A 72089-nucleotide genomic window follows, 5' to 3' on the forward strand; every position below is an offset into this window, starting at 1 on the left:
AGGTCCAGATGGAGGGGCGAGAGGGGGAAAGAGTCCCCAGTGGAAGAACCAGTGGGTCAGGGGCCAGCCAGCAGGGCTGCGTCCCCAGTGAATGACCATGGGGACACCACTTCTGTCCTGGGGGATCTTCCCGCACTGTCAGAGGGACAGAGGCTGGGAGATCTGCGCCAGGCAGACTATCGCACGGCACATGAGCTAGGTGCCACCCTCAGGGGGGGCATGAGTGCTCCCCAGGAAGTCCTGGTGCGCCAGGCAAGTGTTCAACTGCAGGGTTGGGTCCCTGAGTTGGGGAGCCAGGTTCAGGTGTCTGACCTGGAGGGTGGGACCACTGTAATCAGTGTCCTGACCCATGTCACTTCTAGGGGTACCACTCCAGGGGGGAGTGGGCAGTACTCTGGAAGGGGGTGCAGAGGGAGGGAGTCCTTGCCTCTGACCCCAGTGCAGTTTGAGGGTTTAGACCCTAGGATAGAGGGCCAGGTGCAGGGTGTCCCCCCTGACCTGGTGCCCCAGTTGCAGGATAGCACCCCTGAACTTGTGGGCGAATTGTGCAGGTCACCTGCTACAGGTGCCCTGACAATTCTGGAAGGGGGTACCGCTCCAGGTGGGAGGGTACAGAGCCCCAGGGAGGAGGACCGGGTGTGGGAGAGGCCACCCCCGTGTTTGGTCCAGCAGCCAGGTACAGACCTGGAGCTGGTGGGTCAGTGCCAGGATGAAATACCTGACCTGACAGGAGGGAGAGTGGACAAAGGGTGCCAAGCACCTGGGGCTACTGCCCCCCACTCTCTGAGGCCACAGAGGTTTGGGAGCCCTGAGAGGCATAAGGCCTGGGTCTCATTCCTGACTACTGTCAGTGGCCACTGTGATTTGCTGACTGTCTGTTGGGACACACCTGGGAGCGAATTAAGACTAGGTGCTGCCAAGGTGGTGTCCACAGAGGAAGAGAAGGGTGCCCCATGGAGTAGCTGGGTGGACCCTGAGAGTATGTACAGAGGATTTAAAATAGGTTCTGATTGGCGTAGAACTGGAATGTGCCCCTGCTGTTGCGGGCCAGGTCCATGTTCTATCGCCCTAAGCAGGGAAGCCCATCACAGTGGTGATTGGTCTACCCTGCGTTTTGGCTGGAAGGGGGTTGTGTTGGACCTGGGCCTCTTGGCAGGGTCATCCCTAAACTTTTTGCCTTCCTGCAATACTCTCTCTGACCTGTTTTTGTTGGTTTAATGACTCTGGGCACTTTACCACTGCTGACCAGTGCTAAAGTGCATATGCTCTCCCTGTATAAAGTATAACGGTGATTGGTATACCTGATTGGTTCATTGGATTTACTGTCAGTCCCCAGTAAAGTGCACCAGGAGTGCCAGGGCTTGTAAGTGCCAATACTGCTAGTGGGCCTGCAGCGCTGGTTGCGCCACCCACAGAAGCAGCCTTAAAATGTGTCTAGGGTCTGCCATTGCAGAACCTGCGTGCAGTCTGGTACTGTCATGCTGGCTGGGCAAGTGCACACACTTGCCAGCCCCTAAACCTTCCCTTAACTTCATATTAGTCACCCCTATGGTAGGCCCTAGGGCAGGGTGCATTGTGAGTGTAAGGTAGGACATGCCCTGATGTGTGTGGCCTGTCCTAATAGTGAATTACAGCCAAATTCGTTTTTCACTATTGAAAGGCTACCTGCTCCCTTTAGGCCAGATGGGCTGCTGGAATTATTACACCCTATAATCCCAGCAGGCTCAGGGAACATGGTAGAAATTAATGTTTAGTATGCCTGAACTCAGAATAATAAAATATTTCTTTTAGTAAAGTTTATTTTAATATCCTGGGTTTGCAAATGCTACTTTTAGAAAGTTAGCATTTGCTTGTCTAACCATTTCAGCCCGCCTCTGCTCTTGTGTGTATCTGACTGTCTGGGTGTGTGAGTGACAGGGCTGGGAGTTGACAGGTAGTGAATAGCCAGATGACACCTTAGTGGGTGGTGGGAGTTTCCCCTGAACGATGCATCAGGCTGTGCTCTGCCACCACAATGCTGGCTCCGCCCTCCTGGGGAGCGACTGATGACTCAGCCTGCACCTGGCCCAGGAAAGACCGAAGTTTGTCAACAGAGTGCTCAGGCTGCCCCTGTCTTCACAATGCCGGCTCCGCCCCCCTGGGGAGCGGCTGATGTGCCTGCCCTCACACTGAATGCAGAAGCAGAAGTACCCACCACAAGTGCTCAGGAGCTGAGAGCAGTTATGCAGAGGCCCCCCTGGCCAGTGAGAACAAAAGAAACTGTGTATAAAAGTAGGAGCCCTGCTCCTTGTAAATTAGAATCCTGTTTTACCACGAAGGACCTCTGCCCGCCTAGAAGGAGAAGAGACGCTGGGAGAACTGGCCTGCTGCTTGCCTTGCTGAGAAAGGAGAGGAAAAGACTTGATAAGAAAAGACTTTGCTGCTTTGTGCTTAAACATTCTCCAAGGGCTTGACTGAGCTTGCCCCCTGACCTGAGCCACAGGACCATCTGGCTCAACCTGCCTCCGCTCGTCTGCCGGTAATTAACCGGGATATCTACTACTGCCGGAGCTGTGACCTTGGTGCCCCCCAGCCCTCTCTGAGGCCGTGACCGACTGTGTCTCCTCGTCCCCGCCGAGGAAGAGCTCCGCTCCGTTGAGCCGCTCTCCCCCCGCTGAGGAGATCGCTGTGTTGACCGCCTGGAAGGCTCGCTGCTGTGGTGCCCCCCAGCCCCTCCCTGAGGCCGTGACCGACTGTGTCTCCTCGTCCCCGCCGAGGAAGAGCTCCGCTCCGTTGAGCCGCTCTTCCCCCGCTGAGGGGATCGCTGTGTCGACCGCCTAAGAGGGCCCGCTGCGGTGCCTCACCCTCCCGCCAGAAATCCCCACCGGACGCAAACAGACCCAGGGGACAGACCTCCGACTTGGACGGACGCCTCGGGTGCCAGCCTCGCTCTGCCTGAGCTGCTGGGCACCTCGCCTTTGTCCCCGGAGGAAAGCCGCCACCGAGACCGTCAACGGGCTCGGGGCCCGCAACGTTTGTTTTTGCCCTTTTTGTTGTGCCAGCCGCCCTGCCTACGAGTGCCCCCGGCCTCCAGATCAGCTGTGGTGCGAGCCGCCTTTCGCAGCTGACTCGCACCGCTCTCTGTGTGCCTGCTCGCGGCGCCGCTCCGCTCTGTGCGAGCGCTCCAGCCCCTCCCGCTGGAATCCGATCCAGGAGGGCGAGGGAAATCACAGGCTGCATCCAGCGCCCCGGCCACAGTGACAGGAGCGGCCCCAGGTCCTTTGGCCCTTGCCTTCCGTGGGCCGCTCTGAGGCCAGCACTAACCCCCGCCTGAGTCCCCCAGACCCGTGGGGGCCGTGCGCATCACCAGCCCCGGCAGGGCCGAACGCGTCCCACGCGGGAAGCGTGAGCTTTGGGCGGTCGGGCCCCGATCTCGGCCCGGAACGGGCAGAAAGCATCCCGGAGCCCCTGGGCTGGCTGCAACAAGTTGGGAAGGAGCAGTGTGACCCTCTATACCCCCCAGGAACTAAGAGAGCCATCCTGAAAGGCACACTGCAGGAAAACATCCGTTGATAAAGACTGAAAGTACATTTTGAACTACAACAAAGAAAGCTTGCCTATTTACAACCTGTGGGCACCCCAAAAACGTTATTTGATCTTGTGATAAGTCTGACCTAAGAGATATATATATTTTACATAAAGAAGCATATTTTTATATACTCACAGCCTGGTGTCCATTTGTGGGGGGATTGGTATGTTTTACTGTGTGTGTGTCTACAAATGCTTAACTGACTAACGCCTGGAGAATCGCCTTGGCTGCTCACGCCACGCACCTAGAGGGTGAGCAAGGGTCATTCTAAGGGGTCATCCTTCGCCCTGACTTAGAGGAGAGGGTCCCTGCTTGTCACAAGTGCATACTTGCGCCAACCAGAGACCCCCAATTCTAACAACAATGCAGTCATTGTAATGACCACGTTGTAAGGGCATGCGATGTAACACAAGCGAAGTAAAAGTATATATTCATCTGAGCAAGGCCCAGACTGATATGCATAAGGTTGGTCCCTGACAGTTATAAGACAGTGAATAAAAAAACATGATTTAGATTTCTCCCCAAGTAATGAGAAGTGTCAGAGATTCATTTATGAATTCCTCCCATTACATTTTATTTTTCTCAAAATGGGTAAAAGGGCAAACCGAACTTCTAGGGATAAAACATTCTTGTTTCTCTTACAATTTGCAATATTTCAAATTGGAAGTGTGCAGTCTATATTGACAATGGAAGAGAGATTATGATATAAATAAACAAACAGAAGATATATCAAAATAGTTGCCACTTATACATTTCAAATCTGGAAAGTCAAGAATAACTACTCTGATCATAATTCCCAAATTTTGATCCTGTCAAAAGAATTTTCTACACTGTTTCAGAACTACAATCTCTTCAACTTCCACAGCTGGTCTAAAAACACCAAACAACTATGTGATAATCTTGCTCAGTTCTTCTATAACAAAAAGAATGACAACACCCAGGCAATACCTACTAAACTTCCTACAACAACTCACAACAGTCAATCAATCATGTGTTATTTGTGGAGCTCGACTAATCACTCCAAGGGTATCCAGGCGCTGTGCTGCAGTTATCATTCAAAGAGCCAGGTCTTGAGTCCCTTACTGAAGTGGTTCAACGAAGGGGACGTGCGGAGGTGGTGCGTGTTATAAGCTTTGGCAGTGAGGTGTGTGAAGGAGCGTCCTCCAGAGCGGCTCCGGCAGATACGAGGTGTCTGAGCGAGGGCGAGGTGTGCGGAGTGGAGGATTGTGGAGGGTTGGTGGAAGATCAGGCAGTGATTTATGTAGTCTGGTCCGTGGTTATAGAGGGCTTTGTATGCGTAGGTCAAGAGCTTGACCTGGCATCTCTTTTGGATGGGGAGCCAGTGGAGGTCTTTCAAGTGCTGGGTGACGTGTCCTCGTCGGCAGGTTGAGGATCAGTCTGGCTGCTGTGTTCTGTATTGTCTGAAGTCTTTGCAGGATCTTGTGGAGGTGCTGGCATAGAGTGACAACTTGAAACTCTTCCTCACCAATGAATGGGGCTGATCTTGATACTGTTGTTACAAGCTGTTATTTGATATGCTTTTGTCAGCTAAATTCATATTATTGTATCATCTCTGTACATTCAAGGCAACCACCACTAAAATACATTCCTTTCAATCTACCAACATTTGGTGGATGGACAATCGTTTTAATGGCCATTGAGCATATGTTTAACTTTTTTGTGTGCTTCAAAAGCAAACTCACAAAGTGGGAGTTTTCTTTCTAATAGCAAAATAAATAATGACCCCCAGACAGCTGGAGTTATCTCTCAAGGTCTGGGGCTAATGATAGGATTTTACCTATCTCTTTCTGCCAGGTTTTACTTAGTGGTGATGAACAGGAGAAAAAAGACATTAAACCACCAGTCATAAATAGGGTGGGTGATGTAATGCAATGCCTCTGGCAAACCCTACTCTGTCAGGGCATCGAATAAGGAATTCTGTCGACTAAACCAAAGGGGGCTCCTTCAATGGAATACTTAAGGTCCTCCTTTCTGTAAAAGAGGAGGGTGGACCGAGGATATGGTGTGCATGGCAATCTGTCACAATGGGTTAATAGTGTCCCCGCTGCTTTTTAATCCACTCTCCAACAGCATCCTGGGGTTAGTGTCTGCATGTACATAGGTTAGTTTAGCCTTTCTAATCTGAATCCCTCCCTGGAGTCTTGCAGTGCTTGAAAATGTGTATGAGCCTTGAGCGAGAGAGGGAGGGATATTCTTGAGAGTTTACACTCAAAGTCCAGCACAACACAAGAACATGGCTGTGAGGCCCAGGGGGGGGGCTCCTCTTGGCCTTGTAACACTGGATCATTGTTGTAAGGCCAATGAGAGAGGGGTCAATGGTGCCAGGGGCCTTGCTGCCACTGCCACTGATATGACAGTAAAATACACTAATATTGTGTGTGCATTGGGCACATACAAACACAAGGAAACAGTGGCACTGAACTTGCAAAGCTATTGATAGTCTCAAATGGATCTCTTCTTTGCCTTCCAGCCATTGACCATGGAACGCACCCTCTTTTGGGCTTTGTGGCACTGAACCATGACTGCAAGGCACAGTGGAGGATGGAACTCTACTGGGCCTCACAGCTATGGATTATGGTATGAGGTCCATGGGTGAGGGGCCAGTGGTGTAGCAATGGTGTCATGGGCTCTGATACATGCAAATACATCGCTCTCAGTCCACTTGCTGGTCAGTAAAGTTGACACATAATTTAGGTGCACTGGGTACCTAATATCCTTAAGTCCTGGTGCCACTGTATCTGCTGCACTATTGATAGTTACACCCCTGAGCGGTGCCCCATCCCGTCACTGCCATGGGCCAGCACTGTGAAGCCCCTGGGTGGGTGCTACATTTCCTAGGCCTCACTGCTCTTGACCATGGCTGCAAGGCCCAGGGGAGGGAAGACCTCTCATGGACCTTGCAGCACTATAACATGGCTGTAAGGCCCATGCCAGAGGGGCAAGTAGAACAGCAAGGGCACCATGGGCATTAGTGCAAAGGAAAGAGCGTTCCTCAATTACAAGCCACATTCTGGAAAGGGCTCTAATAAACCCTGGCCTGGTGCCATTTCAACTACTACACTATTGATGACTATACCCCTCACATGGGCTCAACAGACATGGTACATGGGTGTGAGGCAAAGAGGATGAGGCCTCACTGCCCAGAACCTCGCAGCCATGATCTAGCATTATGAGGTCCAGGCGAGAGGGCTTCTCCCTCTCCCTCTGCTGGTTCTTGTAGCTGTGACTCTGCACTGTGAGGTCCAGCAGAGGGAGAGAGAAAAATAGATATTATTTACTGTGCATGGGGATCCAATGTGGTGAGATGAGAGTGTGGGCCTGGGCAGATGCCACATTGCCCATTCCTACCATTGGCCCTGAATTTATAACAATAAGGCATGGAAGTGCCACAGTAAAATAGCTATAATGTGATTAACATATGTGTTACTTATATGTTTAGACTGCATAAAATGCACTGGGGAATATTTTCACAGAAATTAGCACATAGCGGCAAGTACAAAAATGTGTTTGCAGCAACTGACTGGCGCAAATGTAATGCAAACGCCAGTATAAAATTGCACTTGTCTGCACATTCAGGCTACAGCGGAGGTAGTAAAGGAACTTGCAAATGCTAAATGCAATGCAAAAATATACAATGTATTCTGTATAATGCGTTAATATGGAGGCATCAGCGTTCCAGTATCATTGGAATCTATGTAATCCGACCACTGGTTTTGACTTTCTGGTCATATTTTGCAAAACAGATGCAAAATCTAGATTGTCAACAAAAAATGCCAACGTATTTAATATCTCAAATGTTTAGGGTGCTTTATATTGATGTAGGACAGGCCTGAACTTACCATTTGTTCTGTGATTAAACTTTTTATGTTGCCGGAGAGGTAAAGGTAAAACCAAATCTACAATTCAATTTACACTGTAGGCCATTTGGCCACACATTAAGGACCATGAATCGATATGCAAATTGAACACTTTTTATTACAAATTTAAGTCCAAACTGAGATATATGAATCTAAAAACATATTGTAGATATACAGAAACGTCAAAGGAAATTATGTCATAACAGCATAAGGCATACAAGAAATTCAGTTGCAGTAATACAAACGATAATAAGCAGAATTTGATGATTAGTGTACAGGTTTCAATCCTCCTGTTTATGCATCAATAAATCTAAGGTCGCCCAAACTAGTCCTAAACTAATGTTGGAAAAATAAGTAAAACCTAGTTAAATCAGGGAAAGCAGAAAGATGTCAGCATAGTGGAGACTTCAGTATAAGTTCTCCAAATCAAGACAATATATAACATAAAACTACGCAATAGAAATATGAGCAAAGGGGGTCTGTACCTCTCAGAGTCCAAAGGGTATCTGCTCTAAAGACTAAAGTGTGAACACAAATTAAACTCAGAGAACATTTGAGAATTCCATGTCATTGACTCCAATAGTTGTCCACCTTCTCACAGTAGAAATTGGCAACTTTACAAAATGTTCCCATCCTACAGGTTGGGCAACCGGAGGACCTTGGATGTCTCCCTATTTCTGTTATCTTCTCTTAGTTCGTTAGTGCCTCTCATTCTTGCTGAAAGTCCTCTTCCTGGACCTCACTATCTCTAATACAGAATATGCCTTTCACTAGCTATGGAATCATGTAAACACACCTGCAAAAAAAGCACATTGAATTGCAAGCCAAACATTCACATTGAAAGTTAAACATTGAAGACCAAATGCTTAAGGCCTGTGGTTAGGGTAAGTTAGTAAGATAGCTAAAATGTTGAAGATAAGAAGTCTTCAACATTTTAGCCAAAATCAAACCTTCCTCTCACACCAAAGACCCACTCCCTTCCGCACTCATCCAAGATCTCAAACATGTCATTGTCCCCTACTGTACCAACATCATCATCACCTCCCTCTCAATAGGGAGTGTGCCCATCTCCTTTCAACTCGGGCAAATCACTCCCATCCCCAAAAATCCCAAACTCGACCCCAACAACCCTAATATTATCTGTCCCATCTCCAACCTCCCCCTCCTCTCCAAAGCCCTGGTAAAATGCGCCCTCCTCCAACTGGACAAACACGTTGACCCCCTTTAATCTGACTTCCACAAAGGGTGCAGCACGGAAACTGTGCTTCTCAATATAGTCGATGATATTCACCTAGCCCTGGACAAGGGCGAGACCTACCTTCTTATCCTTCTTGACCTTTCCGCGGCATTTGATACAGTTTACCACCCAACCCTACTCAACACACTCAAAAATCGCTCGGCCTCATTGGCACTGTCCTTAATTGGTTCACCTCCTACTTTCAACATAGAATCCAACAAATTAAAATTCAAAACTGCCTCTCTAGCCCAACCCCTGTCTCCCTTGGAGTCCTTCAAGGGTCCATCCTCTCTACCGCTCTCTTTAACCTCTTTATGGAACCCCTTACCCGCATACTCAAACAAGAAAAAATCAACTACCACCTATACGCTGACGATACCCAATTGTACTATAAAATAAAATCTCATGCTGATATCCTGCACCTTAACACAGCCTTAACCAAGATTCAAACCTGGTTCCACAACTATCATCTGATACTCAACCCGAACAAAACTGAGATCATCCTCTTCTCTCCCAAAAACAACCCTCTCCCCATCCAATCGTGGCTCGCCGACCTTATTGCGCTAAACTGCTCCCTCCCTCGCCGATTCGGTTAAATCACTCGGCATCACCATCAACAACAAACTCGCACTAACTTCCCATGTCAAGAACTCTGCAAAAAGTGCTCTTTTCACTCTCCGACTTCTCAAAAAAATTAAACCTTTTATCCCAGCTAAAGACTTTAAATTAAGTATCCAGTCTCTTGTTCTATCCAAAATTGACTATGGTAATGCCCTTCTCTCTGGCACCGCCAAAATCCACCTGGCCCCCATCAAATCTGTTATCAACCTCGCCGCCAGGCTAACAACAAATTGTAGACGCTTTGACCACATCTCCCCTGCCCTCAAGGCCCTCAAGTGGCTCCCCATTGAAAGCAGATCCTCCTATAAAATTGCCTGTATTACACAAAAAAGCCCTTTACCAGAAGACCCCATCCTACATCTCAACTAAACCTAAAAAAGCTGGCTGTGCCCGAACACTGAGAAGCACCAACACTCTTCTTCTCATACACCCCCCTACTCAAAAAAGCTGTTTCGAAATCCTGCTCCTTCTCCGGTAAGGCCCCAACCATTTGGAATGCCCTATCCAAAGACCTTCGTTGCAACCCCTCCTGCCCTAGATTCAAAAGAGGCCTTAAAATTCATTTGCTCACTACATTTTGGAGAAATTAAATCCCGGATCTCCTTCATGACTACCTCTCCTTCTCCCTACTTAGACTTCTCCCACTTCCCACATTCACCCCCCTTCTTTTTCTCTTACCACATCACTCTCCCCCCTCCCCCTATCTTTTCCCCCCCACTACCTACTTTGTCATTTGAACCCTCCTTGACATACTGTTAAATTTACTATTTTCAATAATCATCCTGACTCCAGCAACTTGCTTCTCTTTCTCTATCTCCATCTATATGTACCACTAATCACTATGTTTCCTAAATTACCCCTCTATTTTTCTATTGGTTTGAGCACCTGCATAACCCGTTTTAGTTCAACTACCATGATTGCTTTTATTATGTACTTTCATTGCTGATGTAAAGCGCTCTGATACCCTCGGATGGAGCTAGCGCTATATAAAACCTTCAAAATAAAAAATCAGTGTACACTTTAAATACATGATTTTATATGCACCTACTGTCACAGAATAAATGCAAAACATTAATAAATGAGTACATGAGTACATAAGAAATAGCAATTTTAGTAAATGAGAACTAACATTTTAACATTATAATGAAGGTATTAGAGCACACACTTATATGAATCCCACATTTCTACAGTGAATGCACTCCATCTGTATGTTTGGTGCTTCACTTGACATTAATGGGGTTATGGAAGACAGTAACTATATTGTGCTAACTCAGGTAAGTATTGCTCTTTGATCATGTATAGGGTGGAGCTTAAATTGTGCTTAAATTTGATGGTGAATTTAGCCATCATAATCGAAATGTAAACCTTAGCAGATGAATCAGTTAATACCTTGTAGCTTTTTTTATCATTTTTCATCTAGACTTCTCCAGACAGTTCATGTCATCATAGTATCTACACTGACCCCCATCTAACTCTACATCTGCTCGCTTCCTTTTCACTTCCTGTCTTGCTTTTATTCACTTATATCCCTTGCCGATCACCAATAGAAATATCACACAAAGGGCGATTATCACAAATGTTTCAAGATAATGCCCAAAATCCGACTTCTCAGGTTTCAAAATCATTTGCGCACCAAAACAAATCCCCTTCCAAATAGTTCCCAAGCACCTGTTGCTACCAACTCCTTCAAATCTTTCTTGAAATTAGTAATGTTCCTAATGTATTCTCTCAAATCCTTACTGTTGTCAGGGATGTAGGTGCAGCATTGCTGAATCTTTACATCTGATAGACTCTGCCCTATTTTGCCAGAAGGATATCTAACACAAGTCTGTTCTGCAAAACCATGGCTGCAATTTCAGTATTTACAAGTAACAAAGCTCCTGCAGTACTTGTGGACAACTTGTCAATTTTAGCAGACAACTGTATAATCTTCATATCATTTAGTATCACCCCTACAGATGGGATCGTTACACCAAATATATCTCCTACAATTTCACACCATCACTAGTGGCTAGCTTGGGTCTGGAATTATGTTCCTTCACCGGATCATCAAAATGCTGCAAATGCTAAATCTTTGTGAAGACTTCACCTAAATAGCATGTACCATACTATTGCTTGGGCAATTTGAATTGGGCATATATTTCCCACAAATAAAATTAACTCCAGGAAACACAGGCTGTTTCCATTAAAAAAAATAAAAATAAATGTCAACTGTGTGATCGTATTCACTCTTTTCCACAAACAGAATGTCCTGTTCATATTTGTCTGTCTGCATACACAATTTCCCTTTATGTTGTCAATCTAAAACTAATGGGGCTTGATTTCATGCTGCTTAATGATCAATCTCTCCTTTACTCCACTTAGGTACCATAGTTAGATTTGTTGCTTTAACTTTTCCCTCCCACCTCCTATCTTCCATCAAGTTTAAAAATGACTTCTCAACATCTGTCAATATGTAAGTTAAATTATGTCTAAGAGCATAGGCAGGATCTTGTGTCATGATAGATCTACAATATATTTTACCTCTGTCAGTGATTTTGGCATAAGACTTTCTATTCAAATGTTTAAATAAGGGAACTTCTGAAAGGACCAAATCATAATTTGAAAATAATATTGTAAAAGACCCTGTCCATAAAAAATACTCAGCAAAAAACTCCAAGTGACAACATACAGTCAAGGTATTTGGTGATAGGTAATACCTTCTTCAACTGATTCGGGTGACTACATGCAGACTAGGCCTGGGCGTGAAATTCTGCTCTGCTCATGGACTGTTTGGAAATGTTCCCACGCAGAATTTTTCCCTTGCTCCCCAACATAAAATTGCCGAGCGCAAGCAAGGAAAAGCTTACTGCAAATCACCTCCCGGCTAGATTTCTCAATAAAGGCAAACGCGGATGGCTGCTACTGCTCGCTTTGAGAAACCTTTCGTTCATGTTGAGGAAGATGTCGCTCGAGTAGAACATCTGCTCGACGGCAGAAAGAAGCAGCACCACCTTGCACTCTGTGTGTGGACAAAGACCGGGTGCTAAAAAATCAGCATGAATGGCGTGACATAACACGCTCCTTCACTTGCGAACTCCACGTGGCTTGGCAGAGTTTTTGGATCACTTCCCAGAGTTCTGTGTAGCGGAACTCCGCAAACTCCTCCCATTCATACTTTTAACATATTCATGAAGCAAGTTAGTATAAGTGTTTAATGAGGTGAACAGACATATTATCAACTCCAAAATATCGTTTGGACATAATATCGAGTTTTAAATATCGAATGGACAAAATATCGACAGGACAGAATATAGATATCAAAAATATCGTTTTTAAGGTAAGTGATGTAATATCGACTGTTAAAAATATAGATAGTTAAAATATCGAAGTATATAAAATAGATTGTTAAAAATATCGATTTTTTTAATAGTATCTAATTTTTTATAGTGTTTTTTATGTTATAATATGTGTGAAAAGTGTGTATTTATGTTATAATTAATTTTAATTAATGAATTTTGTTTTTATAATTATTGCGTAATTTAATTCTGTAGCGGGTTGTGGGTTTACAGGGGATTAGGGTGGGAAGTAATTTAATTATAATTAATTAAATATGTAAATTTATTTATTGATAGTAATTTTGAATTAATTGTTAATTAATTTATATTTGTTAATTAATTAAATTTTATTTGGTAATTAATTTAAATTAATTGATTAATTTGTAATTATGTAAATTTTACTAATTTATTTTCTGTAGTAAGAAAATATAATTAATTAAATATATAAAATTATTTATTGGTATTTATTTAGAATTAATTAATAATTAAGTATTTATGGGTAATTATAAAAAATTTATTTGCCACTTAATTTAATATAATTGATTAATTGTTAATTATGTTAATTTTAATAATTTATTTTCTGTAGTGGGTTGTGGGTTTATAGGGGAATAAGGTGGGAATTCATTTAATAATAATTAATTAAATAATTAAATTTATTTAAATTTATTTAATCGAAAATAATTGTTAAATAATTTTTAATTATAAAATAATTATTTATTAATTTTTAATTAATTTGTAGTAATAGGTGATCCATTGAAATAATTATTGTTAATTAGTAATTTTAATATATTAATTATTATATTATATAAAATTATTAATTATATTGAATTAATTATTAATAGATATTCATTTTAAACATTTTAAATAATATATGAAGTATTTAATTTCCCTAATGTTGAATTCTATGGAGTGGGAATAGTAATTTTAACCCCTATGCTATCCAATGCTTTCCCTACTGTTGCACTCTTTGGAGTGGGAATAGTAATTTTAACCCCAACGCTATCTAACACTTTCCCTACTGTTGCACCCACTGGAGTGGGAATAGTAAATTTTACCTCTACGCTATCCAACGTTTTCCCTACTGTTGCACCAACTGGAGTGGGAATAGCAATTTTAACCCCTACGCTATCCAACGCTTTCCCTACCGTTGCACTCACTGGAGTGGAAATAGTAATTTTAACCCCTACGCTATCCAACCCTTTCCCTACTGTTGCACTCTTTGGAGTGGGAATAGTAATTTTTACCCTTACGCTATCCAACGCTTTCCCTACGCTTGCACTCTTTGGAGTGGGAATAGTAATTTTTACACTTTTGTTATTGTACGTTAATAATATTGGCTATTATTTAATTATATTTTATTACTATATATATATGTTTTAACCAATATGAAAGATTTTTTTTTTTAACTTTCATTAATTATTTATTTATTATTATAAGTTAATTTAAGTATTTTTAAGTATATTTTAGTAATTAATTTTTAATATTAATTTAATTTAACAATGTTTTAATTAAAGTCGATATTTTTAAAAACTATATTTTAGTAAACAATATTTTAAACTCAATATTTTTGTACTTACCCGTTTGTGGATAGAAACTGTCCCTCGATATTATGTCAGTGATCCGTTTATTGAGTAATCTCCTCTAGAGAAATCTACTTGAAGCTCTTTGTTATCAAGCAAGTACAGGCTATTATCAGCAGAGGGTAACGGTTTGGTGTTCACTTTGGACTTATCCTACACTGAACTAGATGTAGGTGAATATAGTCCTACAAGCTAAACAATTAGTACTTCAACTACAACTATTAATACGCCTGCTGTTAGAAGTGGGGGTCTCTAGTTGGCTGAGGTTTGTACCTTTGTCCAATTAGGGGCCCTTGCTTCTAGTCAGGGTAAGGGGGATACACTCCTAAAATAACCCCTGCTCACCCCCTTTGTAGCTTGGCATGAACAGACAGGCTTGTCTCAGAGGCAGTGTGTAAATCATTTGTGAATACATACAGTAATACAGTGAAAACACCACAAACGGACCCAACACCAGTTTCAAAAAATAAATATTATTTATCTAAATCAAAACAAGACCAAACAACAAAAATGCACAATACACTTATAAAGATATCCTTAAAAATATGTTATTCACTCAAATAAAGGTTCTAGCAACAAATAACTCCACCTGGAGTTATGATGAGGTAGTCACAGATGAAACACCCAAAGTACGTTGCAGACCATGAGGTGCATGGCGTCAGGCCCGGAGTCAAGCAGACCCACAAAGCACAGTACCTTGGAATTGATGAAAACAAAGACGTGCACGGCGTTGGGAAGGTGATGCTTCGTTGGTACCTGTGGCGTTCGTTCCTTTCGACCCCAGGGGAGGTGATGCCTCTGTTTCTTATTGCATTGCAGGGGAGTTGAGACATCTGTTCCTTACTGTGTCGAGGAGGTGACGTGACGTCACAGATAGTGGCGAGGCAGAGGTTCCTGACAACGCTGCAATGTCGATGGATTCAGGAGTCACGTCGAGGATCGGCTTCGCGTTGATGAAGCACCGGCGTTGATGAGGTCGGGGCTGCGGTGTGAGTCGGGACGGTGCGCCGTGTACGTCATGAGTGGTGTCCTCGGCTCCAGTGCAGGCAGCGGCCTCTATAAAGCTTCGGACTCGATGCGGCATGGCGTCAGTTGGCGGTGGGCTTACAGGGCAAGTCCGGGCGGTGCATCGTGCCCTTCACGAGCAGTGCTCATGGCTTCGGTGCAGGTTACGGCATCGCTTGCTGGCGTCTGTGTTGCAATTTCCTCTGTGGCAGCTGAAACAGCAGTTCCTGATGCGAAGAGACAGAAGGGGTGAATTCTTTGTGTCCCTGGGACTTCAGAACATGAGGCACGTTCAGTTTAAGCCCTTGGAGATCTTTTCCTCAAGCAGGTGACAAAGCAAACAGCAAAGTCCTTTTTCCCATTTCCTTGGCACCAAGCAGCCACTGTAGGCCAACCCCAGACAGCAAACAGCACAGGGGTAGTATTCCTCCTCAGCTTCTTCGGCTCGTCTCCTTGGCAAAGGTTCCTCTTGATTTCCCAGAAGTGATCTAAAGATCTGGGTTCTTGGCCCCTCTTTTTATCCACCAAAATCCTTTGTTCTCTGAAGGCAGAGAGTGTATGTACCGGGCCAAAACCAGTTCTGTCCTCACTGGTGCAGTTTCCTGACAGGAAGTGGAGACAGAATTGTTTAAGGCAGACCAGGCCCATTCAGGTGAAACGGAAATCTTCTCCCCTATCTAATTCTATCTAATTGCAGCTCAGGTCCATTCAGCCCAGCCCTGACTCATCAGGCTTCTGGAGCCACAACCCCTCTCCAGCCTCTGTCATCTGAAAGCCAGGCATGCAATACACAAACCTAGCAGAGGCACACTGGATGGTTAGGCAAGAAAAAACCTACTTTGTAAAAGTGGTATTTTCAAACACAGAATGAAATGTCACCCTCACTAAAAGATGCACTTTAACATTCTGAGTTCAGGCATACTAAACTTTATTTTTCTACCTGGTTCCTTGGGTCAGTTATGTTTATAAAATGTTATGAACAAACTCCCCATTTTGTCATATGGAAACAGGTACCCTTGCAATAGTGAAAAAAGAAATTGGCAGTAATTCACATGCCATACACATCAGGGCATGTCCTACCTTTTACATATAATGCACCCTACCCATAGGGGTACCTTAGGCCTACCTTAGGGGTGACTAAAATGTAGAAAAGGGAAGGTTTAGGGACTGGCTAATGGGTGCACTTGCCAAGTCGACTTGGCAGACCCAGGCTGCACACAGGCTCTGCAATGGCATGTCAGAGTTACATTTTACAGTCTGCTTCTGTGGGTGGCACAATCAGTGCTGCAGCCCACTAGCAGCTTTTGATTTACAGGCCCATGGCACACACAGTGCACTATACTAGGGGCTGATTAGTAAATCAACTAGCTAATCAGGGAAACACCAATGCATAACAGTCATTTACAAAGGGAGCACTTTCACTTTGGCACTGAACAGCAGTGGCAAAGTCCCCTAAACAGCTTGACCAGCAAAACGGAGTCCAACACACACCAAAAACACGGGAGGCAACAGCAAAAAAATGGAAGGCAGACCCACGCCAATGGTGCCAGGTCTGACACATGCGATTTTGTATTAACATCTGCTGGGTGGAATATAGCAGCAGCAGAGTGTTCACTGCTGGTCTCCACCTTTGCAAATTGCAAAACAAAGTCCACATGAAAGTGACGAAATGTACTTACAAAATCTTCCTTAGACTTCCTTAGCCCTATTGTCTACTAAAATGACACCCTTACGCTCCTGCAGCAGACTTAGGCTTAGGTACTCTTATTGCTTCTCCTACAAATGTATATATATATGTCTCTAATAAATGCACAGTTCAATGTCCCAGTCTGTGTAATGGTAAAGCAAAATCAAAATGTAGCTCAAACAGAATGTTCAGTTCAAAGAGGTTCTTTTGGATCTGCACTGTTATCCCAAAATTCACAGAACGCTCTCTCTCTATCATTGGCAGCAATGTATGTCCATTTATGTGATGAGTACCTCTGATAGGGCACTGTAGCTCTTTTTCATCCCTTGAGTGCAAGTCCTTCACCTTCTCTGTCGCTTCAATAAAAATCCTCAGTATCCTCTGGAATGGTTTGGAGAACACGTTCACCTGATTGATTCAGTCACCCTCTTTCTTGCCTTCTCAAACACCAAGCCCCAGCTGCCACTCGCAATTTCACAGCAGTAAGCTCTTTGTCATCGTCTGAATCTGGCTCAGTCACTTCCACAGGATAAGACTGTCCTGCTTCAGCTCCAACTGTTGACTATTCAAGATCCCTCTCAGGCTAAACACGTATTTTTTCAGACTCCTGCTAGTATGTTATTACTTGACTATCCTGCTCCAGTGGTCGGCCAAACACCAATGGTGCTTTTAAAAAAAAGTGCTGATACATCATCAAGGGGACACTGAAGTCTGCAAGTGTGGACAGTATGCACCCAGTTGGGGAGACCGCTGCATTTCACAGCAGTTGTGACCAGGATCACCAGGTAAATGGCACACCAGCGGGTCTCCAGGCATCTCTTCCTCACGTTTCTTCACTAAGACCAAGGGGTATATTATCAAGCACAGCGTTAACATTTTTGCCACTTTAGCAGCAGAAAACTGCTGCTAAATCTGCAATAATGGGCTTGATAATACGCCATAGAAAATTCCCATAGAAGCCCATGTTCACACCAGAACATGGGCTTCTATGGGAATTCACAAGGGCATATTATCAAGCACATTTTTGCCGCTTTAGCAGCAGTTTTCTGCCGCTAAAGTGGCGATAATGTTAATGCCGTTCCTTGATAATATGCACCCCAGTTTCCAGGACAAAGGTCATGGCACTGCTCCTGATGAGGTAGGGCTGTGGCTGCTTCAACATGATGAGACACAGAATGCACCATGTCAGTCAGTCCTTTGCAGTAGTTAGGAATCACGTCATCTATAATGTTCAAAAGTGCATTTGCAGGTACAGCTGGCAGTCCCATTGCTCTGCCCATGAGAATTGCATGGGGACAATCCTTTTTTCTGATCAGGAATGCTGCAAAGATTTATTAACACAAGAGGCAAAACATAATGCCACTTCAAAGACATGGAAGCACACACTTTTGCTAGTCACGCTTTCAGTGTGCCATTAATCAGTTAGACCAGTCCTGAAGCGTCAGATTGATAGCTACAATGCAGCTCTCTTCTCCACCTGTAAAGCTGCACAAAACATCCTCAATATATCATTGTTGAAGTGTATCTCTCTGTCTGACTCTTCAGAAGTCAGAAATCTGAAATTAGATAATAATTCCTCCAACATCAGTTTAGCCACTGTGAGACTGTCATTTCTCCTTGTCGGGTAAGCCTTGACCCAAAGCAAGAAAATGCACACAATCACCAGGACATATCTCAGCCCATTCCACACAGGCATCTTGATAAAGTCTAACTGCAATCTGTTGAATGGACCACCTGATTTTCCTATGTAGCTCAGTGCTACTGCGATTCTCTTCCCTACATTGGTCTGTTGACACACAACACACCTGTGACAAAATGCTTCCACCATCAATCTGAATCTAGGATTAAGCCAAGTATGTCTGAACAAGCAGACCATGGCATCCCTCACTACATGAGCAGGAATGTGATAACGCCTAGCCATTGGTGGCAAAAGACTATTTGGCAAATAAAGTCTTCCATTTCCTGAAACCCAAATGTCATCGCCTCTCTTGACACAACCTGCTGTGACCCAACTTTGCTGTTCTTCCTCTGACACCTCTTCCTGAAGCCTCTTAACCTCCTCCCATGTATCAGAAGTTGTTAGCAATTTATTGTAATTGATCTCGTCTGTTCACTCATTAATATACTCCCCATTAAAGAATAAAACATTAGAAGCACAGCACTTTGCGACCTTAACAGCATACCTGTTGCCCACTTTCACATAAACATCTCTACTGCGCTGTGCAGAGCATTTCCCAACTGCAACTTGGGCAGGCATTTGCAAAGCATCCAGAAGTTCCCTCACTTGCTCACCGTTAGAAATGGGATTTCTGGTTGGCTAGGGCTTGTGCCTAAGCCAGGCAGAAACGACCACTCTAGTCAGGGCAGGGGAGTTACAAGCTGAAGATAACCCCTGCTCACTAGATTGGCACGTAGCTTGGCAAGAGCAGTCAGCCTTATTTCAGAGGCAATGTGTAAAGCGATTGCGCAACACACACACACAGCAGCAACACACTAGGAACACCACAAAAGAAACACCACACAAGGTGATATAAAAATAGCCTTTGTATTATCCAAAACACATTAGAATCATAATCACACATATACACTGTGCCAACTGGCACCATGTCATAATCTACATAGGATTATATACTTGACAGGGCCAATCGGACCACTGTCAGAACCATCACAAAGCACAAGTAGCAAAAATAACACAACCAGTAAATACTGGTACAATACTGTACTTAGCATTATCACCTGCAACTTAAACTAATTATGTCTGCATCACTTTGGGCCAAACACATCATAGCATGACATTTACATCAGGCATCACCACATTAGGCATAAAAACATTATGCAATCTCTGTAGGGCCTTACGCTCTACACACACTGACCCCTAGCCAACTGGCCTTCTGTGGGGTTCAAATGCCCTTTGTCCCAAATGTCAGGGCTCTTAGCTGCACGGCCTTCCACTGGCCCTCTGGCTGCCTTGGCAGCAAAAACACTGGGCGCAATGCGCTGGGGGCGTAGGGTGGATCTCACCCCTTCCTTGCTCTCGAAATCAACATGCCCCACGTTGCAGCTACCGGCGCTCTTGCAGTGCACCTGTGGCCCAGAAACAAGCACTGGCACTGCCATGCCTGTGGAGCCCCACTCTGGGACTCCTACAACAAAGTTGCCCCATGGTGCCGCTGCCTGAGCTTTTGCGGTGCAGCTGTGAAGCTTAGCTTTGGCACCAACAATGTGCCAAATCGAACCCCACTCACTGGGCTCTCCGGGGACTCCTCAACATTGGGGAAAAGGCAGCGACAATGTGCCTCGGCAGGCACACCCACAGGATCTCTCTGGATCTGTTCCGGTCTCCTCGGAACACAGGGACAGCTTGGCGGTGTCTCTCCTGGCCGTCAATGACTTGCCGGGCCCTCACCGGTACACGGGAGCCCCACCTACAAGCAGGCATAAGATTGCCTAACTTCCTGCTGCCACTTTGGCCTCACGTTGCTACTGGTGGAGATGGGTTAGACTCCCGCCCTACCTCAGGCTGACTCGGGAACCCTCCATAGGACTTTCTGGGGGCTAGCTCTGCCCTCGGTCAGACAGTCCGCTGGCTTCCGGTTTTCGCAGCTCTTGTCTCAGCGGTGGTTTCACTGGGGCATCGGCAATGCGGGGTAGGCTCCGCTCCAAGGGACACCAATGTGGGCTAGGCTCCCACCACAGGGGCAGGTCCTGCCTAACGAGCACACAGATGCGGGATGGTCTTCAGCTCTTCAAGGCTGGCAGTTGCGGGTTGGCTCCCGCGAACACGAGAACAAAATGATGGGGTGGGCTTCTGCTCCTCCTGGAATCACGGGTGAATCCCCAAGCTGGGATTCCCTCCAACCAGTTCACAGCCTCGCGCTGCAGGACACCAGCACTATCCCCATCCTTGGAGATATCTATAGAGCACACAAGGCGCTTAGGCAAAGTTTCAGGGCAAAAGCTGGGTCCAGGCAGGCCAGCTCAGAGGGCCCTCCAGCAGGGATGCAGTCCCTTAAGGCAGTTCCTCCTGGGGCCCAGCAGCAGCAAATCCCCCAAAGCAGTACAAGGAAGCACACAGACATGGGGGCACAGCCCCAGTATATATATACATTTTCCCTTTGTTCTGCCCTGGCATAGGGCTTGGGGAACCAGGCTCAACTGGTTTTGGGGTGTATTGGAACATTTTGTTTACAGGGCTCCTCTTCCCTTTGTCAGGTGGGGGCTCGGTCATCATACACACCACAGGGGGCAGATCAAGCATTCACCTAGGCAGGCATAGACCTAGTCAGGGTCAGGGGACTACTACTCCCACTACTCCAAATGCAGATCTCCTATCCAGCCTAGCACTGACTCACCCTGCCCTCCCTGGAGCCACACACCTCACCAGCCCCTGTCACCCCAGAGCCAGACATGCAATACACATCAGGCAGGCAGAGACATAGCACACAGAAATGACAGCTTCTAAAAGTGGCATTTCTAAAATAGTGAAAATAAATCTGCCCACACCATTGCGCAGCATTTATTATTACTATTCCAGACATACCAAACTTGACCACGCTGCTCCTCTGATATCAGGAATTACCACTGAAACACTTATCAGGCATTCCTATGAGAGGGCAGCCTCACAGCAGTGAGAAACCAAAATGGCTGTTTGTTACTACCAGGATATGTCACACACTTAAGGTACATGTCCTACCTTTTACCTACAATGCACCCTGCCCATAGGGCTAGGTAGGACCTTACTTAGGGGTTACATGACATGCAGTAAAAGGGCGGTCACAGACATGGCACAGACTTTAGGTGTCACATCACAGCGGCAGAGGCCTGAGACAGGTTTGAAAGGCTACTTTGGTGGGTGGCGCAATCAGCGTTGCAAGCTCACCAGAAGCATTTAATTTACTGGCCCGGGGTATCTGAGATACCACTTTACAAGGGACTGATATGCCAAACAGGTGTAGATCAATCTTACCATGTTTACCACAGTGAACACACGCACTTTACACTAGACAGCAGTGCTAAAGTGTCCAGAGTCCTAGAACCACCAACACCATGTCAGAAAAAAGGCTAGGAGGAAGGCAACACGTTCAGGGATGAGCCTGCAAAAAAGTCCAGGTCCAACACTCACCATTCCTTATTGGGGACTCTGAAGAAGTCATAAAACCCAGTTATGAGCATAGCAGTCCAAAGTCATGACTCATGCCAAGGCCATACTGACTATAAGTGAAAATTGTCACTTTCAGCGGGGATGGTAAGAGCAATAAATTCAGCCACCTGTGCATAGAATATTCCTTAAAGCTAAGATGCTTTAACTATTCTTGAAACTGCATAGGCAGCTCTCAAATTTCCTCCATGGTCCTGCAAACATGAGCCATTCCCAAACAATGCAAAATCAGATTCAGGTAGTGGCTCATTCTGTATATCCAGTCTTGGCTTGGTGCACAGTTCAGTCTCATTGAGACAGGCATACCCCACTTCACCATCATCACTGTCATTCTTGGGAAGGGGCAGCAAGGTACTAGGATTCAAAACAGCACAGTGCTTCAATAAGACATTCTCTGCCGCAAATATGATTTGCTCATACTTAGTGAGGCAGCTGTTTGTTAAGTGCTGTGTTCGAGTCCTGGTTAACTATATATCATATCAGCTGAGTGGGAAGCAAAGACAGTCTGTGGATGACCCATCACAATCAATGTTCCCTCTAATTTTTTTCCTCTGTGTGCGGCAGTGTAAGGTCTCTGTGCGCTGTAGCCAAGGCTATGAGCGCCAGGAACCAGACCGCGTTTGTGAATGCAACGTCTAAAGAAAGGGGCGCGGCCAACATTAAGTGAAAGTGCCTATGGGGCGCTTTTACACAAAGTGTAATAAAAAGAAAGCTTTTGTAGCGCAGCCACTAAAGTGAAAGCGGTTGCGCTGTAAATTAAATAAATAAGTAAGCTCTGCTGCTCAAGTGAAAGAGGACTGCACCATAAATTAAATAAATAAGCGCAGCCACGGTAGTTAAAGCGGACTGCGCTGGAAATGAAAAAATACATGAGTAAATGACATGATATAAAAGGTGGCGGCGTGCTGCAACATCCTGGGTGAGATAGGGAAGATCATTAAAGAAAACAGTGCTCTCCCACTAGAAAAGCAGACCTTGTAACAACACAAGTAAAAATTTCAGTCGTTATGAGAGGATACAAATGCAGAAAAGGCAGTACCAAGGAGGGACTACTAAGCCTATTCACAAATGAAAAGCAATAATTTCTAAAGGACAGTAACAAGAGCCATGGAAATGGTCAGAGCTTCTATGCCATACGTCAACCATGCCTCGCAGAGCAGCACATGAGCTGCCCAGGCTTGAACTAAAAACAAACTGGCGCTTGGCCTAAAATGATACACACTGTGTGAAGAAAATGTGCACAAGCTCCAGTTGGGCCCCCAGGGCACTGTATCTAATATGACCCCCGGGTGGTTCCTTTTAAAGGGTGGAGGAGCGTCATACCACCTGCGGTGACTCTCCCCAACCCTCTAGACTTTACCATTGTTACTACTTTATAATTATCAAAGGCAGTCAGGCACTTGGGAGCTGTTCTAGTGGCGAGTGTCAGAGTTTCAGGGCGGTCAGACTGGCAGCAGCAGGATCGGAGTAATTTTTTTGAAGCTGGCTGCCCGGTGCGCATGCCAGAATGGTCGGCCGTCTTGTGACTGTCAGCTAGACATGCGCACTTCACACTGCACAACGCACAGCTGGTGTTAACCTGATGGGTATTGCAGGCACAGGGACCTGGGCTCAAGAGGAGCACTAGGTTAGCCTGCTCAAACCAATCCTGGGGCTTCTCTCATGCTGAGAGCAGCTGCAGGATTGGTTAGGCTCATGTTGGCACAAAGTCAACGTGAACCACTTTCCATTTCTTTCCTACCCTGAGTTTGTGCACTCTACACCACCTGGGCCTTTGAAGAAAGCAGAGGAGTTGGGTGAGGAGGAGAAGAAGGGATGGAGCCAGGATCTGAAATGGCGATTTTGGGCAGTGAGCGAGGCTGGGAGCAGTTGAGGAGCCAGAAATCACTGCACTCACAATGCTGCCAGTCTGACTCTGGCCTCCGTATTCTTGGCGCCCTCGGTCTCCCAGACTAAGCCGCAACTTCAAGACAAGTAAGTGCTAATAAAGAAACAGCTGTGTGCTTGCTTTTATTTTGCTTTGAACTGCCCCGAGGTAAGGGGGTGGTACACTGGGGGGCTGTTGATGTCAATGCTCCAAGGTGCATGCTCACTGTGTCTTGTCGCATTAAGCAAGTCAATTCGCCCCCCCTGGCACGTCCTCACTGAACAGCAGTTATTCCCTATTAATGAACTTCAATTTTTGCCCTGCCACTCGCGGCGACGGGAGCGATCTCCATAGATGCCAAGGTTTCAGTTTGCTTATGTGTGACATTTTCAAAATTTCAGTGTAATTATGAGAGACATTCAACTACTATGAGTGGCACTTCCTTGTGAGCAAAAATCAAGCAATAAAGACACTAGAAACATATAAATATCAGAAATGACACTCATTGAGCAACAAGAACTCTAAGAACGTGCACAACCTACTGACATCCTACATGAGACTCAGAAGGTTTAAGCATACGATCAAGGATAAGTATGGAGCTCAGTGGATAATCAGGCGGGCAAGCAGATTAGATCCTACTCACCAGCTATCCTTGGATTGCTGACAAGATAACACATTTGCCTAAGTTTAAATACAATTATGCCAATGTTTCTCCAAAAACAAGGTGTTGTCTCTGTTTGTGCTCTTGTGTTCTTTTATATGTGTTTGTGTATACATCTGACTTGGACTACAAGTGTGGCCCTGGCTATGGGATAACAGCTCTGTGAATGTAGAGCAGGAGTCTCCACTGTCAGATGTCTGCATTTGTAGTGTTGGCATGTCAGAGGAGAGAGAATGTTACATTTTTTACAGATTCGGGCTGTTGCCTCTTAAGTCATGTATAAACATAAGAAAATCTAAAATAACATAAGTCACTGGGACAGCTCAGCTTCTTTTACATATGCAAAGTGAACATCCTAGCTATAGGGAACTCTGGCTCCTACCAGAGTAAACATCTACATATTGTTTCCTCGCCTCTTACCTGCTCTTATATTTCACGAAACCCCGTAAGATATCTCCACGTCTAACCATCCCCCTAATTGACAGTGAAAGCCCTTCCTGACAGCCCTCGCCCACTCTGACTGCCGTTCCTGACAAACAAACCAGTCTGAGCCACTGGACTCCATGGGCCTCATTTATGAGAAATGACGCATCGCTGTGTGAAAGAAGCGATGCGTCACTTCTCAGTGCGCACTCCTTGCGACATTCCTGAAGCGTCATATTTAATGTATGACGCATCATGTCGCAAGGAGTTACAGATACGTCAGTATTTCTGACGTATCTGTAAGCGCAAAAGTGATGCATTGCTGGAGTGTGTCACAAAAGTGACGCAACTACAGCAATGCGTCCTTTCACATGGGGCAAGCCCCATGTGAAAGGGCCTGCGTCAGTCTTACGCCTGCTGTGAGGCAGCTCAAGATTTTGACGCAACGGCATCCTAAAAGGGACGCAGTGAAATCTCTAGATTTCACTGCGTCACTTCTACGACACTCCCTTGCGTCAATACGCCCCCCTTGCATACATTATACCTGATGCAGGTATAATGTGGCGCAGGGGTTTACAAAGTGACACATCTACCTAGATGCGTCACTTTGTAAATATGGCGCATCAAGGCACATTTTTTATGCCACTGGTGCATCACAAAAAGTGACGCACTGGCGGCGTAAAAGTGACGCACGGCCTCATAAATGAGGCCCCATGTGTTTTTGACGTTTTCCATCAGATGTTTGCTTAAAAGGTCTTATGCCGATATCTCAAGGTTCAGTAGTTTTAATACAAAACCTCCAATCACAGCCCAGTGCTGCCCATTTAGATAGGCGTTGAAATTATCTCCGACCTCTTCCCAAGAGGCCACCATGGCACGTTCTGAAATGTACCATAAAAAAACACGTGTAGTGTAGGAGGGAAACTGGACAAACGAGAAATGGAGGAATAGAGTGAACAAAAAAAGAAGAAAATCAGGAAAAAAGAATGGAAAAAAGCCAGAAAGAGCACAAAAGAGAGCAATAAAGAACGGTTGAATGAATTAGGTTCTGGCTGAGCAGCACGAGAGTCAGAGATAAGACAGGCAGAAAGGGGAAAGCCAGGTAGAGAGACAAAGTTATTGAAAAGTACAGTCAGGGAGTTGCAGTTTTGCTATTAAGGTTGCATGTGTGGGTTCAGTCAATGGTATGTGCTTTCAAAGCGCTGTTAGGTTACTTAAAAAGCCTGTACTGGCTAGGGAGTCCGTATGACATGATCCCAGTCAGTGGCGTGCTCACTTGCTATTGTGTGCTTCTCTGCAGCGCGAGTACACTGCTTTACACTGTAATGTGACAGGCAGTGGCGCAACTATAGCCAAATTTTGGGGAGAGGGAGGCGATTTCAATTTCGGGGAGGGGGGCTAATTCTCCCAGCAATATGCAGAGTGGAGATGTAGGGGCTCTAAGAAGCGGTGAGACAAAGCCTTGTTAACAAGTCAATGGCCTTTTAAAGACCTGTGAAGTACTCTGGAGCGGCTGAAAAATTGTCTGTGTGTGTGCCTCGGAAGCAGTCTCAGCCCAGGCTATTCAAAGATGTAGTTGGGCGCCACCATAATCCAACATCACCAGAAGACGAGACATGATCTAATTTGTTTCATTTAATTTCCCTGTTGTGTGCAGCTGGTCAAGTATTTGTCAGACTGAACCTATGTAAATTACCAGAATATTCTGGACGGTGTGGAATTATCAAGGGCCCTGGGTGCCGACTCTGTGTCTGACTGTGCGAGTAAATGAGGTTCACATGAACTTTGGCAGTGTATTGTGCTTGACTTTCCACCAGACCATGCATAAGTCTCTGTGCCACCAAATGAGCGCTACAAACAACCTTTGGGCTTTCATAATGTTCCTCCCATCTCTTCTCCACCCCTATCAAATCCGCTAGTAAAAAGCTACACTGGGTGTAATGAACTACAAATCAACTCTCCGTTTTCTTTGATTTTATAGTTTCTTATTGGTTAATTCACATTAGACTTTTCATCAATACTCTTGCTTCTCCTTCATTTAACTTTCCTTTATTTATGAAATGCTTTTCTCACTGCAGTCCTTTCCCCCCCTGTAACTTTAACCTTTTTTTTAGTAGTTTACCCAAACACATACACCAGTTACTATGTAAATATTTATCATTTATCCCATGGAAGGGCTCCATCTGGGCCTTCTGGGCCCCCCCCACCCCTACCACCTCCCCCGTTGTGTGTGTCAGCCCCGGCTAAGACAGCTTCCCGGGCACACACCCAGTTTTTCAGCTGCCAGCAGCACCAGAGTACTTCACAGGTCTTTAAAAGACCATTGACTTTTTACTTTTATTGTATGATCAAAGCAGATTCAGACATTTGTGCGGGGGCAGCAGAGGGGGCGGTCTCCATTCTGAAAGGTTACAATGGTGGATGCGCTACGCTTAGATGATGGACAGATGAGTGGGTGGTCTTTGCGTCGATGACTGATGAACAACGTTAGGCCATCATATTAGGCTGCTTAATTGATTATCACATTGGTGCTAGTGAATTTGAATGTGCCATGCCGGGATGTCGCAGAGAAAGTGTTACGTTTGTTGACAGCCCAGTTCAAGGTGAATGAGTTAGCCCCCTGCTGCAAGCTGCTCGAGGGATTGGCTATGTGCACGCTTCACATAGGACACTGCGCGCTCGGGGTGAAAGAGGTGGGCACGCGCGCATGCGCGCATGTTCGAGGGAAGACTAATCACAATGCTTTCTCACCTCTATATGCTGGCACTTGTTGCCTCCACAGGTTTGAGACATCCGGTCATCACTGTAGTTAATGGGTCAAGAGAAAAATGCAAGAGGTCTTCGAGCTCCTCCATGCAATTATGTAAGCCCTGAGAGAGCGCAGCCCTGGCTCTCACTGCACAAAAGAGCAAATAATTTATTGTAATCAGGCATTTCCAGTGCTCTGGCATAACAGATACTTACTCTGAGCTCTAGGAAGGCAACCAAACAATTATTAAAAAGGAACTGAATCTGACAAATCCTTGTGTGCCAGCCTTTGTAAACGCCTAGCCACTAGGGAAAGGTTGTGTATCCACTGATGAAAGTAGCCCAGAATTCCCAGAAACATCAAAACTTCTCTCTGTGTTGTTGGCAGATTTATTTGCAGAATCGCCAAGATACTTTCCTGTGATACCTTCCTTGCTCCTTTCTCAATGTGATGTCCAAAATACAAAACTTCCCTTAAACAGTACTGCAACTTATTTGAGGACACTATTTCAGCCAAGTGATTCAACAGGACACTAGAATGAATCCTACAAGCTTTGTCAGTGAAATTGCTCTCCCCCCTCGCACCTCCACCATCAAGTGTGGCCCTACCCCGAGCCCCTGCACTCTCAAGTGCTGGTTTTCTAGGCCCTCCTCCACAGGCAGGTTTTACTTGCGCCTCATCACTGGTGGTCCAGTGGACCTCTGTCTCCTTTCTCTCGCTCAGCTCTCTCTCTCTGTTTTCACTTGTTTTTCACTGATTTTAATCTCCCCCTTTTACTCTCCTTCTGTGTCTTTCCTCTGTTTTCTCTCATTTTTTACTGATTTCAATCTCTCCCTTTCACTCCCCCTCTGTGTCTCTCCTCCGTTTTCACTTGTTTGATACTGATTTCAATCTCCCCCTTTCACTCCCCCTCTGTGTCTTTCCTCTATTTTCCCTAATTTTTCTGATTTCAATCTCCCCCTTTTACTCCCCCTCTATGTCTTTCCTCAGTTTTCACTAGTTTTTTACTGATTTCAATCTCCCCCTTTCAGTCCCCCTCTGTGTCTTTCCTCCTTTTTCACTCATTTTTCACTGGTTTATTCTTCCCCTCTTACTCTCCTTCTGTGTCTTTCCCCAGTTGTCTTGCACCTTTCACTGCCTCATTTCCACTCTTTCCTCTCTTTTTGCCTTATCTGCCCGTTTTTCAATGCCGCTGCTGCACCCGCGGCCCCTTCCCACAGCACGACCAACGCGACCGGTCCAATCCAGCTCCCCTCCCCGCTCCCGCCTCCCAGCTGTCCACCCCTCCCTGACACCTACTTAATGGTGACCGCTGCTGGTCTCTGCCACTGGCATACCGGTCTGCAACCTGACCGCGACCAGCGCCCGGAACCATGGACCTCCTCAACGCCAACGCTACGACCCAGCTTCACTCCATGCACTCACCCAAGGACGCAACAACAACTGCAAACTAGCATCGCCAGCCGATACCCATGGACCCTTCAGCTGTCACCGTTGCCGGCACACCTGCAGCACCGACCACAGACCCAGCGCAACCTGCCCGCTAGACCAAAACCCAACTGTAGACCCTGCAATGCATCCTCCTCAACGTCCGATCCCTCCACAAACACACCACCAAAATATGGGACCTCCTTGACAGCACCACCCCGGATGTGGCATTCTTCACCGAAACATGGACCAACACCACCGGGACGGAACATTGCCATCGCCATCCCCAAGGATACATGATCTCCAGGAAGGACTGCCCCACCCGCCTGGGAGGAGGAAGCGCCATCGTCCACAAATCCAACCTCCGCCTGAGCACACTCCCTGACAAGCCCACAGACCTGATGGAAAACCTTCACTTCAAGATACTGGCCAGCCCTACCACCAACCTCCGAGGAACCCTCATCTACCGACCCCCTGGAACCCGCTGACTTTTTGCCAAATCCATAATGGACATCATCTTCCCGCATGCCATCACATCCACCAACTACACCCTACTGGGAGACCTCTACTTCCACCTCGACAACCTACTGGACCCCAGCACCACATCCTTCCTGGACAACCTCCACAACATTGGACTCCGCCAGATCGCGACAGAACCCACTCACTCAGCAGGACACACCCTCAACCCCCTCTTCACAACAGGTAACTCCATCACCTTCAGCCACACCACCGAACTCGCATGGACTGACCATTGCTGCGCCCACTTCACCTTCAGAACACCCACCATCCACAAACACCTGCATCTGCTCCCACAAAGATACTGGAACAGAATCACTGATGACCAGCTAACCTCATCACGCAGCAACTCCACCCCAACCATCGTGGAAAATGACGACCCCAACACCGCAGCCCGAACCCTGCACAGATGGATCTCCTGGAGCACCAACACCATAGCCCCCCTCAAGAAAAACAACAACACCCACGCCAAGAAAGCCGGATGGTTTACTTTTGAACTTCGAAAGTCCAGAAGCACTTGCCGCCACCTTGAAAAGGCCTGGAGGAACACCAAATCCACAGAAGCCTACAACAACTATAGAGCCGCCACCAACACCCCCCACCAACTCATCATTAAAACGAGGAAAAATGCGATTGAAGACCGAATCTCCTCTCACGCACACAACAGCAAAGAACTCTTCAACATCATCAAGGAGTTCGCCCAACCCACCAGCGAGTCCACCGACATCCCTCCCTCACAAGACCTCTGCGACAAACTCAGCACCTTTTCCCACCACAAAATCAAGAGCATCTACAACAACTTTGATGAAGACAACCAACACACTGAACCCTCACCAACCACCCCGACACCCAGAAGCCAACAATCGACAATGGGACAGCCATCACCACCGAAGACACACTAAAGACGATGAAGTCAATCCACTCCCGGGCCCCCCCGAACCCCTTCCCCCCACAGAGCCGCCGACACAATCGCACTCATGCTCTGCCACACCATCAACCGCTCCTTGGCAACCGCCACGTTCCCTGATGACTGGAAACAGGCAGAGGTCAACCCTCTCCTGAAGAAACCCTCGGCAGACCCCACCTCCTCAAAAACTACAGTCCGGAAACGAGCTTCAGTAAAAACCACAGTACGGAAACCGGCCTCCTCGCTGCAACAGATGACATCCGCACCCTACTGGACCAAGGAGAAACAGCAGCCCTCATCCTCCTCGGCCTCTTAGCGCCGTTCAACATAGTTTCTCACCACACCCTAATACGCAGACTCCACAATGCAGTGATCCAAGACAAGGCCCTCAACTGGATCCGCTCCTTCCTTTCCGTCTGAACGCAGCGGGTCAGACTCCCCCCCTTCCTCTCCGTCCATACACCTCCAGCCTGCGGAGTCCCCCAGGGGTCCTCCCTCAGCCCTACACTCTTCAACGTCTACATGGTTTCCCCATCATCAGAACATACGACTCAACATTGTGTCATACGCAGGCGACACCCAACTCATCCTCTCCCTGTTCAATGACCCAAATACCGCAAGACTGAATTTTCGAGAAGGCATGGAAGCTGTCACCAAATGGATGAAAAACAGCTGCATACAACTAAACAGCCAAATTTATCAAAAAAGGGAGGGTAGAGGTAGTGTGATAGAATCAACCTCCAGTACATATTTTCTACAATCAATGAGATTCTATCAAATCGTTTTTTATTTTTATTTTAATTCTAGTTCTAGTGAGATGTGGATATAGTGAATAATGCTGGTCTTTGTGGATGACAAGGAAAACGCACTATGTGTTTTTAAAATACCCCTCACACACTATGATTCCCACAGTGTCATGCTTCATCATGGGGGTCTTCCCGTCCCTTTACGGGGCGGGGCATGCTACTTCCTACGGACTACGCGGGAGCACTTTGTTGTTACGAAGATAGGCTATCTGTGTTGTGTGAAACAATGTGAGTGCTAGGGAGTGAAGGAATTTTGTGAAGTTGTGGAAATAATTTTTTTTTAAAATATTCCCAGGCTTGTAGAAAAAACAATGTATTCACTTCTCTAGCTGGAAATGTTAAAAAAGGGGGGTTGTGGTAGGGTTATTAGTTATAACCTACTTGGTCGACATGTTTCCTTAGGCAGATCCCTCTGCTTAACTCATCAGGACCTCTATTGATCCCTACTGCACTTGTTAAACTAATGGTATATAGATATGCCTACTTTCCTAAAATAGACAAACAAAAATCGGCTAGTCTATTTATTCAAGGGCTGAGTAGTCCCTTCTGTAGAAAAAATGACCCAATCTGGTCTCTGAAATAAAAGAAGAGTGGGAAGAAAAAACACAAGCAAAGAAAAGAAAGTTCAAAAATACTATAATGCACTTGTTTAAATACCACATCATCATCAAGTGGTTATGTTTGACCTGTAGATAAGATGTGATATATTTTTCATGGTTACATTTCTATGTATGGACCCATAGGGGTATGATCCATGTGTTAAAACAGGTGCAATTCCTCATGTTTTGAGGTCATTTTGCCGTTTGTAATTATGTATTTAACAGAAACACACACACATTTCACTCATACTTTTGTGTCCAAGACTTTATCTTTGTTATATAGACATTGTTGGCCATGATTGTTAGTATATACATGAACACGTTTGCGGCGTATCTGGAACCTGTTAGCAACTGGTAGGGTATAATGAACACAATGATTACTTGAAAAAGCATCCTGGAAAAACTATATGGTATATTCAAGTCTATCCAGAAATGTTCTCGGTCATATTCATAGTTTCTAAAAACAACTGGGTAATTGGTTTCGCATTACTACTTATTGGCACCGTGCCTTAGGTATATATGCCCCCGGGGGTGTGATACAGCCTGTACAGTTGATACCTAAAATTCACAAACGTCTGGACAATCCGCCAGGTAGGCCAATTGTATCTGGCATAGGATCAATCCTAGAGCCAGTTTCAAAGTTTGCAGACGCATTCTTGAGGCCTATGGTAAAAAAAACATCAACCTATCTCAGAGATACCAAAGACATACATATTCTACTGTAAAATCTAAGTTTTGATCCCACCAACCAACTATTGATAAGTTGTGATGTCGAAAGCGGTTGTATGACGCGATATCGTGAACATAGATATTGCGCACATTTACATCGCGGCTTTTGAATCGCAACGGCGATGACATCGGCAATTTAAACATCGCGCGTTGATGCGCCGCTAATGCGGCCTTTTAATTGGATCGCGTGTTACATCGCCGACATAACATCGCGCGACATAACAACGCAATGTTTGTGCCCTACAGCCAACTTCTATTGGTTCTAGTTATTTAACACTCACAATCCACATCCCTGTGTAGGATAGAAGTACTTTAGAAACCTCCCAAATAAGACCGTAGTGGCTCGTTTAAATCTCACTGTGCAACTAAGGCACCATTATAACTTTCACCTTTCCCCGTGTAAGACCGCAGCACTCTTTTTCACATCTCCTGTGCTAGCAAGAGAGCAGTACCTTTTACGTCTCCTCCTGTGCAACCAAGGCAGCGTCATGCATTTCTCATCTCTTGTGTAAGCCAGCAGCATGCCCTTCACTTGTCTTGTGTAAGACAGCAGCAGTACCTTTCGTATCTCCTTTGCAAGAAATGCAGCGGCATGCCTTTCACATTTTGTGTGCAAGCAAAGCAGCAGTATGCCTTTCACATCTCTTGTGCAAGACCGCAGCATGCCTTTCACATCTCTTGTGCAAGACCGCAGCATGCCTTCCACTTTTCATGTGCAAGGAAGCAGTACCTTTCACATCTTCTGAGCAAGCAAGGCAGCAGTATGCTGTTCAAATGTGTAAGACATCAGCAGTATCCTTCTTTTGCTTGTGTGAGACATCAGCGGTACCTTTCGCATCTCTTGTGTGAGACTGCAGCAGTACCTTGTGAAAGTTATAATTGTGCCTTATTTACACAGTGAGATGTGAACGAGCCACTACAGTCTTATTTGCACAGGGAATTGTGAAAACATTTCTGTACCCGTATTTGCATAGGTAGATGGGTAAGGCATACAACTATCTTATTTGGACAGTGCGACGTGAAGGGTGCATTATTATTGTACATGGGGGGGAGGCGGTGGCTGTCCTGCTGTCTTACATAGAGAGATGTATAAAAAATATAACTGTCTCGCACAGGGAGGTTTCTAAAGTACTTCTATCCTACACAGGGATGTGGAACGCAAACAGTGCATTGCTAGCCTCCTTGCAGGAGGAGATGTGAAAGGCAGTCCGCCATCATCCATCCATTCATCCCCCCCACCCATCCATGCATCCATCCACCATACGGTCCGCCATCATCCATCCATCCATTCATCCGTCCATTCATCCAACCCCCTCCATGTGTCAGGTGTCCATGCACCAACCCACCATACGGTCCGCCATCATCCATCCATTTATCCCCCCCACCCATCCATGCATCCATCCACCATACGGTCCTCCATCATCCATCCACCCACCCAGCACCCATCCATGCATCCATCCACCATCCATCCCCCGCCATGTGTCAGGTGTGCTTCTGTGCTCGTGTCAGTACTTCAGCTCATTCCATTTCAAGTCCTCGGGCAGCTGTACTTCAGCTCATTCCATTTCAAGTCCATCCCCGCCATGTGTCAGGTGTGCTTCTGTGCTCGTGTCAGTACTTCAGCTCATTCCGTTTCAAGTCCTCGGGAAGCTGTACTTTAGCTCATTCCGTTTCAAGTCCATCCCCGCCATGTGTCAGGTGCGCTTCTGTGCTCGTGGGAGTACTTCAGCTCATTCCATTTCAAGTCCATCCAGCCATGTGTCAGATGTGCTTCTGTGCTCATGTCAGTACTTCAGCTCATTCCGTTTGAAGTCCATCCCCGCCATGTGTCAGGTGTGCTTCTGTGCTCGTGTCAGTTCTTCAGCTCATTCCGTTTCAAGTCCTCAAGCAGCTGGTGTTGTTCAGCAGTATCTTTCTCTCTTGTGTGAGACATCAGCTGTACCTTTCACTTCTCTTGTGTGAGACTGCAGCAGTACCTTGTGAAAGTTATAATTATGCCTTATTTGCACAGTGAGATGTGAACGAGCCACTACGACTACGCAAGCAACCTGGGAATCATCCTGGACTCCGAGCTCAAAATGGACCTCCAGATCAACTCAGTCTCATTCTCCTGCTTCCACACCCTCCACCTCCTACGTAAGACCTTCAAATAGATCCCCCTGGAACACAGAAAGACCGTCACTCACGTCCTGTTACCAGCAGACTCAACTACGGCAATGCACTCCATGCCGGATTAGGCAAAAACCTCACCCGCAAGCTACAGAACATCTAAAACGCCGCCGCAAGACTGGTCTTCGAACTGCCAAGACACTGCCACATCTCTCAGCACCTGCGCACACTCCACTAGCTCCCCATAGAAGCTAGAGTCACCTTCAAGATGCTCACTCACGCCCACATGGCCCTTCACGACAATGGACCAGCATATCTGAACAGCAGAGTCAAATTCCACGCACCCCAGAGGACCCTACGATCTGCCCAGCTCTCCTACATTGTGGCCCCCCACACCAGAAAGACCAGATCGGGAGGCTGCTTCTTCTCCTTCCTCGCGACCCGTGCCTGGATCGCACTGCCGCTCGACCTCAGACAGTCAACATTGCTCCCCATCTTCGCAAAGAACCTCACAACCTGACTCTTAGACAGACCCCCCCACTTGATGGACTGAAGCCTGTTTACTCCTTCCCCCCAGCACCTTGAGACCCTTGCGGGTGAGTAGTCATGCTCAACAAACGCCTGATATATTGTTTGATTGATTGATTGATTGATTGATTGACAAGCTTCTTGTGTATTTAACACACCCAATAGTTTATCAGTATATTCTACCAAGGGCATGCTACACTGTATGATCAGGGACTCCATATTGGATTCAGCCAGATTCAGAAGAATCTGGCTGAAAATGGATAGGCTCTCCATATACCCTTGTGGGACTCGGCACCATGTCAAAATGTGGTTTCAGAACTTAAATGCGAAGAGAAACTGACTGTCCACTAGATATGGTATGGAGAAGAAGGATTGACAAAGGTTGATGACAGAGAATAACTCAGTCTCACATGGAATTTGAAATGAAATCACAGCATGGTTTTGTACCATGGGACAACAGGGAACCACAATTGAGTTAATATTTCTGAAACCCTGAACAATGCTGTACTTACCGCTAGGCATCTGTAATCCCATGATAGGTGAGTTACATGGAAGCCCCACAATCTCCTTTAAAATGCCTTTCTGGATCATTGACTCAATCACTTGAGTAATCATTGAAATAGTTTCAGGGGTTTGTTTATATTACGGATTTCTTGGATACTCAGCATTGGGTTTTATTTGTATCCAGACAGGATCAGCTCCTTTAATGCGTCCTACCTCCTTTCCTGAAAAATCCCAAACCTCCGGCCTCACTGTGTCTTTTACATCTGGGGGTTACCCTTCACTTGTCATGATAGGAAACAGTTCAATTGTTGAATTCTGATTGGCCAATTTGAAAACAGCATCCTCTTCATGAGTCTGGAACTTTTGGTGTGCAGTTAAAAGTGAAATTTCAACTTACATAGCAGATCACATCCCAAACAGACTTTTAGGGCTCGAATCACATACTACGAATTGGTAATTCTCCTAAAATTACCCTATTTTTACTGGTATGGGGCTTGTCAGGTGCTTGTGTGTGACTCATACAACTTGGATTCTTTTTACAGTTAGGGGTAGGCTTGGAATTTCCACTGTTCTAACAATAGAGCAGGTAGCACCTGTTTCTATTAAAAAGGACACAAGTGGCCATTAACTTCACCATCTTTGAATGGACCACTCTGTCCTACCTCCAAGACTGCGTCAAGCATGCAATCTTCCTTTCCTCTCTGGCACAGTCATGAAGACTGATCAAAGCCATAGTTCTTGATTGTATCAAACACAGGTTACTGGTGGAACAGGTTGTTTTTCTGGTAGGCATTCTGATTCATATTTGGAACTTGGTTCAAATTGAATCTGAGGCCATTTGCATTTTGCTATGTCATCAGGTGTTGTGAAACTTGCATCACTGGAGCTTGGGCATATTAAAATTCTGTACTCTCTGTCCCTACACATTCTGTGACTGTATGGGGTTATTATTCTGGAGCTGTGCAAACCCTGAATTTTATACCTGATTAGCAGGATTAAGATGATATTCCCACTTCCAATGTCCCATCTTATTACAATGATGACAACGGTTGGTTCTCTTCAAAAAAGCTACATCAATCCCAGTAATCCGATCAATTGGAACACCATGGCCTCTACCTTTTGGTTGGAATACACCTCCACTTTGCATCTCAGGGACTTGCAGCTAAAACAATCCCTGCATAGGAGTAATATTCCTTACAAAAAGCTGCCTCTGGCTTCCACTCTGAGCAGCTTTCATTTCTGCAACCTCCTTAAATTTCTTCTGCTTCATTTCTATTTCATCATTACAATACTTTGCATACCTCAAGATCTCATTAACTGACTTATTCTGCCAACGAATCAAATGCTGTGGAATCATCATGCTAATTTCAATTCTCAACTCTTTCACCAACCTTGACACAATAAGACCCATACATTTGGGCTTAATAGTTTCTATTCCACTCTACTGCTTAAATGCCTCCAGAAATCTCTAATAATAGGCATGATTTGACTCATTGGGTTCTTGGGTTGGCCTGTCAATTTTGAGCCAATCAATGTTTTTGGGCAATATCTTTGATTTATGGACATTTCATCACCTGCTGATACTTTTTCATTAGCAAGGACAACTGGTCTTTTGTCACCATGTTTCTTATTGGCTCCTTCTCGGGCCATTCTTTGGCTATTTTTACATTCTGCCCACAAATCACATGGAAGTACAATATCGAACAAATGATTCAAATCAATCCACAAGACTTTTGAGATTGTCACAAACTTCTCAATCTGCTTTGTACCACTCAACTGGCTTCTCTCTTAGTTTTGGAAAATCTTTAGTGAATGACACAGGATCTCTCTTACTCCAAGATGTATGGAAATAACCTCTGCTGTGTACTTCCCTCAGGGAGAAAATTTGAGGCACCTGCTCCCTCTTCTATAGAAGAGGTGGTTCTCCTGCTGGTCTCTTGGGATCTTTCCTTATCTTCCCATTTATCTAGTTCACTCCATTTTCGAATATTGTAAATCAATTCTCTAATCTGTATTTTCATTCCTGATGTTCTCCTCATTAAAACATATGTGGTAGCTTTTCTACAAGGTTTTTCTCCTAGTTAAATCTACCTCACATTTCTGGGCTAACTCATATAATCTGTCATAAACTTGTCCTGCAAGTCTGGTAATATCCTTATACATGTACACAAGTTAATTGTCTTGGTAGGAATCTAATCGAAGGGCATGCCCAGACGTGGGTCCTGTGCTCTCTATGCCACTGGATTCAAGCTAGACTGGCTAATGAGGGGTGACAGCCTGAAACCAGTCCCAGGATGATTGTTTCCTGGACCAGAGAGGACCTGATCTGGCAGTTCAGGCTGGACTGTTCACGTAGGGACCAGAATCAAGACTAATTTGCATTTGGCTGAGTCCAAACTGGGGTGGCATAGGGAGCAAAAGAATGATGGATTTAACCCAGATCTGTGATTGGAAATGAGTGCTTGACAACGTTCAGCAATCCATCCATCAGCTTTTTGTGTTGCAGGAATTTAATTGCCCTAATTCAAGATTTTGACTAATCATTTCGTCAAATCCTACATTCCACCAAATGTACACTCACTGGTGACTAAATCATTCCTTGACACAATTCTGAGTTTTCAATTTCACTCGTGGGAGTATTGAGAATCTGCATCAATTCTCTGGGGGTGCTATGGTTTACATTTAGAGGGCATTCTCAAATGTCTGTACCATGATTTGGTAGTGTCAGGAAATGACCATATGTGGCCAGATCCTCTCTGATTTATAGTTGAATCTGCATTTGCAGCACAAGGAGAACTGGCTTTGGTTGGGATCGGAGGAAAAATCCTCCCATATGTGGACTTGTAGAAGTATTACCTGGGACACTTTCTCTAGTAGAGACAGTTAAATTATGTGTTGTGTTTTCTGTCCAACCAGTCTTATATATAGGGACCACATAACCAATGGAAACTGGGACGGTAAGAGCATCCGGGGCATTAAGGACTGTAGAGTTAACAGGGGCACAAGTTCATGAACTCTCTCCCATTGAGTTGTAGTTCATGCTTAAGCATGGGTGAATTTTGCGAATCTGGCGTTCGCGAATTTGCGTATTTGCGAACTCGCAATCCGCAAAATCCGCAAATTGTCGCGAATTTGCAGATTTTTTTTTTGGTGTTCGCAAGGGTTTCTGCAAGTTCGCGAGGGTTTTGTACCAGTTCGCAATTGCGAACTTACATGTCGGCTCGCAACGGTCGCGACTATGTTGTTTCTACGTCTGGTTCATCATCACAGGTTCCCAGCACCCTCTGTTTCACCACTGCCACCCTCTGTTTCACCCATGCCACCCTCTGGTACATCAATGCCACCCTCTGGTTCATCATCACTGTAGATTATGGGGGGGAAAAGCAAGCACACCTGCCCTGCTTCAACTGACATGAATTAATTTGGGGTTGATTTAATAATGTTTCACTGTTTTAAAATTCCAGTCCGGCACCTGCTTCCTTATCTGTAATTTGCTTTCTGTTGCAGTGCAATTTTTTTTCTCCAGGACCTTTGTGGCCTACTTGTAGCTATTCTATGAGCCTGCTGTGAGGGTCAGAGCAGGGTCATACAATTGTTGCAACTAGCAACTGAACTCTGGAGGGGCCCCAGTCAGGAAGCACTACAGGGAATGGTTACTAATGATGAGTTTGAAGTTGAACTTTTGCACCTGCTGAGTGCTTTTAGTTTTGCAAAACTCGTTTTTCTGCAGAACAGCAACTGTAATGCCCCAAACAAACATAGGCAACTGAACTCTGGAGGGGCCCCTCAGGAATTACTACAGGGAATGGTTACTAATGATGAGTGAACTTTTGCACCTGCTCAGTGCTTTCAGTTATGCAAAACTCATTTTTCTGCAGAACAGCAACTGTAATGCCCCAAAGAAACTTACTTGTGAAAGTTGATTTCTAATCCAAAAGTGATCCAAAGAAAGTCAAAAGGCCTCAAATCCAAAAAAGTGCAGGCAAATGTCAACCTGAGGAGTTATTCTGATAAAAATCATCATTTTCAGAAGGTCTATGCTGCTTGCTAGTGGATTTCTTGTGCAGAATTGCAAATTTTGTAATTTCGCGAGTGCGAGATTGTTGCTGCCTGCCGCACCTACATGTTCGCAATTGCGAACTCTCGCGATGCGTCGCCAAACTCCCGCGGGATCCCGCAGCAAGATCCAAAATGGCACAGCACTCGCAAAATATCGAGAAAAACAACTCGGCAAACACTGAATGACGGTAAGTGAACGCCGCACGCCGCAAAATTGTATCACCAAGAAAAAAAAATCCGCTGCGTGCGAATTTGCGGATTTTCGGTAAATTCGCGAGCGTTCGCGGATTGCAAATTTACCGAAAATCCGCAAAATCCGCGAGCTGAACGGATTTTCCGCCCATGCTTATTCATGCTCACTGAGGAGACTCCCATCAAGTTAGAATTTGTTTCTTACTGAAGCATTGGCCACTTCAACGTTCACACTAACACCAGAACCAATTCTTCCCCCCTCATGGGTCTCCTTATACAGAGGTGGGCGTTCTGAAAACAGTGCACCCAGGAGACAATCGCTAGAATCACTATCCCTGATCTCACTCATATCATCTGCCTCCTTTGGCTTTCCCTCTTTTCCTCTCCTTCTCTTCTCCTTCTTAAATCTCTGATCCTTCACTTGTTAATACATGGTATAGTTGGACTTCCTTTATCATATCAGTTCTGCATTTCTTTTTTTTGCATCCCACCTAGCATCAGAGTAAGCACGCACTGCCTTTTGGACTCTTCCCTGATACATTTCTTTATCCCTTGAAAAAGCTGCATGCTCTCTAGCATTGAATGCTTCAAAATGTTCCAGCTTAGGAGCTGGTTTCAACTCATATAGCATTTTCCTCAAATTTTCAAAGAATCTCAAGTTAAATGTACCATAGCGTGGAAATGCCAGTGCACCTTCTTTCTCTTTGATCTTGTGCCATTGGTTAAGCCAAATACATGTATGAAGCCCTACATTTAATGTTGTATAATGACCTGGGGTATCTTCAGGTGGAGCCTCTTCTCCTTCTCTAATGGGTAACGCCACATCTCCCTAATCAGATCTCATACGACTTTAAAGCATTTCATTTTTCAGCAAAAAATCGATAATCACAGATTTCCTTCTTGACCAGGAAACAAATGTTTACCCAAAACTCTCACCTATTTTTCGCAACCAATAACAATGCGGCTCCCTATGATACAGTCAACCAATAACAGCTTGGCTTCACACCAACTGACCAATCTCAGTGCAGCACACTGTGACGTCAATCTCACTCCTCGCAGCAGTTCATCATCATTTACAATTTTCACAAACGCACTCTTCTCAACACTAAATATGCAAACCAAATCACAAAGCAAGTTCAATAAACAACTTTTTCTGTCCCACTAGAGAAATCAATAGTATCCAATCAAACAAGAAATAGATCAGAGTAACTTTCTGACCTACTGAGATACACACTTGAGTGCAACCTTCACCAGCGGGAAATCACCCGGATTAGTGCAGCTTCTCCCTTCACAAACAATCCACTATACTATTCACATCTTACTCTCACGCAAAGATAAATATACCTATCTCAATTTGCCGTCGATGATATCTCATGACAAGCACCTCATAACTTAGGAGACAATTACATTATAGTGTCTTCTAAACTTTTGAATAACATCCTGGGATCTTAGGCCACGTCAAATCAAATAACAACTTCAGCCTCCCCACATTAAATGCCACACTCACACAACATTGAAAACATTTCGCAAGACATCACACAATTTCCACTGCAGCACCACAAACTAAGCATTAGCCACTGCAATACGGAAACCTGTTAATACTCGCTCCTCTGCTCTCCCGAACCGCTGGAACTTACAGATCCTTCAAGCCAAAACATACATTCTAGGGGCTAAGGAAGAGTCTGGACTAATCTGAAATGGGTTATTCTAAACCCCCCTACTTCAGTAACTCACTTATCCTCGCTATGCTACCATCTGATGGAGTTCTGGGTCAATCTTACCATTTATCCTGAGATTAAACTTTTTTAATTGGTTGAGAGGTAAAAGGGAGTTAACATCAATCAAACAATTCAATTTACAATGTAGCCCATTTGGTCATACGTTAAAGACCAGGAATTGATATTTAAAGTTAAACATTTTATTGCAAATTTAAGGCTAAACTGATATATGTGTATCTCAAGAACATATTGTAAAGATACAGAATCACAAAAGGTAAAGAGAACGTTGAATGAAATTAAGGGCCTGATTACAAGTTTGGCAAATGGGATACTCTGTCACAAACGTGACGAACATCCCGTCTGCCATATTACAAGTTTCATATGATATAATGGAATTGTAATTTGGTGGACGGAATATCTGTCACGTTTGTGACGGAGTAACCCTGTTCGCTAATCTCGTATTTAGGCCCCAAGTTTTAGTAGCATAAGGCATAAAAGAAATTCAGTTGCAGCAATACAAAAGATAAGAAATAGGATTTGAAGATTAGTGAACAGGTTTCAGTCCTCCTGTCTATGCATGAATAAATCCAAAATCACCTAAACTAATGTTGGGAAAACTGGGGAAACCTAGTTAAATCAGGTAAAGCAGGGAGGTGTCAGATAGTGGAGATGTCAGTAAAAGTTCTCTAAATCAATACAATGTATAGCATAAAGCCACACAACAGAAATATGAGCAGATCAATCAATCAGGGGTTTGTTAAGCGTGACTACTCACCCATAGGGGTCTCAGGGCGCCAGGGGTAGGGGGTGCAGGCTACATTCCTTCAAGGAGGGGGTCTGTCGAAGAGCCAGGTTCTGAGGTTTCTTGCAAAGATGGGGAGCAATGTTGTCTGTCTGAGGTGGAGCGGAAACGTGTTCCATGCTGTGGGCACGAGGAAGGAGAAGGAGGTCTGAACCTCTCAGAGTCCAAAGGGGACTGCCTTAACCCCTTCAGCGCGGCGCGAATTTTCGCGCTGTGCTGAAGGTTCTAATGAGCCTTTCGGCTCATGACGGAGCGGTTCCGTCATGAGCACAGCTCAACCGACGCTCATGACGGAACCGTTCCGTCATGAGCATGGAAAGGGTTAAAGACTGAAGTGTGAATACCAATGAAACTCACTGAACATTTGCGAATTCCACGTCATCAACCCAGTAGTTTTCCACCTTCTCTTGATAGAAATTGGTAACTGAACTGGATTTTCCCATCCTACAGTTTGGGAAACAGGACGATCTTGGATGTCTTCCTGCTCCTGATACAAAATGAATAGGAGTGTTCCCTTAGTTAGCACCTCTCATTCTTGCCAAAAGTTCTCCTCCTAGACCTCACTATCTCTAAAACACAAAGAGGCATATTTACTGGAGAAGTGGGGGAGCATGGCGTTAGCCTCCATGGCTTAACGCCATTCTCCCCTACTTCTGAAACTCAGGGCTGCACAACATTTACAACAATATGGTGCAGACCTGTGTTTCCCCCTGCGCTGGTGCTAAATTTAGCAGCCTAACGCCAATGCAGGCACCCTTGCACAACAGCGCAAAGATGTCTGCATTGAGGGGAAGATTGTTTATGTGCAGGAAGGTGTACCTCTCTGCACATAAACAATATTTAAATGGCGTTTTGAAACTTCTATTCGTGCTTCTTAATGCAGCACACATAGAAGTTGCAATATGTATTTTTTTTCATTCATTGTTTAAGTGCAGAAAGGGACACCTTCCTGCACATAAACAAGACCTTTTGATGTTTCTATGTGTGCTGCACAACGCAGCACACATGGAAACAGCAGAAACGAGGAGAAATTAAACATTTAAGACCAGGTTTAGCCAGGTCCAATTTTACGGCTGCCCCATATTTACGCCGCCCTTGCAAATATGGGGCAGTGTCAAAATCAATGGGTGGTGCAGTGGAACACCCACCGTAACATCCATTGCCCACCCTTTTCACGCTAAGTATAGCGTAAAAGGGGGCCTTATTTAAAAGGCAGCGTTAAGCCACGTTAGTGGCTTAACTCTGTCTTGTAAATAAGGTGAAGCACATATCGCAACAGAAACGTCACTAAAAGTGACTTTCCTGTGGTGATAGGAGCTTGTAAATATGCCCCAATATGTCTTTCACTAACTATGAGATCATGTGAACAACCACAAAAGAAAGAACATTGCAGCACAAGCAAAACATTCACATTTAAGGTTGAACATTGAAGACCAAGGAGCAGATTTACAAGCCACTTGTGTCACTTTTGCGCTATTGTTGCGTCACTTTTGTGTTGCAAAACCCTGTGTAACAGTATACCTGCGTCACTTATAATGTATGCAGGGAAGGCCTTCCCACGCAGCAAAGTCTTGTAAAAGTGACGCAGTAAAATTTGCAAGATTTCACTGCGTGACTTTTAGGATGTGACTGCGTCAAAACCTTACGCCTGCTTAAAGCAGGCGCAAGGAGTGACGCAGTGTATTGGGAATAGGCCGCGACATGCAATGCTGGAGTTGCGTTGTACTTGCGACATGACTCCAGCAATGCGTGACCAGGAAAATCCTGGTCTTAAACAGGCGAAACGAGGAGAAATGCTTCATTTCTCCTCGTTTTTTCTTTTTCCATGTGTGCTGCCTTGTGTAGCACACATGGAAAAAGCAAATTACCATGGTTTGTGTATGTACTGGAAGGTGTCTCTTCCTGTACATACACAAACCTTTTTTTAAAATGCCATTCTGTCACTTTCATGTGTGCTGCATAAAGCAGCACACAGAAAGTATGAGAATTGCATTTAGGATTGTTTATGTGCAGGAAGGGACACCTTCCTACACATAAACAATCCTCCCCTGCACACAGACACCCTTGCACTCTGGTGCAAGGGTGCCCATATGCTTGTGAATATGGTGCAGCCTTGCGTTTCTGAAGTGGCGGAGAGAGGGGTTAAGCCAAGGAGGCTAGCTCCTCTCTCCACCACTTCCTTCTGAATATCCCCTGCAGTGTACACTTTAAATACATAAGTAGGTATGCACCTAAGCTCACAAAATAAATGCAAAACATTAGTAAATAAGTACATGAGTACATAAGAAATGCAGTTTCAGTAAACGAAGTATACATCGAAGTAAACAAGTAGAAGTAAGAAGGAGAACTAGCATTTGTAACATTATAATGAAGATGTTAGAGTGCACACATATGAATCCCTAATTTCTACAGTGAATGCACTCCTGCAGTATATTTATTGCTTCGCCTTACAGGGTTAAGGGACACAGTAAATATATTGTGCTAATGCACGTAAGTATTGCTCTTTGATGATGTATAGGAGCAGAACTTAAATCATGCATCTACAATAATAATAAATAATTTTTACAAATATAACGTTTTACATTTAAGACTACTGGAATAAAATAGGAGCCTTGTTCGATCTTCCGAAATTAAATGTTTGCTGAATAATTGCCAAATGATCTTCACTGTACAGCCTGCTCGAGCTGACATTTAGACAAACAGTTCCTCTTTAGCGTTCGTGTAATTAACAACGCAAGCACGTGAAAATCTGAGAACGGGCTAAGTTTCTGTGCCTGAAATGTTCCAATCAATGGGAATGGCTCCCTCTTCTGGCAGGCGGTTGTCATGAACACATTATCATACTAAATGAATTGTTGCCTTCCTGTATACAAAATAGGGAAAATGTTAAAGGGTAATATTTTCCAATTTGAAACTATTGTTCATGTCAACGTAGAACTCTACATTCCATGTTTAGATGTAAAATTGCTCATTATAAATGTGTTATTGTGCAGTAATATGTAATATACAAAACACAGCAAATATGTATGCTGGTCACTGTGTTTTGACATTGCTCTTATTGTTATTATTATATCTCTTCATGGGCCATCAAAGTGGATGTGCCGTAAGCAAAATATGGGTGGTATAACACCTCACGAAAACGGGGCAAAGCAGTTATTATATCTAGCAAATGCTGACATTAATATTTTGTTTTCCGTTTTCTTCTTTTCTACAATTCTTTATTAAGAATGTGGCTATGAACAGATAGCTGCAACCAAAGAGGAAAGATAAATACTAATTGAAGCGTTCCGTATAACACCATTTTTAAAATATACAGTCAAAACCATTTAGGGGCATTTTATCAAGGATAATGTGGCTTCTGGTCCTGATTCTGTTTTGCTGCAAATTCCCAACCATGCGCAAATCCTTCCACCTTTCTTGTGTTTATTTGTCTTGTCTGTAAAAAGTGCTTTTAGAGGATAACTAGTCAGTGAGACGACTTATATAGGGGCATATTATCAAGAACGACGTTAAAATTATCGCCGGTTAAGCGGCAGAAAACTTCAGCTAAAGCGGCGATAATGGGCTTGATAATATGCCCTGGAGAATTCCAATAGAAGCCCATGATGACACCGGAAAATGTACTTCTATTGGAATTCTCAAGGGCATATTATCAAGCCCATTATTGCCGCTTTAGTTCTGTCGCTAAACCGGCGATAATTTTTAACGTCGTTCTTGATAATATGCCCCTAAATAAGTCGTCTCCCTGACTAAGTATCCTCTAAAAGCACTTTTGACAGACAAGACAGATAAACACAAGAAAGGTGAAAGGAATTGCGCGTGCTTGGGAATTTGCAGCAAAACAGAATCAGGACCAGAAGCCACAGAACAAGGATTGTAGCAGGATTAAAAAACCCAAAAGGTATCTGCAGGAGTTCTTAGAGAATGATGCTCAGTAATCTGTGTCAAGTTATCAGTAGTTTCCCTTTCCTCTAGGCAGAAATCGCTGCACCAGCCAAAATGGCATTAGAGACGGTATTAATGTAGGGGACCCAGATACTTTGATCAGATTTAAAAAGATCCGCGGGGCGGGTCCAGGCCCTGGGCCTGCCTCCCTGCCTTTAGAGACTAGACCGCTGCAGATGTCTTGGCCAGGGTAGAAGCAACTGGTGGGAGAGTACACTCCGGAAGACAAGTTAGGGAGGGGCATATGTACAAGGGAATAGAGCCACCAGAACGTCACTTTTTTCAATGTTCCGGTGGCGCAATGCCCTGCACCATATTTACAAAACAGTGTTAAGCCACTTTGCATAGCTTAACGCCACTTTGTTAATATGGTACCCTTTCCCGCAGGTATCTGCGTGAAAGGGGCATGCATTGGGTGTTGTTGTGGGCATTCTACCGCAACACCCAGTGCTTTTTGACGGCGCCTCAGATTTATAAGGATGTGTAAATCTGAGGCAGCGCCAACAACTAACGCCATGCAAAAGCAGGCGTTAGATTGGCAACACGAGGATGGCAAAACGCCATTAATTATTGTTTTTTTGCAGGAAGACGTCCCTTCCTGCACACAAACATTCATTAACTAATGCCCATTTGCCACTTCAAATCTCCATTATTCATTGTTTATGTGCAGGAAGGGACACCTTTCTGCACATAATCAATCATCCCTGCAACACAGGAACCCTTGCACAATGGCGCAAGGGTGTCTGTGTTGGCACTAGGCACCAGCGCAGGGGCAAACACAGGGGTGTGCCGTATTCTTGTAAACACAGTGCATCCCTGCGTTTTTTAAATGGCACGGCGTTGCAAAATTTGCAGCAGCGCTGCGTCATTTCCATGTACATATGCCCCAAAGTGTCCCTCACTACTTTAGGAAGCGAGACATTTATTCATAAATATGACTGTAGGTTCCAAAAACGGGTAAGCCATTCATATGGAAAAATAGATGTCTGTGCTCGCCTAGGTAAATTCACACCGCCAAAACTTTCTTGCATCGTAATTAGGAGAAGCTTCTAAAAGATCCTCCCATTTCTTCCTTTCCCAGTTTTCCTTAGCTTGCTTCATAGCAAATCAGTATTGTGCTCTGCTCTGCAGTCCCTAATCTCATGCCTCACTCTTTTTTTATTGCTTTAAGGAGACTGTTTTTTGCTCGCTGTTGAGAGAACCACCCAGCCTGGTTAGCCTTATCAGAAACCTCCCTAAAATTCTTAAGGGAGAAGTTTTAAGACCAGAAAATAACTTGCCATGCTTAAAGACAATCATTTAAATATTTCCGAACGTTAAGACTTCGTCCCCATATGGGAAGCAACATCAGCATACATGTTTGCCAGCACCTATGGGGAAGAACACACAGCTTACCACTTCACATTCCTAAAGACATTGGTGGCCTCCAATATTTGTCTGTGGTGCTGAGATAGAAGTGGTGATACATGGGGAATTAGGTGCTTCACAATTAGGACCAAAGGATTATGGTAGTTCTCTTCCCTCTCTAGGACTTTCATGTCCTCCATGAACCACCACGTCCCAAGATCTAAAATATTATAGTCAATATGACTGGAATAAGCCCCTCTTTTTTCGGTTGGCATAGGAGGGACAGTGAGCGGTCATTACAGGGTTGCAAGCCGAATGCTAAGGTAAGGCCAACCAACTGGAGGTCAGCACTTGTGAGGTGGTGCCTCGCTGGAGATGTTAGAGCAGGAATGCCCCATACTAGGGGGCAGATTTACAAGAAAGTGGTGCATCTGTAGTGATGCGTCACTTTCCCTGCGCTACCATACAAAGCCCTTGCGTCACCATTGATGCGCCGTATTCACAATACGGCGCACCATGGAACAAAGGTTGACAGATGCGTCAGAAATTCTGACGCATCTATTGATGGACAAGTCACGCATTGCTGGAGTTGAGTCGCAAGCACGATGCAACTCCAGCAATGTCTGTTGCGGCCTATTCCCAATACACTCTGTCACTCCTCATGCCTGCTACAAGCAGGCTTAAGGTTTTGACACAGTGGCGTCCTAAAAGTCAAGCAGATTTCACTGCATCACTTTTACGAGGCTTTCCTGCGTGGGAACGCCTATTCTGCATACGTTATACCTGATGCAAGTGTAATGTCATGCAGGGCTTTAGAACATGACAAAACTCCCTAGATGCTTCACGTTGTAAATGGGCCGCAACGTTTAAGCCGTTGTTGCGTCACAAAAGTGATGCAATGACGGTGCAAAAGTGACACAAGGGGCTCGTAAATCTGCCCCTTTGTGTCCATCAGGGCACAAGTCCTATGCAATTCCATATGGTTCATGAGTTAAAATGCAGGCCACCTACCTAAAAACATAATGGCACTTAAAATACAAGGCTATGGTCTCATCCAAGAGATAGAGAGTTGAAGATTCGTTCTGATTGCCAGAGCCAGATTGTAGATATTAATAGGAGAGGTATTCCCTCCATAAGGGTAATGATTAGACTTTGCATATTTAATGACACAATAGGTAGGGTCACTACAGAGCAGGTTAGCGTATTATTCACCCAGATAAGCAACTCACCCAAAGGGCATAATATAGGGGACCTAGTAGCTTGAACATGGTGGCTCATAAAGCGACTTCCGAAAACGCTATACATCGTCCATGTTTTCTGAAAAAGACAAATCCCATGAGAATCCATCAATTCTAAATCTTCTAATTTCGGGTTTATCCCAGCAATGTTCCAGCTCATAACAGCTGTGGTGTTTGGTATCAAGATCAATTGGAAAGAGGCGAAGTGTCAGTTTACTGTTAGGCAGGCGAAAATAAGCTGGCCTGGGTTCCAGTGGGTGATGGTTGCAAAACATCAGCATGGGTCAGAAAGGCAGACTGGTCTGTGCCATTAACCAACAGAGGAGGCCCAAATGTCGAGGTGCAACAGATTGAAATATAGGGAGAAAAAGAAACCCCATTGCTGTAATCTGACTCTACTCAATCATCAGGTAGGGGCGATGGCACCAGATGGTTGCTGGTGTTTGAACTGCTTGGACGAGGGAACTCAGGACCATATTATCAAGAAAGGGCGATACATTATCGCTGCTTTTATCGGCAGGAAACTGCCGCAAAAGTGGCAAAAAAGGGCTTGCTAATATGCCCTTGTGAATTCCCATAGAAGCCCATGTTCACAACAGAACCTGCGTTTCAATGGGAATTCACAAGGGCATATTATCAAGCTCATTATCGCCGCTTTAGCTGCAGTTTCCTGCCAATAAAAGCGGCGATAATGTATCACCCTTTCTTGATAATATGGCCCCTAGCTTGATGAAGAACGAGTGCTGGAGCCCGTTGCAGGTGTAAATAGAAATAGCATGATGGAAGAAGGGTGAAAGCTCTCTGGGACACACAATACGGCTGCTGGTTGAACAACAGCTTCTGTGCATTAATAGAGTGGTTAAAATTAACGATACCACAATCACCTCTCTTTCTCTATTTCCAAGGGCCCACCCATCAAGCTCTTTTTTGAAGGATCCCCCACCCCACCTTACGGACCATCTGAATATCAGATGCTCCTGAATGAGGAAGATGAGGTTAGCATGAAACCCATGGAGTACATTATTCTTTAGTTGAACAAAGGATTCGACATTGTTAGGAGCCAAGCAGGGAACATTTCATAGTACCACTATATAAGGGGAAGCCCCTGGAGGGAGGTTCACCAAAGGGAGATGCGACTCCTGGAGCAATGAACTTTCCATTTCCCCAACTAACCCACCCCTTCTTCTACCACTCTGTCACGCAGATTAACCCGCTGATTGCACTAAATATTATCTTTGGCCTAGACCCCATCCTAACAGAGGCACCTGACCAGTGTTCTCAGCATCAATTAGTTGAAGAAGTGACACCTGTACCAGAGGAAGTGGGTAGAAGTTTGAAATCTTGAATTTGAAGGCAGCAGGGCTACATTCAACTTGCACGATACCCCCAGGATATTGGTTATTTTACTGCACAGAACCCTCACAGCCTCAGCAACGAATGCCTCACCTTGGTCAACAGAGTCCACCCTTGAGTTTGCAGTTAAGAAGCAAGTTTTAGGGTTGGCAAGTGATTGAACCCCCTTCTTTTTTGTTGGCTGTCCATTAGCTAAAGAATTAAATATATTATGTAATAATACTGTGTGCACCAGGGTAGCTTAAAAGGACTCCAACTCAGCAGTGTTAGACGAACCCCCCAGGTGCAGAGGACTCAGCTATTTGACAGACAGTATACGCAAGTAGAGTAGGATTGAAGGACAAATGGCGCTCAGCAAGTTGGATCTCTTTGTTGATGATAGCTACTTCGTACTGAAGAAATACATCCATTGAAGAGCTCGTCTGGGGTTTGTGCCAGCTGTCAGCAGTCTTACGTTTCCACATTCAGGTAAAGCTACCACTAAAACAATCCACCAAGTCGATACTAAACAAAATGATAGGAAGAGCAAAACAGACACTTGGGGGCAGATTTGTAAGAACCTTGTGCCACTTTTGCGTCATTTTTCCCATGTTAAAAATGATGCAAAAGTGGCGCAAGGGGCTTGTAAATCTGCCCCTTGGTACCTTAAGAGTTCACATGCGGTCAGAGGATGTGTGAAGTAAAGGGGGGGGGGATATCCCAGACTCTTCTGGGAGACGACAGGCAAAGACAGGCCAGCTACTGGCCCAGTTGTCGCCCAGGCACGCCCCTGGGTGAGTCCCGCGCCTCAGGGAAAGTCCAGGCTTTTAAGCATGAGAGCATTGGAGATCCTCCTCCTCCTGGGGCTCAGCTGTATTGTTGACAATGGAATCCCATATAGCCCCCACAAAACAAAAGGCATCTTGTGCTGCAGGTAAAGTCAAGCGTGTTTAAGTGCAAAAGTGTTGGAAACCCACTTAGTGCACACACACAGAGGCACAACTAGAGCCAAATTTCGGGGGGGGGGGCTAACAAAAAATTCAGGAGTGGGCTAATTCTTCCAGCAATAGGCAGAGTGAAGATGGGGGGGGCCCTAAGAGGGTGTGAAAAAACATTAAAACTTCATTAACGACCAAATGATCTTTTAAAGACCTGTTAAGTTCTCGGGTGCCGCTGTGTGTGTGACCAGGATGCTGTCTCAGCCAAGGCTGCAGCCTTAGGCATGTGCAAGCTGTGCACCTGCACTGGGCCACCAAACCTCAGGGGCCGCCACACCAATATATATCCTTAATATAATAATACTCCGAGGATGGATACATATTTGCGGTGCGGCCCCAGTGGCAGGGATTTGGCGGCCTCCGGCTCTGTTCCACTTTCAAACACCCTGACCCCGCCCCCTCTTCACTGGCCTCCACGCTCCACGCTCCACCCCTCCCGGACGCCCTCTTCCGGGGCCCCCTACCTGCGCTCCCTGCCCAGGGCTACAATGTTTTATTCACATTATAGGGAAAAGTTGTCAAAACCAAATGTACAATACACAATTGTATTAGTGCCCCTGGGGGTAAGGGGGGACGTGCAGTCGTGAGGGTAGTGTGGGGGGGAATTAGTGACAATAAAAACACGTATTATTCAGACATTATCATAGGTTCAATGTCAAATAGACAGCATATAGATATTGAATCAGCTTGAAAGTTCAGAGTACACATGCCCCAAAATCCATACTGTACAAAATTTGGAGGAGGCTGTGTAGGACCTCAATCAGGTCAGTCTGGATAAACGTGTATACCCTTATGTAACTTATCAAGTACCCAGTTCTGAAAATAATTTACTGATCCTCAATATTTACTCAAATTTAGGTTGCCTGCCCCGCTACCCTCTTCCCGTCCTGATGAAGACCCACCTGCAAGGATTTTAATGTTTCCTGCCTCCCTTGGGTCGAAACGTCGACTTTCTCAGCTCCTACACAGCCTCCTCCTACCCCAAATTTTGTACAGTATGGATTTTGGGGCATGTGTACTCTGAACTTTCAAGCTGATTCAATATCTATATGCTGTCTATTTGACATTGAACCTATGATAATGTCTGAATAATACGTGTTTTTATTGTCACTAATTCCCCCCCACACTACCCTCACGACTGCACGTCCCCCCTTACCCCCAGGGGCACTAATACAATTGTGTATTGTACATTTGGTTTTGACAACTTTTCCCTATAATGTGAATAAAACATTATAGATGCACTTATTTCTATTTACTTTGTCTAAATTCTCTCTATTCATACGTCCTTCTTACTGGGACCCCTTCTTCTTAACGCTAAATACCCAGGTCCCAGTGACTCCTTTGGGTTAACCCTTTTTCTGATACTACCCTGCCCAGGGCTGACATGAGCCTAGAGCCGCCCCTGCAGGCTGCCACACACGATGATGAGGAAGGGCTCAAGCACTTTGAGCCCAATGGGCGTTGCGCACAAAGTCGTCCCGTGCTGTGGGGAAAGTCCAGCTCTTTTAAGCGTGAGAGCCTTGGAGCCACTCCTCCTTCTAGGGCTTAGGTGAATTGTGGGCAATGTAGTCCCAGTTAGCCACCGCAACACCGAAGTTACAGTCATCTTGGGTGCAGTGGCTCATGAACCTTTTGTTTTCCCAAATAGGGCTTCTGAGAAAAGTAAGTGCTCAGATGCTTTAAACCCAAAGATATTCTGAAGCGCAAGTCGGGATCAGTGTTGTATCAGTGCACGTGGGCCACTGCTTGCATTGTACTTGAGCATATGGAAAGATGAGGTGATGAGGTTCAGCAGTGGGGGGAGGGCTGGCACAATAACACCTTTTGCATTTTGGGGGCCAATGAATATATTGCGGATCGAGCATCAGTTAATCAATCAGCGCACATTCATGGGGATGTCAAAGTCAAAGATAGGAAAAACAGTAAATGATGTCCTTGATAACAGCCAAAAAGTGGTGCAGAAAAGCATGGCACTTTAAGGTGAAGGTTAAACAAGCATGCGTATTGTTTAGATATCTTGCTAAGGTATCCTCTTAGGCAGAGATACTGTGGTGCTTCTTTCTGCTTCTCCATAGCCACATGGAGTTTGTGATACACACCACATCTTGAGCTATATCTTAAGATGTCTGCCTCCAGTGGGGATGAAAAGCTCATCAAAGGGCAGTGTTCCCAATCCAAAATGACTGCTGTTGCCAGGCATCTATAATGAGTATGGCTAGTCCATGGCCTTTGAGTGGCAGATAATGGCGTTGCCTGGGCCCGAACTCTCTTGTCGCAATAAGGGTTGTCTTTGGGCGAGGAGGCTTAAAATAGCGGAGAGAAATTTGTGGCAGCCCATGGACCTCACATCACAGTCTGTATGAGTTCATTGCTTGCAGTTTCAGCGAATGGAGCAGCAAGACTTTTCATCCAGCATAATGCAGCATATTGCGGTGCAGCTTCCTGGAAGGGAGGGGCTTCTGTATCAGGTGGGATCACACTCAAGTTGCCCATTTACCTACAATAAAGAAAGTGCGTTATGGTTCTCTTGGGTGATGTAATGCTGTGGATGCTACTTTGTTTGCCAATAAACTCAGCAATAAGAGAACAGATCCATAGTCAAAACTGCTAGACACAGCCGAGAGCGGTTAGCGGACATTCTCTCATCAGCCAAGCGCCACCTCATCTTCCATTCTTTGTGATGCTGTGAATGCACTGGATTCATTTCACGCAGACAGCATTCCAAAACACACCCCTAGGGCATCAGATGTGGCTACTGGATGGAATAACATGGGTTTCTCTAAACACGAGCAGGACTCCCAAACTATGATCTGGGTAGCAGCTATCCCCAGCCATAATCCATAATAATGGAGATGATGCACTATTTCACCAGTGGTCGTGTAAATAGAAAGCAACTTTCATTATTTCCTCAGCTGCAAGTAAATAGCAGAGATTATGTAATATTTGTCCAACAGCCTTTCAAACAGCAAGGAGGCTTCACTATTTACGAGGCCGCTGAGTAGATAGCAGGGACCATGTAGTATTTGGTAAGGCACCATGTAAGCTACAAAGAGACTGCACTATTTATCCAGCTGCCGACTTAAATGGTAGCGATCATGGACAATTTCACCAGTTACCATGCAAACAGCTTAGAAACTTCAGAGCATATTAGCAAGAAACTCGTTAAATTTATCACCGTTTTAGCGGCAGGAAACTGCCGCTAAAACGGCGATAATGGGCTTGCTATTATGTGTTATAGAATTCCAATAGAAGCCAAGGTTAGATGTCCTGCACACCTAACCTGGGCTTCTATTGGATCTCTATAACACGTATTAAGAAGCCCATTATCGCCATTTTAGCGGCAGTTTCCTGCCGCTAAAACGGCAATAAATTTAACGAGGTTCTTGCTAATATGCCCCTTCAATATTAACTGGCCTCCAAATAAATAGCAGAGCGCGAGTAAATATTAGATATTATGGCTGGGTAGCATACACACATCAAATACGCTTCACTATTTACCCAGCTACTGACTAAATATAAAAGATCATGTGCTATTTGACTGGTGGATGAGCAAACAGCAAAGAAGCTGCACTAATTATCCAGCTGCGATTAGATAGCGGAGATCATGTACATTTTTGCCAGCAGCTGTGCAAAAGATAAAGCTTCAGTAGCTTCTGTTTTGCTGGTCAATAGTGAATTTTCTCTGCTATTTACTTGGCTGCTGGATAACTAATAGAAAATATTGATATTCTTACATCTGTTCCTCCTCACCCTGGTCCTGCAACCTGTAATAATTGCTCTGCCCTACTTGGTAGTCCGAGACCTAGTCCTATAGGTCGTGATTTTTAGGACTCTCTTAACCCTGTTTCCAGTTCTCCTGGTAATAATCCTTGTAGTTCCCCTAGTCCTCCTTGCTCTGGTCCTCTGGGTGATATTGGTACTGGTCTTCATGTTCTGCGGATTCCCTGTCCTGCTCATCCTGGATTCCTGGTACTACTGACCATTGTCCTCCAGGTCATGATCTCTGTAGTCCTCTTTATTCTGGTCATGAACCTCCTGGCCTTAGACTTCCTGCTCCTTGTCCTCGTAGTTCTGTAACAACTTGACCTCTTCCATCATAAAGCCTTTCCTAGTTCTGATGTTTCTTGATCTCCAGTTCATGCAAGCCTTAGAGATTCCTGGCCCTGTACTTCCTGGTCTGTTTGATCATCATTTGCATTTACGCCTGCACCTAGTCCTTTTATCCTGGATCTCCTGTTTTACAGGTTTCCAGTCCCGGACCTTTTCAACCCCCTCACCCTAATTCTAATCTATCAGTCCTCCTGGTCCTGCTTTCCTGGCTTTTCTAGTCCTGTGGTTTGTCTACTAATCCTTCTGATCCTGGTCACTGTAGTCCTGGTCATAGTTCTGGTACTCTTTTGTCTGGTATTCATGCATCAAGTCTTCTTTTGCTGGTTCCTCTTCCCTTGGTTTTCCTAGCCCCCCAGTCCCTTGGGCTTCCTACCTTTTCCTAGTCCTACTAGTCCTTCTGGTCTCCTGTTTTGCCTCTTCCATCTTGTTCTTATCCTTCTGACCTTGGTCTGCTCTATCATGGTCCTCATAAAAATGGATCCCCTGGGTCTCGCCTTACTCATCTCTCTGTCACTGGCCCTTCTAGTTCCCATGTTGAGGGTCACTCTGGTTTAGGCTCCCCCGACTATGACCCTCATGGACATTCTGATCCTGGTCCTACTGGGCCTCAACTTCCTGGAACTTTATATCCATCTGGTCATTGTATTCTAGGGTCTCCATGTTCTGCTAGCCATGGTCCTTTCTGGTGGTTGTTTTCCCAGTCCTGATCCATTTGGTTCTTGCCTCTAAGTGCTCCTTGATCTAATCTCTGTGGTCTCTCCTGTCTCTGGTCCTTCTCTCAATTGGTCTCCTGGTACTGGTCCTCTTTGGTTTGTTTGCATAGGTCTGCTATTCCTGGCCCTGGTCATCCTTGTCCCTCTAATCCTGGTGTATGTGCTCAGCCCTTCCAATCCCTCCTCATCGTTATTGTCCAGGGCCATCTGTTTCTTCGACCCCTGGTCATTCTGGTCCTTTAGGCCCTTGTCCACTGGTTCCAGATCCCCCTGTTCCACATCCTCCTGTGCCAGGTTTGGAGTATGTACTTCACTAAAGTCAATGTGGAGGGTGCCCTAGGGAAGGAAGCAGTAGGAGATGAAAAGAAGGAGAATCAGGGCCAACAGATGGACCATGAGTAGGGCTATCATGACCAGAGACATGAGGACCAGGACAAGAAGAACCAGGCCCAGGGAAATCTAATCTATGAGGACCAAGATTACAAATACCAGAGGGGACCAGGAACAAATAGATAATGAGGAACAGGACAATCGAAAACAGCAATGGGTCATCGGAACCAGGGTGAGAAGGATCAAGAGGGCCAGGATGATGTGAAACAGAGGGATCTCATCCCAGTGGACAAGGGCCTGGAGGAACAGAAGCAACAAAGGTATAAGGAACAGAATGCTTTGAACCATAATGACTAGAAGGGCTATGAGGGCTTGTGCAAACCGACCAGGACAAGAGAGATCAGAACAACCAAGGCCAGGAATAGCAGACCCATGTAGACAGACCACAGAGGACCAGCATCTAAAGACAGCGAGAGAGAAGAACCAGTGACAAGTGCGCCAAAACCACTTCATGGAGAAGTGTGGCTCACTGGTTAGAGGAGGCAGACCCTGATGCAGAGGTCAGACCCGGGACCAGGGTTCAATTTCTGACGTGGCAGGGTCTTGAGCTCAAAATGTCCACGGACTCGATAATTCTCGCCTCGGTGCCTACTCAAATCATGGGTTCACACTCTGCAACTCTGGGCAATAGCTTGCTTAATCTCCACTATGGCCCTACCGCGATGGGATGCCTGGTCTTCACCTTGGGGATGCCCAGTAGGGGTTATCTCGCAGAGAAAGCCAGGACTGGTTCCCAAAGCAAGCGCTAAGAGACCTGTTGGTGATTTGGCGCTATATAAATCGAAATTAACATAACATAACATAACAGCCATCAAATCAAGGAGGACCAAGGGTCCAGAAGCAAAAGGACAAGGATAAAGAAGATCACATCAAAATATAAAACAGAGATGCCTCGGTCCGCTGTGTGTGCTTCTGTACTAGTAACTAGGAACCAACAGGAATTATACAAAAGATAAATGAGTTACATCTGGCTGAGAAATTCCCATCAGCCCACCCTTCTGGCGGAATCTCATCATGTGGGAGTTGGTAAACAATCCAAACACTGCCCAAACCATCAAGTGACGGTGCGGATGTGGATATCAAAAGAACCTCTAGCCAGAATGTTGCTCAAAAAGGTGATGCTAATGAAGTGCAGTGCTATAGTGAAAGTGATAATTAAAATTAACTACTTAGACAAAAAATATGTTTAATGAGGATTGTCCATAGGAGGGAAGTGAGATGTCAGGTCGGTAAATATATTTTCCTTGACCCTCTTTAAAGTATTTTTTTATTGGTCAAGAAGATCACAGCCAGAAAGGACCAAGGCTAGCAAGACCTGGAGAACCTAGATTAGAATGACCAGGGGTTATAAAGGATGAAAAAGTCTAGGTGTGGTGGGACAAGGATCATACGGTAAGGGAGTGTCTGTCTCAGGGGGATCCTAAACCAGGGTGACAAGAACAACATAAACCAGGGTGACCCACAACATAGTAACTAGAAGACTAATGCCAGAGTGATGAGGAAGATCAAACTCAATAGACCATTACTCGGAGGACTATGATAAAGGGGCCAATGGTCACTTGGACAAGCCCAGAGTAGAATAGGCACACCAGGAGAAAAGGAGGACTAATAGGAGTAGAATGGGACAGGAGGACCAGGGACTAGAGGGCGAAGAAAACCATTCCAAGTGGAACTTGTATCGGAAGACTTGATCATGAGGGCCAGACAAAGGAGTACAAGAAGTAAGACCAGGTCCACATAGGAAAAGGTGACCAGGATTAAAATGATTAGGAACAGGAAAATGAGGATACTAGATAAACCAGAGTAGCCTGACAAACAGGACTGATGGATGAGAATTAGGGCGAGCAGGATGAAATGTTTAAGGATTGGGGTCATGTGAAACAGGATGGCCAAGATCTAAATGACATGGGGCAGAAGTACATGGGAATGCCGACCAGTCAAACCGGGAGCAGGAAATACAGACTTAGGAAGTTCTTCGACAAGCATGAACCGGAGGTTAAGGAATATCAGAACTCGGAAAGGCTAGGAGGGTCTGTGACAGGATAAGTTATTGCAGAGTTATGCGAGCAAGGAACAGAAATATGATGGCCAGGAGAACCATGACCAAATTGAAGAGGACGAAGAAGGTCAAGAATGTAAACGGGCAGTCTGTCAAGGATGCTAAGAGAAGCAGGACAGCGATTTGGAAGTTCGAGGGTGGAAGCACCACGGACACCCAGAAGACCAGAGCAAGAGGACTAGGTAAACTAAAAGAATCAGTACCAGGAGGACCTAAGATTGGGCTAAGAGGGTCATGAAGATCAGGACCTAGAGGACCAGGATCGGATTCCAAGTGGGGCAGAGAAATCATTACAAGTAGCAGGGCCAGGGAGAGGAGAATCTGAGGTAAGAAGGCCAGTCAGCATCTAGAAGACCAATTGGAATGGACAACTGGCTGGCATAAGGACCCGGATCAACATGACCTGAATCAATGATTGCAGTACCAGTAGAACTAAATGGACAAGAAACAGATCTAGGAGAACAAGGGCAACCCAAACCAGGAGGACAACGTCTAAGAGTGCCAGGACATGAGAAGCAAGATGAACCAGGTCTTGTGGACCTGTAAAGAAACAGATATGCCTGGGCCATAATGATGAGGAGGGCTTGGAAGGGCTGAGGACACCTACCAGGACCAGAGGGACGAGGCTGACTAGGGCCACGAATAGCAGACCTTGGAAGACAAACCAAAGAGGACCAGTACCAAGAGACCAATGGAGAGAAAGACCAGAGACAGGAGGGCAAAGACCACATGAATCAGATCAAGGTGTGCTTAGAGGCCAGAACCAAATGGATCCGGACCGGGAAGACAACCACCAGAAAGGACCATTGCTAGCATAACCTGGAGATCCCAGAATAGAATGACCCAATGGATCTAAAGGACCAGGAAGTTGAGGCCCAGCAGGACCAGGATCAGAATGTCCATGAGGATCATAGTCAGGGGACCCTAGACCAGAGTGACCCTCATCATGGAAACTAGGAGGACCTGTGATAGAGAGATGAGAAAGGCCAGACCTAGGCGATCCATTTTTAGGAGGACCATGACAGAGCAGACCATGGTCAGATGGATAAGAACAAGGTACCAGGGCTAAGAGAATGGCAGTGAGGAGAACCAGGACATGCTGACTAGAACCAGGAGGACCAAAAAAGGAACAGTGCCAGACGAGCCAAGACTGGTGGAATCAGGAAAGGACATGAAGGCCAAAAGGCAAGGTTTATGGTAACAAGCACAATAGGACAAGATAGACAAGGCCCTAGGAGAAGAAGAGTTGGATAGCAGTTGGGCTAGGTATCTAAGGAGGTTTACTGACAAAACATCGACACACAAAACAGAGAGGTAAACATTAATATTCCCACTTCGGTGAGTGTAACAGTTGGGAAAGTATTGGATGGAGGAGGGGTAAAAATTACTGTTCCACCTCCAATGAGTGTAACAGTAGGGAAAGTGTTGGATTGCAGAGGGATACAAATTACTATTCCCACTACAGTTAATTCAGAATTAAAAACAAACAAAATATCAACAACAAAAAATATTTGAAAAACAAAATCAATTAAAAAATATATAAATAGGATCAAATTTAAAATACAAATATATTTAATATTATAAATGTAAAAAAATATTATAATGTGAAATAAATATCACAAATACCTAAAAATGTTACATTAAATACAATACAAAAATATGTTTCAAACAAACAAATATTTTTAGTTAGAAATTATTTGTAAACAAAAACATTACATACATTTATTTTATTTACATCTTACCCTATAACACCACACAATTCACAACTCACACCTAAATTAAAAATAAAATGTAATTCCATAATTTCCATAATGAATTGTCAATCAAATAAATATTACTAGTTAAAAAAAAATTATAACACATTCAAATTAATTCATTTCCCACCCTTTACCCCTATAAACACCACAAACCACACCTAAAATTAATTACACAATTCCCATATTTTATTTTCAATGAATGAAATGATATTAATTAACAACTAATTATTAGTGAATTTAAAATAAATTACTTCCCACCCTTTACCCCTATAAACTCCACAACCCAAACCTACAAATAATTACACAATTTCCAGATTTATTTTTCACATAAATAATTAATACTAATTATCAAATTAATTGTTAATTGCAAATAAACTACTTCCCACAATTAACACTATAAAAGTTCAATTAAATAAATATGAATAAATAAAAAAAATATTTAATGAATTATAATTAAATTACTTCCCACCCTATTCTCCTATAAACCCACAACCAGCTACAGAGCTATAAAACGCAAAACTGTATTAAAGTAAAAAAGTAATACTTATACAAACAAGTACAACACACACATTTAAAATGTATACTAAAATACTTTACACTAATTTAAAAAAATCAATATTTTAAGCAACTATATTTTTGCAAACAATATTATTTACTTGTATATTTTTTAAAACTATGCTTATTACCTTCAAATCGATATTCTTGACTACGCTATTCTTGCTGTCAACATTTCTAACTGACTATATTTAGGACTCTATTTCTGTAGTTCGAAATTTCCAACTCAATATTTTGTCTGCACACCCTCTAAGGAACAGGACCAAGAGGATTAGGGACAATTGGCATAGAATTTTGAGAAGGGCAAGGTCTAGGAAAAAACAAGAATAGCATGGCCTTGGTCAGGAGGGCAGGGTAGCTGAGACTGGGGAAAAAGGCAGACAGACTCAGAAAGAAAAGTTCTAAGAAGACCAGGAGATTAAGGGGTCCAAAAAGACCAGGAAGACCAGGGCCAATAGGATCAGGGCCTTCTGGACCAGGATGAAAATATCATGGTGGTCCAGGCCACAAGACTAGGAACAGGATGAACAGGGAGATGAGCAGCAGGATGGCTGAGTCGATGAAGACCAGAGAAAGGATAACTACGATGAGTTTGCATAGCAGCACGAGGACAAGCACCAGGAAGGCCAGGGCCAAAAAGATCAGGACAAATTGCAGCAAGACCAGATCCATGCCAATAGGACAAGGGACTAGAATCAGCACAGAAGACGATGGGGTCAATACAAAGAAAACCAAGAGCACCGAATCCAGGAGGACCTAGCTCAGAGCAAGGAGTATTGGAAGGATCAGCACCAATAGTACCATGAACAGGCCTAGGAGTGCCTCAGGACCTTGACCAGAGAACCAGGCCACAGAGTACCAAGTGGAGCAGAAACACCAGGACCTGGGGGAACAGGACCAGACTGATGAAGATCAGGAAGGCCAGATCAGCCAGACCTAGGAAGACTAAGGGGACTGTGCCTGGATGTCCAGGAGGACTAGGGCCAAAATGACAAGGCTTAGAGGGACCCAAACAAAGAGAAATAGGACCACGAGTGCTAAGACTGTTGAGCGCAGTGCCAGAAGGACTATAAGGACAAGGCACAGGGCCAGGAACACAAGGATGATCTAAAGCAGAAAGACAAGAGCTAAGAGGGCAAAGAATTTGAGGACCAGGACACAAGAGGTCCGGAAGATGAAGGGGTCCAGTGGGACAAGGAACTAATGTAGTGGGAATTAGATGAGCAGGGTGAGAAGGATCAGACAGACCAGGTTAAATGGATGAGGATTAAGATGATCAGAAAAACAAGAAGGGCTAGGAGAAGGGGGCCTGAAAAGAACCAAGTTTGCCAGAAGTACTAGAACCAAGAGGATTAGGCATTCAAAGACCCAAACAAGGAGGACCAGAAACAAAAGGATAAAGTCTAGTGGGCATAAAACCAGGAAGAGAGCACAGACTGTGAGTACCAGAAATAGGAATACCAGTGCTAGGCAAACTGGACTAAGAATGAGGAAGACTAGAACAACTGGACCTGAAGAATAAAGCAAAGATGGCCAGGCAATGAGAGCTAATAGGATAAGAGTTAAGAGGACCCGGCAATGAGGACTAGTAGCCCCACAACCAAGGGGAAAAGTAAGCTCAATTCACAGAGCCCCAGAATATCAGGACCTGGCATACCAGGACAAGCAAGACCAGGTTGAGGTAAAAAAGTTGGACTGGGACAATGAAGGCGAGGATGACAGGAGCCATGATGACCAATCTGGATGAGTAAGAACAGGATGACCTGAACAAGGAGGGTCATGTTAAGTCTTGACGCCGCATTTTCAACTCTCGGTAATTTTTTTACATACTGTTTTTGGAGCGTCAATCAATCAATCATGGCAGTTGTACAGCGCACTACATACCCGCGAGGGTCTCAAGGTGCTAGGGGGGAGGGGGAGCTGCTACTGTTCGAAGAGCCAGGTCTTGAGTAGCCTTCTGAAGGTCAGGACGTTTTCGGTCTGCCGCAGGCGAATGGGGAGGGTGTTCCATGTCTTGGCTGTGAGGTGGGAAAATGATCTGCCACCGGCGGTCACTCTTTGGATGCGGGGGACGATGGCAAGGGCGCTGTCTGCGGAGCTGGCGGGTGGTGGTGTAGAGGCTGAGTCGGCTGTTGAGATACGTTGGTCAGGATTGCCTTGTGTTCGTGGGTAAGGAGTTTGAAGGTTATCCTTTTGTTGACAGGGAGCCAGTGCAGGTTTCTCAGGTGGGGTGTGTTGTGGCTGCGGCGAGGAATGTCGAGGATCAGGCGTGCGGAGGTGTTCTGGATGCGTTGAAGCCGTTTCAGGAGTTTGGCCGGGGCTCCTGCGTAGAGTGCGTTTCTGTAGTCCAGTCTACTACTGATGAGGGCCTGGGTCCTTCTTGTGTTAGTGGGGATCCACTTGAAGATACTGCGAAGCATGCAGAGGGCGTTGAAGCAGGAAGAGGATGCAGCGTTGCCCTGCTTCCCCATGGAGAGGGTGGAGTTGAGGGTGACCCCGGGTTGCCTGCGTGGTTGGTGGGTGTTGGGGGTGTTCCTAGTGCGGTCGGAGTCATCCCAGGCCGAGGGGGTGGATCCGAGGATGAGGACCTCTGTCTTGTCTGAGTTCAGCTTCAGTTGGCTATTCCTCATCCAGTCGGCGGTGTGGGGAGGATCAGCTGGGTGTTGTCAGCATAGGAGATGATGTTGAGGTTGTGCCGTTGTGTGATGTGGGCGATTGGTGCCATGTAGACATTGAACAACGTTGGGATGGGGATGAGCTTTTGGGGTACGCTGCAGATGATCTCAGTGGCTTCGTAGCGGAAGGGGGGAAGGTGGATGCTCTGTGTTCTGCCGGAGAGGAAGGAGGAGATTCAGTCCAGGGCCGTCTCTTGGATTCCGGCGTCGTAGAGGCGTGTTCGTAGTGTGCGGTGGCAGACTGATGTCGAAGGCGGCTGACAGTTCCAGGATGAGGAGGGCAGCAGTTTCTCCATTGTCTAGCAGGGTCCTGTTGTTGGTGGCGGCGATGAGGGCAGTTTCGGTGCTCTGGTGGCTGCGGAGCCCGGACTGGGACGGGTTCAGGATGCTGTTCTCCTTGAGGAAGCTGGTCAGTTGTTTGTTGATGGCCTTTACCATGATCTTCACCGGGAACCGGAGCAGGGAGATGGGTCGGAGGTTCTTGGGGTCCTTGGGGTCCTCCTTGGGTTTCGTGAGTAAGGCGTTGATCTCTGCGTGCTTCCAGCTCTCCGGAAAGGCCGCTGTCTTGAAGGAGATGTTGTTGGTTTTCCGGAGATTGGGTGCGATGGTGCTGCTGGCTTTGTTGAAGATGTGGTGTGGGAAGGGGTCTTCCGGTGGATCCGGAGTGGACGGTGTTCATGATCTTGATTGTGTCATTATCGTTGGTGTTGGTCCAGGCGATCAGGTGGTTGGTGCGGGTGGTGGTCGTGAGAGTGTGGGTCTCAGTGGTCGCTGGATTGGTGACGGCGTTGAAGCTGTTGTGGATGTCAGCGATGGAAGAAGGTGGCCAGCGAATCGTACAGGTCTTGTGAGGGTGGGATGTCGTTGGTGTTGGAGCTGGGTTTGGAGAGTTCCTTCACGATTTCAGCTTAACATACAGTCCCTTACAGTAGTCCAGTTTCGAAAGGATTTATAAAGAAATTACTGTTTTTCTAGGGGTAAGGGGAATAAAAGGAAGAACCTTCTTGTTAATTTTCAAAGTATTGAAACTGGATGAGCCAACCAAGCAGATATGCTTATTAATGTTCAGTTAGTCATCAATGGTTATGCACAGATTTTTCACTTTTTGGTCCGGGATAGGGAGAGTTTCCAGCTCCATAGGCCAACATGCTGGGTTCCAGAAATGCGGTTAATTGCCAAAAAGAATGACCTCGGTTTTCTCTGAGTTCAGTTTAAGGCAATGCTTACCCATCCAGTTGCTTAACACTCTCATACAGGTGTTAACCTGGGAAGCAGTGACTTCCATACTGTTGGATGCTGACACAACAATATGTGTGTCATCTGCATACAAAGTGGGGAAGAACCCAAAGGATCTAATCAGGGAGGAAAGTTCGACAACAAACGTGCAGAGGTGGATAGGTGAAAATGAGTATGATCTGTGAAGAATAGCAGTATGAGTTTGAGAAACTCAGATGGCTGAAGTCAGCAAAAAATGGTTAATGGCTAACAAAGGGGTCAGATGTATATGGCAATCAGCACAGGGAAGCTCAATAACATAAGACAGCTCTGATGAATGAGCAGAAGGGTGGGTGATGGAGGCTCCATAGAGATAATTTCAGATGGGCAAAAGATTAAATCTGTGTGATGACATATCTACAAAGATTTGATGTATTTCTGGTTTTTCCTTGTGCTGGTGCACTGTGTGCTGCCTAGCTCCAACACAGGCATCCTTGCATCATGGTGCAAAGGCACCTGCATTAGAAGTGGGATTGTTTTCGCGCAAGAATGGGCACCTTCCTGCACAAATACAATCCTTTGAGACATTTTCTTTTTCTATATGTGCAGCAGAAAGCTTCCCTACACAGTGGGAGTGTATTGAGGGTGAGGACAAAGAACTGAAGTTAGGGAGAATGGGGAAAAGGCTTCCCAAAAAATTTCTGTGAGTTCCTTTGTAGCAAAGGACTGCTGAATAGGTCATCCCGAGTGAGTGCACTGGGTAGGTAACAAAAGAAAGGGATAGGTTATACGTTTCTCTTACTAAAGGTGTCAAAGTTTCTAAGCAGGGATGCCATTTTGTCTGTGCCTTATGACTACTCAGAAAGACTGATGATAGCCTGGTGCTGCGATTTTATGCTTCATTGCATCTTTATTTTGGATGCTCCTGCTTGGAACCAGCACTATTGCTACTGCTGGGAAAGACATCACCTAGCACAAAGGCTGTGTCTGAGCAATAGCCAGAATATTATATTTGAAAGAGAAACACAGCAAATCAGTTCTGAAACCTCAATAGTGGATCCACATCCCCTGTCTTGAAAATGAGTAATCAAGTGGAACTGTGACATGATCGATCAGTAGGTCACAAGATGGAGATAACAAAATGTTTCTGTTTATTCAGTCTTATTTCTTACAATTTTTGCAATGAATAAAAAAGCTCCAAGACTTTCCTTTTTTCTGTTTCTATGACGCCTGTTTGTCTTTCTCTGATTTAATGGGAAACTTTGTTCATATTCCAATTACATTCAGTTCAATTCATTTTAGTCCATTTATTTGATTGTGACTTCTCGACAGAATACTTCCTCCAATGGCCTGACAAAGTACAAGCCGTCAAAGGAAGGACTTTATACCATCTACCCTATTTAGAGTAAATCCTGGCTGTAAAGCACAGGAAAAGAAATAATGACCCCCATCACCCTGGGAGAAGACTATCGACATGTGAGAGCATTACTTTTTTGTTTTGTACTTTGGCAGTTTGGTTTTGAAACACAAACATATTTTTAAAGGTTTGCTAGCCTGCTGTTATGTCTGACTTTACTATACTTCAAATTATTTGTGCATAGACAGGAACCACCATGACAGCAGTTCCTGTTGCTATATCTCGACTGTGTACATTCCTGTGACATTGTGAGTAAGAGTGAGTATATAGCTTTAGCAAAGTAAACAGCATTACCTAGTCTTGCAAAGGTTCTAATCATCTTAATCATTAATCATATCTGCAGGTAAATGTAAAGGAGTAGGAGCATTTGTGATGCACGAGAAAGCTCCATTAAAAGCCTTCCAGGTCATTATGTCTTAGCCCAAAGTGTCATGGAGTGGCATTATGAGCCATGTCTGTCGAAATACCTTGGAAAATTCAAGCATTTGGGACCTTTAGACCTATAAGTTAGTGCCTGCATCTAAGCCAGTGTTAACATTAAGGACCTCATGTCGCAAAATCATTGTTTGTGAGCACAAATGTACTTATCATTATGTACAAATCTTTTTCATGAGTTGGAAATTTATTTAGACTAGTTAAAGTAATTTTCTGAATTGCAAGTAGGAGGGTTCATGAAAGGGGTTTCCCTCCTCCCCTTTCCAATTCGGAAAATAATTTATTGCAATTTTTTTTACTCCAATTGCTGTGGCAAACCACTGGTAAGTTAATGACCCCCGAGTTGGGTTGGTAAGTAATTTGCAAAGAGGCAGAGGTCCCCTTAGGATAATAATTTTGGAGCCTCAGGGGAAGGGGGGGGGGTGGTTTACTAAAATTGCCAGCCAAACATTGCTGAATCTCTTCTATTTAGACAGCCACCTGGTAAATAGTGACGTTTTTCTGCTATTTGCATGGCTCCCAGACAAACAGTGCAGAATCTATCTCTACTATTTAGCCAGCAGTTGTATAAATATTTAAGGTTTTTTCCATTTGCACAGCTGCAGGATGAACAGTGCAGAATATCTACTATTTAACGAGCAGCGGGGTAAATAATGAAACGTTTCTGTTATTTGCACGGCCATCAGTCGCACATTGCAAAATCGCTACTGTTTAGCCAACAGCCAGGCAAATAGTGACAATATAGTAAAAGTGTTTCTTTTATTACCTTTCCCACTTTATCCCTTGTTCCCTACCTCCCTTTCTCTTACCTGGCTTACCCTCCTCTGTTCCTATTGGATAGTGGAAACAAGCTCCAAATGTTGATTTTGTGAGATTCTATGGTTGATAGTCAGGGGGATTATTAAGTATGGACTCAGTGAAGTGAGGATGAGAAATAGATACATTCCTGACAAGACTTCCACTGAGTTTATACCATTATTTAATTACCTTGAATGCAACTTAGACCTCCGACCTTTAAATGGTCAGAAAACTGCAGGAAACGGTCATCATTGCCTGAGTTTCCCTTTTGTTCAGGTTGGGGTAGGGCGGGCAGCTTTACTCGGGTTTGTCAGGTGCAGCGTAATGACAGTGCAAAGGCACGTGGAGCCATTCACGTGGCATGAGCCACAGCCCAAGCCATAGCGATCCATGGAGGTGTGAGTAGTAGACTCTATGGCCTATTTGTCTTCTTTTCTAGTCTCCACTCTCTGTCAGGTGCAGGGCAAAGCCCTTGCATCAGCTATTCTAGTTCTCTTAAACTTGGGTTGCGAGTAACAGCAGGTTTCAGCTTAAATTGTTTTTAAAAACAAGGTATGTATTTCTCTAAACATGACACCCAGGATCACTTTAACTTAGCAAATAAGTTTGTTACGTTTTAAGATAGAAATTACTATTTTTAGAATATCGACGACCACCTGATGTCACTGTGTTGACAATCAAATATAGCATGTGCTATCTATGTGGCATGCGTGCCTGCTTTTAACTATGTCCAATGCTTACATTGGGTGAAATAGAGTGCCTTACGGATCACTGACTGACCCTTTGAGTGGAAAAGGCCGCATTATTGAAACAGGTGCATATCACATCAAAAACTCCTTGGCCAAAGCCTTAAATATCTAAAACCTCTCCATACATTCAGTACTCTACCTTTCTTCCCTCCCCCTCCCATAATCCCATCCTTCATATGCATACCCTTTAAACTTTAACATACTAACCACTGGAGTTCTCTGATTGCCTTACTTTAAACTTATCCTTCTGCTTAGCAGTGAACAAATTAACCCGTGCTCAATTTGTTATCCCTTTTACATAACATTTTAACTTCTGGACTTCAGGTTTCCGGGGGTTGATTGCGAGCATGGTATCTGGAACAATAGGCCCTTCCTTCTTCCCTGATTGGGTTAACAGTTGCATTACCCTGCTATCATTTAAGGTAAGGAGAAAGCAGATAGGAGAGAAATGACATGAGGCAAAAGGCCACAACAGGAATGAAGAAACTGTCAGAAAAACATGTAGAGGGTTTAAGTAGAGTAGGGTCCAGCTCTCATGTGGCAATAATTATTAGCTGACATCAAAATGGGTCCTTATCACACCCTGAATTAAAGTCCATAACTTTGCAGCCAAAAACACTGATTGATTTCTAATAATGACAGTACAATCTCTAAAGGTAATAGCGTGTCAGCGATGCAATCCCTATTTACATTTCATATGTTTTACTGGAACCTGTGTTCCCAGTCTAAGAGTATTTTCTTTTTCAATTGTTGTGGCTCTGTACGTTTTTTTAATGCAGCATATGACTCTTATATATTGCATACAGTGAATCAAGTTGCCTTTTAGTATCTGGGTGAATTCAAGTAGTAGAAGGGTTGGAAGGTTCTTCATGAGGGCGCACAACAGAGAGCTTGGGCTGAGGCTGGACATTGTGAGAGTTTCTCACAGTGCACAGAAGAGGAGAATGGACTGATAGGTGTTCATACTACTTGCTCATCTAATCCTTGGCCTCTTTGTAGAGTGATGGTCACATATGTGGAAGGATGTGAAGGGGGAACTGTCAAAATATGGACATTACCAAAGGAAAAAAAATGCTCTGTTAGCAGATGAGGCAAGAGAATGGTTGTTTGTGTAAGAGAAAGACCTCATGGTAAAGAGGAGGGGAACCAGTAAATTACACACAATTAAAAACACTCAGAAATACAGAGTGACAAGACAGTGCTAAAGAAGTAGAACATAATGTGTGAGATATACAGATGGGGCTTCAGAAAATCTAGGGACACAAATTACATAAGTGTAGCACAGTGAGCAACTGCAGTGTATTTGGGTTGAAGGTGACAAGGGAGTGACTGATACAGTTGAAAGATTACTCCTCTTCCAAATGGCTTAGTGATGTTTAATTCACAGGCTCATTTTTTCTGAATTGAAATATTATCAATGCTTTTTATGCACAACAAAGTTATTATTATCACTCATATATCTGATACTACTAACAAGCATTGTTAGAGTCGATAGTTATGTGTTCATTATTGTGCAGTGTGTCTCGACATATTAACAGAAAGAGTGGCACACAAATACTTAAGTGATAAAGTGTTAAGCTCAGGCTTTTAGTTCACATTTTTGTTAGCCCCACCCTTAGTTACAAAGCCAATACTCTTGGAATGGATCCATAGTTAGCTTCGAGTGAAATGGTGAAGTAAACCAGGCCAAAAGAGAGGAAAAGGGTGCTTTATTAGGACAGGTATGCAGTTCTGAAACTCATTAAAACATTTTACAATTTTGAAATTCCTCACCTCACTAATACAATAAATAAATCCTAACCCCCCCCCCACACTTTTAAACCTCCCACAACAAAAAACCCTGCTAATCATTCTTAAAATCTTCTTTCATCCACTGACCTTCATCCATGACTCACCCATCGCTCCGCTGTGTTCACTTTACCAAAGCCTACTCTGCAATGCCCCCAACCCTTCCCACGTGTCATAAGAGCCTCAATTTCAGCCACCAGGAAAAATCCTGTCAAAGCGTTTTTCATGTTCCCCACACCACCACTTTCCTGCACAAAAGAGAGAAAAAACACTTGAGAGAGCGCAAGCTGACCTAAATGTATAAATGCACCACATTTACACGTAGTAAGCACAAGTCATGAAGAGAAATGCCATGAGTGCTGATAGTATCTACATTTATATTCTGAAATGTGTAGTTAATATAGAGATTTAAGTAGAAGTGGAACTAATGAAAAATGTGTGAACTATATGACTTTAATAGACGTGATTATTCCTGAATCCATGTTGTGTAGCTGCTAAATTGTAAGATGGCATACGGTTAAACGTAGAACGAGGTAGGCCTCAGGGCCAGAGCTAGAAGGGAGGGGGAAGGTGGTTCAATTTCACAACATGGATTGCACTAATGTTTTAGTAATAACGTTAATAGGCCATGATTTATAGATGTGTTTACCGAATAAATAGAATAAGAGTACTAACATGCTAATAATTAAAGAAGAAGTTGAATGCTATAATCATTATGAGAAATGTTGTAGGGCTGGAATGTTTTAACGTTGATTTACACATACTAGTCTGGGCCGGGGAATGTTGCAACGCTGTTGGAAGTCTATGAGAATTGGGATTTTGGCTGCAGATGTCTGTCTGTAAGAGAAAAGGGGGTATTCAATTATAAATAATATGAATAGAGGTTTGTTCGGAAGACGGCCCAGACATGGAGGAGGGTTCCGGAATGTTTAAGGGGTATCAGCGGGCCGGAGAAGAGTCTGAGAAGCAAGGTCGACTCTAACCACAAGGCCTCATCATGGAAAAAGCCAGAAGCTACACCACGTGAGGGGCGTCTCACAAGGGGCGTCCTAAATGTTGTTGTATTTTTGTATTAGGGACAGCACCCCTGGGGGGAGTTAGAGCAGAAGCCTGAGGACCCTTTAGAGAGCGGATGGGTAGGCAGAGAGGGGTCAAGACTGGAGAACTATAGGTTTTCACCAAGAGACTGAGAGTGGGTGACTTCCCTTGGGGGTCATTCACTGCTGACACCTTTTGTTAGGTTGAGACCTGATTAAGTAGGGATACCATCTAGAGCAGGGTAGGGACAGCCTAACCTGTGTGTTTTCCCTCCAAAGTAAATGACGGAGAGATCTCAGTATGTGTCAATGCTGATAGCTTTATTATTCTTAGAACTCGTCCTTGTAGTTTCCGTTGCTCGTCTGAGGGCTTTCAGAGAGCACATGTATGTAGTTGGGCCCGTGTATCTTGTAAATCTCATTCTGAGATGCTTGTACCTGCAGCTTATCTTGACTTTATAATAAATCTTTGAAAGCTAGAAGTTGTTTGTGATCTTTTGAAGCGGAGTCCTTAATTGGGTGAACTAACTTGGTAAGAGATGCACTTTCTTCCCTCAATGACAGGCAATAAAGGTTCAGTCGACCAGATCGAGGTTTTAGATCAATAGTGATAAGGTATCGATCAAAATCTCGCCCTTCCACACTCATCGCTTGAAAAAATATGTCGCCTTAACAGCTAGCACTCACAAAATGCCTATGAAGCTAAAATAAAAATCGCTGTCACCAGAAACGCCTGATCATTATTAACACAGTTCATTCCCCACAAACAAGAGGTGAACTCTCTCCTGTCCAATACACTGGTAATCTTCTCTTTTGATGTCAGTGTGTTCTAATAAACCTAGACCCCACCTCTTACAAAAACGTTGCATTTCCAGGTTAACCT

Source organism: Lissotriton vulgaris, chromosome 3_1 (genome assembly GCF_964263255.1).
Source record: "Lissotriton vulgaris chromosome 3_1, aLisVul1.2, whole genome shotgun sequence".
In the NCBI taxonomy this organism is placed as follows: Eukaryota; Metazoa; Chordata; class Amphibia; order Caudata; family Salamandridae; genus Lissotriton; species Lissotriton vulgaris.